The sequence below is a fragment of the Arachis hypogaea genome, chromosome 1 (assembly GCF_003086295.3).
Source record: "Arachis hypogaea cultivar Tifrunner chromosome 1, arahy.Tifrunner.gnm2.J5K5, whole genome shotgun sequence".
Lineage (NCBI taxonomy): Eukaryota > Viridiplantae > Streptophyta > Magnoliopsida > Fabales > Fabaceae > Arachis > Arachis hypogaea.
Window position 1 is genome coordinate 24,436,337 of NC_092036.1, and position 72,089 is coordinate 24,508,425.

Here is a 72,089-nt window from a genome sequence, read left to right on the forward strand (position 1 = left end):
AAACATGCAATTGACACCAAACTTAAAATGAAACACTAGACTCAAAAAGAAACATAAAATATTTTTGGTTTTTTTATGATTTTGAAAATTTTTTTTTTATTTTTTTCGAAAATTAAGTGGAAAAGAAAATAAAGGTATCAAAATTCTTAATGAGAATTCCAGGAATCATGCAATGTTAGTCTAGAGCTTCAGTCTAAAGGAATTAGACATGGCTAGCCAAGCTTCAGCAGAACATTGCATTCAAGAGCTAAATTGATGAAAATCAATCAGCTTTGGTGATGATAAGAACATCACCTTGAAACACTAGAATTCATTTTTAAGAACTCTGAAGAAAAATACCTAATCTAAGCAACAAGATGAACCGTCAGTTATCCATACTCGAACAATCCCCGGCAACGGCACCAAAAACTTGATAGCGCGAAATTGTGATCAATACTTTTCACAACTCAAATAATCCCCGGTAATGAATCCAAAAACTTGGTGTTCAATACCATGGCATAAACACAACTTCGCACAACTAACCAGCAAGTGTATTGGGTCGTCCAAGTAATAAACCTTACGCGAGTAAGGGTCGATCCCACAGAGATTGTTGGTATGAAGCAAGCTATGGTCACCTTGTAAATCTTAGTCAGGCAGACTCAAATGGATATGAATGGTGATATACGAATAAAACATAAAGATAAAGATAGAGATACTTATGTAATTCATTGGTAGGAATTTCAGATAAGCGTATGAAGATGCTTGTCCCTTCCGTCTCTCTGCTTTCCTACTGTCTTCATCCAATCCTTCTTACTCCTTTCCATGGCAAGCTTAAGCAAGGGTTTCACCGTTGTCAGTGGCTACCTCCCATCCTCTCAGTGGAAATGTTCAACGCACCCTGTCACGGCACGGCTATCCATCTGTCGGTTCTCGATCAGGCCGGAATAGAATCCAGTGATTCTTTTGCGTCTGTCACTAACGCCCCGCCCTCAGGAGTTTGAAGCACGTCATAGTCATTCAGTCATTGAATCCTACTCAGAATACCACAGACAAGGTTAGACCTTCCGGATTCTCTTGAATGCCGCCATCAGTTCTAGCCTATACCACGAAGACTCTGATCTCACGGAATGGCTGGCTCGGTTGTCAGGCGAGCACTCGGTTGTCAGGCGATCAACCATGCATCGTGTATCAGGAATCCAAGAGATATTCACCCAATCTAAGGTAGAACGGAGGTGGTTGTCAGGCACACGTTCATAGGTGAGAATGATGATGAGTGTCACGGATCATCACATTCATCAAGTTGAAGAACAAGTGATATCTTAGAACAAGAACAAGTGGAATTGAATAGAAGAACAATAGTAATTGCATTAATACTCGAGGTACAGCAGAGCTCCACACCTTAATCTATGGTGTGTAGAAACTCCACCGTTGAAAATACATAAGTGATAGTGTGATCATTGGCTTCGGCCCCAGAGAGGGAACCAGAAGAACCAAGATGAAAATACAATAGTATAATGTCCTACTTGTAGAAAACTAGTAGCCTAGGGTTTACAGAGATGAGTAAATGACATAAAAATCCACTTCCGGGCCCACTTGGTGTGTGCTTGGGCTGAGCATTGAAGCATTTTCGTGTAGAGACTCTTCTTGGAGTTAAACGCCAGCTTTTATGCCAGTTTGGGCGTTTAACTCCCATTCTTGTGCCAGTTCTGGCGTTTAACGCTGGGAATTCTGACGGTGACTTTGAACGCCAGTTTGGGCCATCAAATCTTAGGCAAAGTATGAACTATCATATATTGCTGGAAAGCCCAGGATGTCTACTTTCCAACGCCGTTGAGAGCGCGCCAATTGGGCTTCTGTAGCTCTAGAAAATCCACTTTGAGTGCAGGGAGGTCAGAATCCAACAACATCTGCAGTCCTTTTTAGTCTCTGAATCAGATTTTTGCTCAGGTCCCTCAATTTCAGCCAGAAAATACCTGAAATCACAGAAAAACACACAAACTCATAGTAAAGTCCAGAAAAGTGAATTTTAACTAAAAACTAATAAAAATATACTAAAAACTAACTAGATCATACTAAAAACATACTAAAAACAATGCCAAAAAGCGTACAAATTATCCGCTCATCATGTGTCTTGATTATTTATTTTTAAGAAATGGTCATTTATTAATGAATATCGTTATTATTTGACATATTGAATTAATATTTAGCTTATTCATTTTCTAATTATAAATATTAATCCCAGATTATAAAAATTATAAGACTTAATTAAAATAGTTTGACTCAATTTTTATGGCTTTGATGTGTTCCTCTGCTGAGTACTAATTAGTAGTCACTCTATTGATGATTTGTAATTTATACCAAAAAAAATTTCTGGTGAGTTACATCATTTTAAAGAATTTTTTTATTATACATATTATTAAAGAATTTATTATTATAGAAGTTACTTCATATTTTTAATCTCTTTTTATGTTCCCTTTAATCAGTCAATACCATATACAGGAACGGATCCAGAAATTTTAATATGCAGGGGCCAAATTTTAGATAACTTTTTTCATTCCATAAAAATAGTTAACATATAGTTATTAGAGTTGGTTTTTGAAAAGATTTATCAAAATATATATAATTTTTTTCACAATTTTATTTTTAATATGATAATTACATAAAAGAAATATAACAATATCAACTGTACATTATAAAATTATAAAAAACCAATAATTTATAGCGGGTTTCTTTTAAAAAATAATCACATATCTTATTATTAAAAAATTAATTCTTTCAAAAATTTTAAAAAATTTGAAAATAAATTAAAAATTAATAACTATTTGAAAGCTACAGTACTTTTATAGATACAAGATATAAGATATCTTTATATTTTTTTCTTTTAAGAACATAAATTTAGAAGAAAAATGAGTATTTTTTACAAGACTAATAATATCTAAAGTACATAATGTGATTACGAAAATATAATTACGTAAGTCATTTTGAATATAATAATATAAATATTAAATATAGTTGCACACGTATTTTACCATACATGTTATGTTTTTAGAATAGTATTTCTTATATCATGCAGAATGAATACAGTAAGATACTTAACATTATTTTAGTGATGAAAAAGTTTTATCACATTAATTATTAAACCATATATTTGGTGTATAATAGATATGGACAAAACTTGGATTCTTAAGTCACGAGATAGCATAGAATATAGACGAGGACTTAATAAGTTCCTAGACTTTGCATTTGCGATTGCATCGTCGGATAACATGATAAAGTGTCCATGCCCTCAATGTGGGTTTCAATTTATGCAAACAAGAGAGGATGCGTACGACCACCTGTTGATAAAGCCCTTTCCTGCTGGCTATACTTTGTGGTTGTGTCATGGTGAGAAACCAGCTGAGGAGAGCTCTACTTGCACACCGATAGTTGAGAAACCTACACCCAAGGTGAATCCATATCTTCAAATGGTGCACGAGGCATTTAACTTCACAATGCCTCCTAGAAGTGAGGAGACCATAACAACGGATCCTGTAGAAGACGATGATATAGAGTTGCCGTACTTGTACGATGGTCCAAGTCGCGAGGCACAGGATTTTGCCGATCTTCTTGCGGATGGAGCAGAGGAATTATATCCCAGCTGCTCGAAATACTCAAAATTGTCTTTCCTAGTGAAGCTTTATCACATTAAGTGTATGTGTGGTGTGAGTGACAAGGCTATGTCGATGATTTTGGACTTATTGTGGGATGCATTTGAGCAACCCAAATTCCTGTCTACTTTGTATGAAGCCAAGAAAACTATCCGAAAGTTGGGGATTAAGTACAAAAAGGTAGATGCATGCCCGAATGATTGCATGTTGTATCGGGGTGAAGATGAGGACACGACCAAATGCAAGCAGTGTGGGACTTCACGATGGAAGCAGAAGACGCAAAAGGGTTCCGTTACGAAACTCAAAATACCTGTCAGCAAAAACAGAAAGCCTCTCCCAGCAAAGACTCTCCGTTACTTTCCTCTTATACCACAACTGCAACGGTTATTCATGTGTAGCAAAACTTCATCAGACATGTTATGTCATAAAGAGGCAGCTAATAACGATGGGTACTTGAGGCATCCAAGGGACGCTGAAGCATGGAAAGACTTTGATGCAAAGTATCTTTTTTCTCTAACGATGCTCGCAGTGTGCGCTTAGCTTTAGCAAGTGACGGTTTTAATCCTTTCAGAAATACGAGTACCTCGTATTCCATTTGGCCTGTGATTCTTATTCCGTACAATCTTCCTCCCTGGCTATGCATGAAACAGGCATATTTTATACTATCTATGATTATTCCCGATCTTAAAATACCGAGTAACGACATCGATGTTTATTTGGAGCCCCTGGTGGATGAGTTGAAGCAACTCTGGGATGGCGTTGAAACTTATGATGCTAATAAGGGGACCACTTTCAAGATGCGTGCGGCGCTAATATGGACTATTAGCGATTTTTCAGGGTTGGGAAATTATCTGAGTGGAACACGTACAATGGGTTAGCTTATCCCACGTGTAACGTGGACGCTAAGGCTCAGCGACTAACATTCAGTCAAAAATGGTGTTACACGGGCCATCGCTGCTTCTTGAATCAGGGCCATAAATATAGAGTAGACCGGATTAGATTTGACGGACAAGTTGAAAGTAGAGATCCACCAAAGAAGTATTCTGGAACAGATGTCTTAAGGCAGCAGTGTAACATGCAAGTATCGCTTGAGAAGAACTCAACTCTAACAGCCAAAAGAAGATGCATTGGTGATGATGCAGATCAAGATGACTCGTATTGGAAAAAGATGAGTGTGTTCTTTGAACTCCTGTACTGGAAGGATCACATGTTGCGTCATAACCTTGACGTGATGCATATAGAAAAGAACATTTGTGACAATGTGGTCTTCACTATCTTAAACGATAGCGTCAAATCAAAAGATAATCTTAAATCTCGCAAAGATTTACAAAGCATGAGCATAAGGCCTTAATTGTGGTCGGACAAAGGTGGTAAATATCCTTCAATAATCTTCACAATGTCGAATCCACAGAAGAATGTATTCCTGAAGACTCTACAGAACGTGGTCTTTCCAGATGGTTACTCGAGGAATATTGCTCGTTATGTTGACATCCGGCAGCGCAAGTTGTATGGGTTGAAGAGTCACAACTACCACATTCTAATGGAACAATTACTTCCAATTTTGGTGAAGAATGCATTGCCAAGTCCGGTATCGAATGTGATTGCAAATATGTCCTCATTTTTCCGAGAACTCTGTGGAAAAGCTGTAAATCCTATGCAGCTTGGTGCCCTTCAGAATCATGTTGTGCAAACTCTGTGTCAGATGGAAATGATTTTTCCTCCATCATTCTTCACTGTCATGGTTCACCTTACAGTGCACCTCGTTGATGAACTAAAATTTGGTGGCCCGGTACATTATCAGTGGATGTATCCAATAGAAAGGTTAGCTTGCTACTAAACGCATTTAAGACATTTTTTTTCAATTTCGTTACGTATATACTAAGTGTTATGTCGTATTTATGTAAAAGGTACTTAGGACGATTGAAGTAATACATGCGTAACAGGGCACAAGCAGAAGGCTTAATTACGGAGGGCTATTTATCCGAGGAGATTTTGACATTTTGCTCTAGATATTTGGATAATATTGAGACTAGAATCAACCGACCAGCACGAGTTGACGATCAACCTGTTGATATTACAAACAATACAGGATGTAATATGTTCCCAGAAATTGGAAAAGGTTCAGGGGCTGTATCACATTTTGTACTGACCCCAATGGAAAGAGATTAGGCATTGTCATGTGCTAGTCAATTGCAAGGCCATCGCTCCATTTATTGAATAAGTATGCACATGTAATCATTAAGCACGATTATAACCAATTTCAAACACTCAGTCGTTGGACTAATCTTGTTATGTCTTAAAGTACATTTAGGGCAGAAACCAAGCGAAAATTATAAGATCAAACAAGGTCGCAATCTAAGATAGATCGTGTTGTGCATGCAGAATTTTCTCGCCGGTTCAAGCGTGAGGTTCGTAGAAATTTAACCTGACCAACTTATTTGTGCCCTAAAATTATAAATTATAAATTCAAATTTTTTATACGAACAAACTCTAATTTATGGTGTTAGGTTCCAATGGACATTACTGTACATTCGAAAGAAATGAAGTTGCTGGCATGTGGTCCCATGCTTCAGGCAAGACATTTTGGGGCATACAACGTCAATGGGTACAAGCTTAGAACTATCACAAAGGAAGACGGGCTGAAAACACAAAATAGTGGAGTTTATGTCTCATCCAATACAAGAAGTTATGCCAGCATGCATGACAACAGAGTGGCTGTTGGTAGTGTTCCATATTATGGAAAAATTGTGGACATAATTGAACTGAACTACAACTGTCATTTCATAGTGGTTTTGTTCAAATTTATTTGGACTGATACAACTATGAGCAGAGGAATCAAACAAGACTATCTGGGCCTTACCAGCGTTAATTTCGCTCATCCAATTCACACCGGTGATCGAGAAGAGGATGAACCATACATATTGGTATCATAAGCTCATCTCGTATACTATGTACGTTATGAAGTAGATCAAGAATGGAGAGTAGTGGTTCATGTAAAACCATGAGATTTGTATGACATGGGAGCAGAGAATGAAGATGTTGAAGCTGCTTTTTCTCCTCAGCCCGGGTTGAACATGTCAGCAGCAAGTGACATCAGTGATTTACAGTTGACAAGGGATGATGATATAGAAGACCCAGTAGCAGATGTTTCTGATAGCATCGATTATGTGGCATAGTGAAAATATGGCAAAACATGTACATCATTTTTAAAGTATATGTGTGTGTTTGATAAGCTTAACAGTATTTATGATGTACGCAGTTTGCTAGTTACATTACTATCTGTGTTTTTGTATTTGAATTAAGTTTTCATTTTAAGTTGATTTTCATGAATACCACCAGTTCCTAATTTTTTACAACGATTTTTGCTTTTAAAAGTTAGTTTTCAAGGCTTTGTTGTTCTCATCATCATTGTTATTGTTCTTAACCTCCAATAAAGAAAATTATGATATCGAGTAAATTATCTTGAATTATGATGAGCGGATAATTTGTACGCTTTTTGGCATTGTTTTTAGTATGTTTTTAGTATGATCTAGTTAGTTTTTAGTATAGTTTTATTAGTTTTTAGTTAAAATTCACTTTTCTGGACTTTACTATGAGTTTTTGTGTTTTTCTGTGATTTCAGGTATTTTCTGGCTGAAATTGAGGGACCTGAGCAAAAATCTGATTCAGAGACTAAAAAGGACTGCAGATGCTGTTGGATTCTGACCTCCCTGCACTCAAAGTGGATTTTCTGGAGCTACAAAAGCCCAATTGGCGCGCTCTCAACGGCGTTGGAATGTAGACATCCTGGGCTTTCCAGCAATATATGATAGTCCATACTTTGCCCAAGATTTGATGGCCCAAACCGGCGTTCAAAGTCACCCTCAGAATTCCCAGCGTTAAACGCCGGAACTGGCACAAGAATGGGAGTTAAACGCCCAAACTGGCACCAAAGCTGGCGTTTAACTCCAAGAGGAGTCTCTACACGAAAATGCTTCATTGCTCAGCCCAAGCACACACCAAGTGGGCCCGGAAGTGGATTTTTATGTCATTTACTCATCTCTGTACACCCTAGGCTACTAGTTCTCTATATATAGGACCTTTTACTATTGTATTTAGGAGCCTTTTGATCATGTTTTTATGATTGAACCCTCTTTGGGAGGCTGGCCATTCGGCCATGCCTAGACCTTGTTCTTATGTATTTTCAACGGTGGAGTTTCTACACACCATAGATTAAGGTGTGGAGCTCTGCTGTACCTCGAGTATTAATGCAATTACTATTGTTCTTCTATTCAATTCCGCTTGTTCTTGTTCCAAGATATCACTTGTTCTTCAACTTGATGAATGTGATGATCCGTGACACTCATCATCATTCTCACCTATGAACGTGTGCCTGACAACCACCTCCGTTCTACCTTAGATTGGGTGGATATCTCTTGGATTCTTTAACCGGAATCTTCGTGGTATAGGCTAGAACTGATGGCGGCATTCAAGAGAATCCGGAAGGTCTAACCTTGTCTGTGGTATTCTGAGTAGGATTCAATGATTGAATGACTGTGACGTGCGTCAAACTCCTGAGGGCGGGGCGTTAGTGACAGACGCAAAAGAATCACTGGATTCTATTCCGGCCTGATCGAGAACCGACAGATGGATAGTCGTGCCGTGACAGGGTGCGTTGAACATTTCCACTGAGAGGATGGGAGGTAGCCACTGACAACGGTGAAACCCTTGCATAAGCTTGCCATGGAAAGGAGTAAGAAGGATTGGATGAAGACAGTAGGAAAGCAGAGAGACGGAAGGGACAAGCATCTTCATACGCTTATCTGAAATTCCTACCAATGAATTACATAAGTATCTCTATCTTTATCTTTATGTTTTATTTGCATATCACCATACCCATTTGAGTTTGCCTGACTAAGATTTACAAGGTGACCATAGCTTGCTTCATACCAACAATCTCTGTGGGATCGACCCTTACTCGCGTAAGGTTTATTACTTGGACGACCCAGTACACTTGCTGGTTAGTTGTGCGAAGTTGTGTTTATGCCATGGTATTGAACACCAAGTTTTTGGATTCATTACCGGGGATTATTTGATTTGTGAAAAGTATTGATCACAATTTCGTGCACCAAGTTTTTGGCGCCGTTGCCGGGGATTGTTCGAGTATGGACAACTGACGGTTCATCTTGTTGCTTAGATTAGGTATTTTTTTTCAGAGTTCTCAAGAATGAATTCTAGAGTTTCATGATGATCTGTTGAAGTCTGGCTGGCTGTGAAGCCATGTCTAATTTCATTGGACCGAGGTTTCAACTTATCATCACAAGAGCTTGTTGATTTCTATCAATCTTGCTATTGGAGCAGTGATCTGCTAAGGCTTGGCTGGCCTTTGGCCATGTCTAGTGTTTTGGACCGAAGCTTTCTTTGAAAGCTTGGCTGGCTGTGAAGCCATGTCTAATTCCTGGACCGGAGTCTTAGACTAAACATTGCATGATTCCTGGAATTCTAATTAAGAATTTTGATATCTTTATTTTCTTTTTCCACTTAATTTTCGAAAAAAGCACAAAAAAAATGACAAAATCATAAAATCCAAAAATTTCTTGTTTGAGTCTAGTGTCTCATATTAAGTTTGGTGTCAATTGCATGTTTCTGTTCTTCTTGCATTCATGCATGTGTCTTCATTCATCTTCAAGTTGTTCTTGATGATTTCATTGCTTTGATCTTTGAATTCTCTTGACTTGAGTGTTTATGTGTCTCATATAGTGTCAGTAGTATACAAACTGCTAAGTTTGGTGTCTTGCATGCATTGTTATTTGATTCTAGTTGCATTTTGATTATTCCTTATTATTAAAAATCCAAAAATATTTTTAATTTGTGTCTTTTCAAGTCAATAATACAGAGAATTGAAGATTCAGAACATACAGCAGAGGAATTGCACAGAAAAAGCTGGGCGTTCAAAACGCCCAGTGAAGAAGGACAGACTGGCGTTTAAACGCCAGCCAGGGTACCTGGTTGGGCGTTTAACGCCCAAAAGGGTAGCATTTTGGGCGTTAAACGCCAGAATGTGCACCATTCTGGGCGTTTAACGCCAGGATGGCACAAGAGGGAAGATTTTGTTTTTAATGCAGATTTTTTTCAGTTTTCAAACTTTTTCAAAATCAAATCTTTTTCAAATCATATCTTTTCAATCATATGTTTTCAAAATCAATTTCTTTCTATTTTTAAAAATACTTGCTATCAATCAATGATTTGATTCAACATTTCAAGTATGTTGCCTTTTCTGTTGAGAAAGGTTTAATGTTTGAATCATATCTTTTCTTGTTAGCCAAGTCATTAATTTTCAAAATCAAATCTTTTTAAAGTGTTTTTCAAATCATATCTTCTCAATCACATCTTTTTAAAACTAATCATATCTTCTTAACCACATCTTTTTCAAAATAGTTTTCAATCAAATCTTTTTTATTTCTAATTTCAAAATCTTTTTCAAAAATCACTTGATTTCTTTTCCACTTTCATTTTCGAAAATCAATTAGTGTTTTTCAAAAATGTTTTCAAAATCTTTTACTTAATTTTCGAAAATTACTTCCCTTCTTCTCACATCCTTCTATTTATGGACTAACACTATTCCTTAATGCAAAATTCGAACTCCATCTTCTTTGATAAGTTCGAATTTTCTACTTCTGTCTTCTACTTTTCTTTTCCTCTGACACCTAAAGGAATCTCTATACTGTGACATAGAGGATTCCACATTTTCTTGTTCCCTTCTCTTTCTTATGAGCAGGAGCAAAGACAAAAGCATTCTTGTTGAGGCTGATCCTGAACCTGAAAGGACCTTGAAGAGAAAGCTAAGAGAAGTCAAAGCACAACTCTCTGTAGAGGACCTAACAGAAATCTTCAAAGAAGAAGAACCTATGGCAGCCGAAAACAACAACAATGCTAACAATGCAAGGAAGGTGCTGGGTGACTTTACTGCACCTACTCCCGACTTCTATGGGAGAAGCATCTCTATCCCTGCCATTGGAGCAAACAACTTTGAGCTTAAGCCTCAATTAGTTTCTCTAATACAACAGAATTGCAAGTTCCATGGACCTCCATTGGAAGATCCTCATCAGTTTTTAGCTGAGTTCTTGCAAATCTGTGACACTGTCAAGACTAATGGGGTTGACCCTGAGGTCTACAGACTTATGCTATTCCCTTTTGCTGTAAGAGACAGAGCTAGGACATGGTTGGATTCACAACCTAAAGAAAGCCTGAACTCTTGGGAAAAGCTAGTCAATGCCTTCTTGGCAAAGTTCTTTCCACCTCAAAAATTGAGTAAGCTTAGAGTGGAAGTCCAAACCTTCAGACAGAAGGAAGGAGAATCCCTCTATGAAGCTTGGGAAAGATACAAACAATTAATCAGAAAGTGCCCCTCTGATATGCTTTCTGAATGGAGCATCATAGGTATTTTCTATGATGGTCTGTCTGAACTATCCAAGATGTCTTTGGATAGCTCTGCTGGAGGATATCTTCATCTGAAGAAGACACCTACAGAAGCTCAAGAGCTTATTGAAATGGTTGCAAATAACCAATTCATGTACACTTCTGAAAGGAATCCTGTGAACAATGGGATTAGTCAGAAGAAAGGAGTTCTTGAGATTGACACTCTGAATGCCATACTGGCTCAGAATAAAATATTGACTCAACAAGTCAATATGATTTCTCAAAGTCTGTCTGGAATGCAAAATGCACCAAGCAGTACTAAAGAAGCTTCATCTGAGGAAGAAGCTTATGATCCTGAGAACCCTTCAATGGAAGAGGTGAATTACATGGGAGAACCCTATGGAAACACCTATAATCCTTCATGGAGAAATCATTCAAATCTCTCATGGAAGGATCAACAGAGACCTCAACAAGGTTTCAACAATAATAATGGTGGAAGAAACAGGTTTAGCAATAACAAGCCTTTTCCATCATCTTCTCAGCAACAGACAGAGAGTTCTAAGCAGAATACCTCTGACTTAGCAACCATGGTCTCTGATCTAATCAAAACCACTCAAAGTTTCATGACTGAAACAAGGTCCTCCATTAGAAATTTGGAAGCACAAGTGGGTCAGCTGAGCAAGAAAATTACTGAACTCCCTCCTAGTACTCTCCCAAGCAATACAGAAAAAAATCCAAAAGGAGAATGCAAGGCCATCAACATGGCCGAATTTTGGGAGGAAGGAGAGGTAGTGAATGCCATTGAGGAAGACCTCAATGGACGTCCACTGGCCTCCAATGAGTTCCCCAATGAGGAACCATGGGAATCTGAGGCTCAAAAAGAGACCATAGAGATTCCATTGGACTTACTTCTGCCATTCATGAGCTCTGATGAGTATTCTTCCTCTGAAGAGGATGAGTATGTCACTGAAGAGCAAGTTGCTAAATACCTTGGAGCAATCATGAAGCTAAATGACAAGTTATTTGGAAATAAGACTTGGGAGGATGAATCCCCTTTGCTCACCAAAGAACTGGATGACTTGTCTAGGCAGAAACTGCCTCAAAAGAGACAGGATCCTGGGAAGTTTTCAATACCTTGTACCATAGGCACCATGACCTTCAAGAAGGCCTTGTGTGACTTAGGGTCAAGTGTAAACCTCATGCCTCTCTCTGTAATGGAGAAGCTAGGGATCTTTGAGGTGCAAGCTGCAAAAATCTCACTAGAGATGGCAGACAATTCAAGAAAACAAGCCTATGGACTTGTAGAGGATGTTCTGGTAAAAGTTGAAGACCATTACATCTCTGCTGATTTCATAGTCCTAGAGACTGGGAAGTGCATGGATGAATCCATCATCCTTGGTAGACCCTTCCTAGCCACAGCAAGGGTTATGATTGATGTTGATAGAGGAGAATTAATCATTCAAGTGAATGAAGAATCCCTTGTGTTTAAGGCTCAAGGATATCCCTCTGTCATCATGGAGAGGAAGCATGAAGAGCTTCTCCCAAAATAGAGCCAAACAGAGCCCCCACAGTCAAACTCTAAGCTTGGTGTTGGGAGGCCACAACCAACTTCTAAGTTTGGTGTTGAACCCCCACATTCAAACTCTAAGTTTGGTGTTGGGAGGTTCCAACATTGCTCTGAGTATTTCTGAGGCTCCATGAGAGCCCTCTGTCAAGCTACTGACGTTAAAGAAGCTCTTGTTGGGAGGCAACCCAATGTTATATTTTATCTATGCTCTTTTGTTATTTTATGTTTTTTGTAGGTTGATGATCATGAGAAGTCACAAAATCAATGAAAAAAGCAAAAACAGAATGAAAAACAGAAAGAAAAATAGCACACCCTGGAGGAGAGCGTGCTGGCGTTTAAACGCCAGTGAGGCTAGCTGTTGGGTGTTTAACGCCCAGTCTGGCACCATTCTGGGCGTTTAACGCCAGAAAGGGGCACCAGACTGGCGTTAAACGCCAGAAAAGGGTAAGAAGCTGGCGTTAAACGCCAGAAATGGGCACCAGCCCGGCGTTTAACGCCAGAAATGGCTAAAAACGGATTTTTGCATGCCATTTGGTGCAGGGATGACTTTTCCTTGACACCTCAGAATCTGTGGACCCCACAGGATCCCCACCTACCCCACCACTCTCTCTCTTCTTCACCCATTCACCAATCACCTCAACACCTCTTTCCCAAAAACCCTTCACCTATCAAATCCCATCTTTCTCTTCACCACTCACATCCATCCTTCATAAAACCCCACCTACCTCACCATTCAAATTCAAACCACTTTTCCACCCAAACCCAACCTCAATTGACCAAACCCTACCCTTCCCCCTCTCCTATATAAACCCATCTTCACTCCTTCATTTTCACACAACCTAAACACTACTTCTTCCCCTTTGGCCGAACACAAAGCCATTCCCTTCTTCCTCATTTCTTCTTCTTCTACTCTCTTCTTTCTTCTTTTGCTCGAGGACGAGCAAACATTTTAAGTTTGGTGTGGTAAAAGCATTGCTTTTTGTTTTTCCATAACCATTTATGGCATCCAAGGCCGGAGAAACTTCTAGAAAGAGGAAAGGGAAGGCAAAAGCTTCCACCTCCGAGTCATGGGAGATGGAAAGATTCATCTCAAGGGTGCATCAAGACCACTTCTATGAAGTTGTGGCCTTGAAGAAGGTGATCCCCGAGGTCCCTTTTTCACTCAAAAAGAGTGAATATCCGGAGATCCGACATGAGATCCGAAGAAGAGGTTGGGAAGTTCTTACCAACCCCATTCAACAAGTCGGAATCTTAATGGTTCAAGAGTTCTATGCCAATGCATGGATCACCAAGAACCATGATCAAAGTATGAACCCGGATCCTAAGAATTGGCTTACTATGGTTCGGGGGAAATACTTGGATTTTAGTCCGGAAAATGTAAGGTTGGCATTCAACTTGCCCATGATGCAAGGAGATGAACATCCTTACACTAGAAGGGTCAACTTTGATCAAAAATTGGACCAAGTCCTCACAGTCATATGTGAAGAGGGCGCCCAATGGAAGAGAGATTCAAGAGGGAAGCCGGTTCAATTGAGAAGGCATGACCTCAAACCCGTGGCCAGAGGATGGTTGGAGTTTATCCAATGCTCAATCATTCCTACTAGCAACCGGTCCGAAGTTACTATAGACCGGGCTATCATGATTCATAGCATCATGATTGGAGAAAAAATAGAAGTTCATGAGGTTATATCTCAAGAACTTTATAAGGTGGCGGACAAGTCTTCTACCTTGGCAAGGTTAGCCTTCTCTCATCTCATTTGTCACCTCTGTTATTCGGTTGGAGTTGACATAGAGGGAGACATCCCTATTGATGAGGACAAGCCCATCACTAAGAAGAGGATGGAGCACACAAGAGACCCCACTCATCATGAGATCCCTGAGATACCTCAAGGGATGCACTTTCCTCCACAAAACTATTGGGAGCAACTAAACACCTCCCTAGGAGAATTGAGTTCCAACATGGGACAACTAAGGGTGGAGCATCAAGAACACTCCATCATCCTCCATGAAATTAGAGAAGATCAAAGAATCATGAGAGATGAGCAACAAAGACAAGGAAGAGACATTGAGGAGCTCAAGCACTCCATAGGATCTTCAAGAGGAAGAACAAGCCGCCATCACTAAGGTGGACCCGTTCTTTAATTTCCTTGTTCTTTATTTTCCTGTTTTTCGAATTTTAGTGCTTATGTTTATCTATGTTTGTGTCTTGTGATCATTAGTGTCTTAGTGTCTATGCCTTAAAGCTATGAATGTCCTATGAATCCATCACCTCTCTTAAATAAAAAATGTTCTTAATTGAAAAAGAGTAGAATTGCATGAATTTTGAATTTTATAACAGTTTAATTATTTTGATGTGGTGGCAATACTTTTGTTTTCTGAATGTATGCTTAAACAGTGCATATGTCTTTTGAATTTGTGGTTCATAAATGTTGGCTCTTGAAAGAATGATGAAAAAGGAGACATGTTACTGAGGATCTGAAAAATCATTAAAATGATTCTTGAAGCAAGAAGAAGCAGTGAATACAAAAAAAATTCGAAAAAAAAGGGAAAAAAAAGAAAACGAAAAAAAAAAGAAAAGAGAAAAAGAGAAATAAAGTTGTGATCCAAGGCAATAAGAGTGTGCTTAAGAACCCTGGACACCTCTAATTGGGGACTTTAGCAAAGCTGAGTCACAATCTGAAAAGGTTCATCCAATTATGTGTCTGTGGCATGTATGTATCCGGTGGTAATACTGGAAGACAGAGTGCTTTGGGCCACGGCCAAGACTCAATAAGTAGCTATGCTCAAGAATCATCATACTTTACTAGGAGAATCAATGACACTATCTGGATTCTGAGTTCCTAAAGAAGCCAATCATTCTGAATTTCAAAGGATAGAGTGAGATGCCAAAACTATTCAAAGGCAAAAAGCTAAAAGCCCCGCTCATCTAATTAATACTAATCTTCATAGATGTTTTTGGAATTCATTGCATATTCTCTTCTTTTTATCTTATTTGATTTTCAATTGCTTGAGGACAAGCAACAATTTAAGTTTGGTGTTGTGATGAGCGGATAATTTGTACGCTTTTTGGCATTGTTTTTAGTATGTTTTTAGTATGATCTAGTTAGTTTTTAGTATATTTTTATTAGTTTTTAGTTAAAATTCACTTTTCTGGACTTTACTATGAGTTTGTGTGTTTTTCTGTGATTTCAGGTATTTTCTGGCTGAAATTGAGGGACCTGAGCAAAAATCTGATTCAGAGACTAAAAAGGACTGCAGATGCTGTTGGATTCTGACCTCCCTGCACTCAAAGTGGATTTTCTAGAGCTACAAAAGCCCAATTGGCGCGCTCTCAACGGCGTTGGAATGTAGACATCCTGGGCTTTCCAGCAATATATGATAGTCCATACTTTGCCCAAGATTTGATGGCCCAAACCGGCGTTCAAAGTCACCCTCAGAATTCCCAGCGTTAAACGCCGGAACTGGCACAAGAATGGGAGTTAAACGCCCAAACTGGCACCAAAGCTGGCGTTTAACTCCAAGAGGAGTCTCTACATGAAAATGCTTCATTGCTCAGCCCAAGCACACACCAAGTGGGCCCGGAAGTGGATTTTTATGTCATTTACTCATCTCTGTACACCCTAGGCTACTAGTTCTCTATATATAGGACCTTTTACTATTGTATTTAGGAGCCTTTTGATCATGTTTTTATGATTGAACCCTCTTTGGGAGGCTGGCCATTCGACCATGCCTAGACCTTGTTCTTATGTATTTTCAACGGTGGAGTTTCTACACACCATAGATTAAGGTGTGGAGCTCTGCTGTACCTCGAGTATTAATGCAATTACTATTGTTCTTCTATTCAATTCCGCTTGTTCTTGTTCCAAGATATCACTTGTTCTTCAACTTGATGAATGTGATGATCCGTGACACTCATCATCATTCTCATCTATGAACGTATGCCTGACAACCACCTCCGTTCTACCTTAGATTGGGTGGATATCTCTTGGATTCTTTAACCGGAATCTTCGTGGTATAGGCTAGAACTGATGGCGGCATTCAAGAGAATCCGAAAGGTCTAACCTTGTCTGTGGTATTCTGAGTAGGATTCAATGATTGAATGACTGTGACGTGCTTCAAACTCCTGAGGGCGGGGCGTTAGTGACAGACGCAAAAGAATCACTGGATTCTATTCCGGCCTGATCGAGAACCGACAGATGGATAGCCGTGCCGTGACAGGGTGCGTTGAACATTTCCACTGAGAGGATGGGAGGTAGCCACTGACAACGGTGAAACCCTTGCATAAGCTTGCCATGGAAAGGAGTAAGAAGGATTGGATGAAGACAGTAGGAAAGCAGAGAGACGGAAGGGACAAGCATCTTCATACGCTTATCTGAAATTCCTACCAATGAATTACATAAGTATCTCTATCTTTATCTTTATGTTTTATTTGCATATCACCATACCCATTTGAGTTTGCCTGACTAAGATTTACAAGGTGACCATAGCTTGCTTCATACCAACAATCTCTGTGGGATCGACCCTTACTCGCGTAAGGTTTATTACTTGGACAACCCAGTACACTTGCTGGTTAGTTGTGCGAAGTTGTGTTTATGCCATGGTATTGAACACCAAGTTTTTGGATTCATTACCGAGGATTATTTGATTTGTGAAAAGTATTGATCACAATTTCGTGCACCAAATTACGATATTATTATCATTGACAAATTTATTTAATATAAAATGGTGTTGTAACAGGAGTAATGAAAATGGAGGATTTCTCATCATACTGTGCAGGCACAATATTCGCTAACGAAATGGCTATGGCCTCTCCATTCTCTTCATTGGAACATGCAATTACGGTTGTCAGAGACATATGGTACCGTAAGTTGAATGTTAGGTCTTGGTTGGAGGCTATATCAGGACGATCTTGTTCTAATGAATACTTGGAAATGGTGAACGAAGCTACTATGCAGGTCTGTTCATTAGTCGTACCCTTAAACACTTGTGTTAAACATTATTTGATTAATAAGTATTTTACTTTGATATATGCGTACAACATTTAACCAATGATAGTTGTTACGTTCATGCTAAAATTTGTAGGAACTTAATAAATGGGGATTAAGGTACAAGGAGAAATTTGGCTATGTTTTTGTGACATTTGTAGTTTGTAGGACATCTGAAGACATACTTGCTGAATTAAAGGTTAAATAAATTTCTAGCATAGAAAGTGAATTACAGAGACACAATATGCTTTACAAAAAAGACCATCAACTATACATTTTATTATGGTGCAGATGCGCTTTAATAACTCGCATGGTGTTGAGTTGGAGATTGTTTCAACAGAGGAATTGAAGTATATAGAACGTGCTATTAGAGAGCTTCTTTCCATGAAATATGTCCAAACTACCGATGAAGGAGATGGTAATAGTTAATTTTGTATTTGTTAATTTTGAAAGTCCTCTTTCCATAATTCCACAATTTTTTTCCTTAATAACTAGGTAATGACCTGGAAGTTATCAGTATCTTTTTAGTAGATTTATGTGTTGTTGGTTGCATGTTCATATATTAAATGTTAGCTGAATATTCAAGCGAAATAGTTGCTGACACTCTAGATGGAGCAGACACTGATTCAGAAGATGATTTAGATGCTATCTTCTCTGGTGGATATGACATCTCCAAGGATGTTGAGCTCAATAAGGTTCCAGAAGACAATAAAACTTTAAACACCCAACATAGAGAAGATGTCGTATATGCTGCAAAAAGGGGTTTTGATCTGAACAAGTTGCCATAGTTTGGAGATGACTTATCAGATCTATAATCACGTCACTACAGCGAATTTCTAACAGAGTATTTCTGGCCAGGTCAATACGATGTTGATGAGAAATTTTTTGACTCAAAACTTATTTGTCTACTTTAGTAATTCTGATTTTTATGCTCCACTGAACTTTGTTTTGAGTTTATGAATTCGAACGTTCACTTGATTTTTATGTTATCATATATGGTTGAATACAAACTCAAAATGGCTGATAGTACAAGAGAAAACCTGATTCGTTAATTTATTTTTAGTTATTCATTTATAAATATTTTTTAATTAATGAATTATTTTTTATGTAACACAAAAATGAAAATTTATTTAATGCATTAAGTTACAGTATTTGAAACATGTTTTTTCAGTTAAAAAATAGCGAGGACTAGAATAGTTTTTAGAAGGCAATAATGTTTATACAAAAAAAAAAATCAAGTTAAAAATAATTTTACAGCGGTTAGAAAAAAACCGCTGCGAAATGAGTATCAATGTATTCAACAACTGTACATTTTGCGGTGGTTACAGAAAAATCACTGCAAAATGAAATTATTTGGTAGCACATAATGGGTACATTTCGCAGCGGTTACCAAAAAACCACTACAAAATGAGATCATTTGGTAGCGTCTCCTAAAACTGCCACAAGAACCGCTGCAGATTCTATTTAACAGCGGTTGAGAAAAACCGCTGCTAAATATCTGCCGCTATCTGCTGATTTTCTTGTAGTGAATAAAGAGAATAAGTAATGATAATAATAGTAATAATATATATATATATATATATATATATATATATATATATATATATATATATATAAAGACAACTACGATATGGAGACACAGTAGTTTCCAATGACACACTTTTTTAAGTTTAAATCACATTCTTTCATATAAATTGGAAAATCTAATTTTCTCTATCTCAAAAACTCATAACACATAAATTAATTTTTAATCTTAAACTCTAAAACTTAAATTTTAAATAACATAATTATCAGAACCAAATTAGTAATTGATTCGATCATATAACCAATTCACCGAATTATTGGTTTAACTGATAAATTATTGATTCAATCGGTTAATTCAGTCATAATTAAATAAAAATATAAAATTATAAAAATTAATTAAAATCAAAAGTTAAAATTTAAAATGTATATCTTTACAAGTATATTAATAGCGCTACGTCGATAAAAATAATTATTTTATATATATATAATCGTATGAATGATTAGGACATGTTTAAAATTAATTTCTATTTAAGATATTGTATAATTTTAATCTCCAATCAATTTATTAACATAAATTATCTTTATTTTTAAATTTAATATATATATATATTTGTTTAGTTTTATTTTTTCATAAATTTACTATTCTTTTAAAATTTTAATGATTTATTAATTACTTTGTATTTTACTAAGCTCTTCAAATTTTTTAATATTGATGTGTCTATGTCTACGTTTGGAGTAATTGATGTTTTCACTGCTTTGTTAATATCACATTAGGCATATGTAATTATCTCAATTCTCAACTCTTCAATTAAACCTTTCTTTACAGACAACCTTATGCGTTTGGATTTTTTTTTTTTTTGTTGGTGATGGTCATTTTTTGTGTCGCTCACATATTTTATTTTTTTATGTGATATTAATGATGTGTATGTCTAATGTGATATTAAAATATGTCTAATCTGTTTAGATTTTTTTATGTTGATAATTAAAAAAATCTATTTTTGGTGTTTAATATTATTTAGTTCACATTAATAAAAAAATTATATTTTTATATTTTTTGTTGAATATTTAATTTGTGACATTAATAATAATAATTAAAGCTTGATATATTTAATTTTGAATATTGCATTGTTATTGTTCATGCTAATAATAATATTTTTTATTTTTAAATTTTAACTTTTCATGTTAATAATGAATAAAATTATATTCAGGTTTTAAAATATTATTATCTGGTATGATTTTTTTGTATTAAATATGCTATCTAAGTAAAATTAAATTATATTCAGGAATTAAAAAGAAAAATTAATTTTTGTTAGTATTTTGTAATTTAATGATTTTGATCTCTTATTTTTTATAAAAAATTTGAAGAGCTCAGTAACTATAAAGTAATTAATGAATCATTAAAAGTTTAAAAGAATAATAAATTTATGAGAAAACAAAACTAAAAAAATATATATTGAATTTAAAAGTAAGGATAATTTATGTTAATAAATTGATTGGAGATTAAAATTACACAGATATCTTGAATAGAAATTAGTTTTAAATATGTCCTAATCATTTATACGATTAAATATATAAAATAATTATTTTTATTGACATAACGTTATTAATATATTTGTGAAGACATATATTTTAAATTTTAACTTTTAATTTTAATTTATTTTTATAATTTTATATTTTTATTTAATTATAATTGATTAATTGGGTAAATTAGTGACCCATTGATTAAACCAATAATCCAGTAATCCAGTCATATAATTAGATTAATAACCAATTTGATTATGATAATTATGTTATTTAGGATTTAAATTCTAGGATTTGAGATTAAGAACTAACTCTTGTGTTATGAGTTTTTAAGATAGAGAAAATTAGATTTTTTCAATTTATATAAAAGAAGGGGATTGAAACGTGAACTACTGTATCTCCATATCATAGTTCTCTTTTTATATATATATATAAGATTATAATTATTATTACTAATATTATCATTATTTATTCTCTTGGATTTTATATTGTTATTATTTATTATTACTATAATAATATTTTATGTTCCAATTTAAATTTTATGTTCAAAAGAACATTTTTTGGGTCGAGACACTAAAAAAAAAATTCTCTCTCTTAACAATTAATTAATTTTTTAATCATGTATTAATTTATCCTGCAAACATCACTAATTATTTTTTTAACTGACTGGATGATTGACACCCATCTGTTTTGTGTCAGTTGTTATTCCCGATTATGGCTATAGATGAATCATGCGTCTATGGTTCTTTCATACCACTTCATTCTTTCATGCCATTTCAACATGTACCGAAGAAAATTACTTTTAGCACCATAGCATCACCCATATTTGACATTCAAACATTTGTTTCTCTCTCCTTGCATTATTGGACATAACTTTTTCACATTTTAAGTAGGTGTATACTATTTTATTATTACTACTTTGCTAATTACTTAATGATGAAATCATTAATTTTATACTTAAATAAATAAAGTGAATTTATTACTTTTTATGTGTGATACAGATGAAAAATATAAATTTTTATTAATTATAAAACATTCAACTATGGTTTATAATTATAAATATTATTATTAAAAAATTAATTGTTATTTATAAATATTATTATTCAACTTTATTTTTTGTTATTATTAAGATTGTGTTTGATATGGAATACGAAATTAAAATTAAAAAATTAAAATTTAATATTATATTTAATGTCTAAAAATTAAAATTAAAATTTTAATCCAATTTAATACTTTTAAAAAATAGAAAAACAAAAAATTAAAATTTTTAAAGACAAAGACTAAAACTTTAAACATTTTTTAAAGATAATGCTAGAGAAACAATGAGATATGTGTATAATGGCTACAATGGATCATTTAAAAATCCTAATTTAGTTTAACAATGTAAATTAACCCATTAATAACCCTAATTTTTTTAAGATGTTTAGTTAACCATACCACAAAATTTTAGGAAATTATATTTTTTCCCCTCAAATCCTAATACAGTAAATTGAGGCCCTTTTACCCCCTATTCCAAAACCCTTTCAATTGTTGAAGAAAGACCCTCAGCGCCGTTTGTCTAGGAAGACCCCTCAACTCCGGAAACGACAACACGGTAGGCGAACAGGTTGTTGAACCGCACCCAAGACCGTCGCGTACACGACGCCGTGATCGCGGGAGAAAGTCTGTGCTCCGCCTCTGATCAGAGCCGAAGGGATCGAGGACGCTGAACATCCCGCCGTCCCGAACCCGGATTCCGTCCGCGGTGCGCCTCCGGTCAGAGCTGAAGGCAGAGGAGGGCGCACCCCCGAAAGAAGCATTTGTGCCGTTGCACTCGTGTGGGCACCCCCGTCGCCGGTCAACTGAGCATCCGATCCGAGGAAACCAGCGGCGTGCTCTTCACAGGGGAAACATGTAACATCATCAGCTGAATATGCTAACCATCGAGTGTAAGTATCTTTAGTTGTTCATCTTTCAAACGGTTATAGCTGTTGCATGTAGTGTTAGAGATAGATATTGTTGAATATATGAGTGATTAACCATGATGGGAAAGCTATGGGTGCGATGGTAGCATCCCGGAGACTGTGTGGTAGGCAGTTCATTTACGTTATTGTAATTCATGATGATTTAACTTTAGCGCGGGAAAGAACTGAAAAGCTGGTTCGTTTTGATTTCATATCATTTTAAATTTATTTTTTCCCTTTTTTGACTGTATCTGTGTGGACCATGTGCATCTAATTTGACGTTTTGTTGCTTGACCATGGTTGACTCTGCGTTGATATTATCTCGGATGGTTAGTTTAGTATGATATTGGATGGTTAGTCTTGAAATTTTGCTATTGAGTTGAATTTTGATTGATAAAAAAAATCTTTCTCTTGACATTGTAACTAAATAATTACCAGCTCTTTATGATATTGCTTTGTAATAATAATAAAATAAATTTGTAAATAAACCATGGTTGTAATTTTTAGGGCCTATTGTTTCTTGGTAAGAGCAAAAGGACAAGCTTCATTGATTTTATGACTTTCAGCAAGACCTTTTGGCTTTTACTATTTCAATTCCTTTTGCTATTACCTCAAATTCTGGTTAATTTTCTTTTGTTAGTTGCTAAGGTCGCAGCAGAAACCAAAATCTGAGTGACTGTTTTAGAATCCTTAGAAGCCTAATGAAGAAGTACCCCTGGCATGCGGCTTTCGCAGCAAAATTTTAAAAAGTGAAACAAAATAAAGGTTTCATTGAGTTTTATGTATAAGTGAAGGTGCCACTTTTAATGTGTATGAGCTGCCAGTTCTCTTCTTGATTGCTGAAACTATTGTTGCTTCTTTTTTATTGGCTGCAAAATACTCATCATACAGAAGTTATGTATTCCAAGATGGATGCCATAGTGTGATACAAGATGTTACAGTTATGAGAACTATATATGAATTGATACATTTTTGAATTTGTACTGTGATCATATAATACTGAATGAAAGAAGCATTAAGAGAAAAAAAACAACAAATGTAAATAAAAAAGAATAGTATCTATCTAATCTAAGTTGGTCAAGGATAGGAACAAAATGTATCCTTTTTAATGCATAGGAATAGCCTCTCATATGCTAATGCCATCTTTCTAGCTGTGAACATAGAATTTGCATATTCACGGCATACCTTTCCCCTTCTTGCAAGCCTCTCTTTCCCTTCATTCACATGCACTCTTCTGCTTGGAATCTGGTAAACATCCCTTATTCTCAAGCCTGGATCCCGTGATTTTTAAACATGAGAGACTAAATTGAATTTAGTATGCTTTAACAAGGTAATACCTGCTATATGGACAAAAGAATGTGTTGGTGGCTTTGCGATGCTTCTTTGTATCATGCTGTTTTGTGGAAAACAAGCTTGACTTTTTTTCGTGTAATCTATTTATATACTGCTTCCGGGTACAGGAGCCGGATAAATACACTATATTAATTTTTTTTTTGGTGCCTCAGGAACCGGAAAACAACCACACTGTCTCAACTTCAAGCTCTCAACAATTCAAGCGTGCTAACCTACTATTAGGTGAATCACCTTTGTTTAGTTTTCCTTATATACTAATTTTCACAACATGCATGTTGGTTTATACAACCTGATATCACGGTGTCCGTTCTCTATGTGTTTGTATTCGTTGCGTTGTTTGACAGCTTTTTTAGATTCCACCTGAAACTTGTATCTATCATCTTTGTTCCATCATATTGATCAACAGTTAATTGATGTCGCTGAATCATGTGCTAGCAAGAGGACTGAAACCATAAATGTGTCCTTAGTGCATCTTATAATTTCTAAACGGTCTTGTTTATTATGTCATACAACAGTTTATAATGTACACGCTTATTTTGTCTTTTGGTTTTTGTATGATTTTTGCTGGTTTTTTTAAAAAAATTCCAATTCTATATGCTCATGTGGGAGTCGCCTGAAGTGAATATCTTTTTTTTGAATCATTTATTGACATGCCCTCTGGTGAAGGAATAAAACAATATCTGGACCTATCTAGTCGATGAATTGTATGAAAGTAGTTTTCATTGATGAGTGTTATGCTTGTAGTTGACGGGTGTGCGGCTGGTCTTTGTTTGTTAATGATATTTCAAAGCTGTTTGGGTACCCCTTGTGATAGGGAATTCGATAGTTGGTTTGATTGATAGACATGACCCATAGTTATTTTGATTGTTAGTTAAGTGTGTGGATGGTCAGTTATAGTGTGAAATAACTGATTTATGTGTTCATGAATTAGTTTATCATCCTAGTTATAGATGGTTACTAATGGGAAGTTTTGAGCTTTGATATTTGTTTATCTTCCATAGCATAGAAGATACACTGAAAGGTTTCAGGGGGACTATTGCGTGAGCAGATTACCACGCTGCTGGAAGGAATCAATCTGTATACCGGCTGACCTGAAACTCAGATGGGTAAAAATGTAGCAAACAAATTACATCACTAAATCAACATATTTTTTTTTAAAACGTTATTCTGATCTTTTTTTGGTTTTGCTCAACAGAAACTAGTAGAGACTCGGTGCTCACCTTGCTACATCAATAACTTATTTACCCACCTGGAACGACATCATGAGCGAGCTAAGTTGGACGAGATTGAGGCCATAGGATTCGGTTTCCTCCGTCGCGTACCACAATGGCACGTAAAACAGAGCATCATGCTCTAACTAGCCAGGGCGTATGACGTTGACACAAACACGCTCATGGTGGACGCAGGGAACATTCGCATTAGTGCCAAACTTATTGGCAGTGTATTCGGCATACCTTCTCATGGTTAGTGTTAGTTATGTAGGATGTAAAAATTTCTCTGCCTGGTTTACTTTCTCTGTTGTTGACACTTACTGATTGTGGCAAACTGTTCCGTTCCTCGCAGGCGACCCAATCCCAGATTTGCAGAAGAAAAATCCATCGCATCTGGCAATTAAGGCGGAGTTTCAGAAGAAAACAACAAGCCAACTCCGTGAGTTTGTCTTTGCTTGTCCAATGGAGACTGAGCAATAGAGGATGAGGTTTAGAAGATACTTTATCATGGTTGTTTTGAAGATGTTTCTGAACCCCACAAGCCAGCAAACAATTTCTCTGTGGCACCTCCCGCCAATATTAGATGTGTCGAACCCTAGACGGTTTCATTGGCCTTATCACATATTGAAGTGGCTGCGGGATGCGATACGGAAATTCCAAGATGAGAACAGGGAAACTTGCGGCGGGTGCATGTTCGTGCTGCTGGTAATGCAATAAATTAATTTAATTTGTAGCCAATGTACCACCGTATGTGTAATTCCTAAAATTTAAGTTATTTCTCTATAGGTTTTGTACTTTTAGCGCTTGAAACATGGTCCATTGCATGCATGTCGAGTTTCCGAACCCTGGATTGTTGAGTGGACTGCGAATGAGCTTGATAAGAAGACCGACTACGTCATCTCACAGGTTCAATCTCTATTAATGCATTTTATAAAATCTAGTTGAACAAAGAAATGCAATGGGCGGTCCACGGTGAGTGATTGGAATCTTGTTTTTGACCAAATGTTGAACACACAGGGTTGCATAGTAACAAATGTAAGGACCAAGAGAAAGCAGAGAAAACAATGTTCGAGTAAAGCTGTTAACGAGGGGAAAAGGTGTAAAAGGACCCGCAACGACACTGACGAATCACCGTCTACCAAAGGGAAGACTTCACCTCATCCAACCTATAGGAACGCAGAAAAGGTGATTTGCTCTCCTTATGCAAGATCGTTAGCTCAATTAATTGGATCCTTATTTATGTGTTGTGATGGTTGATCGTTATCATAGATTTTGCGATAACAAAATTGTAATTGAGGCTTCATTATGTGGTTGTATGGCTTGTTTTGATATATGAAGTTCATAAAAGAACGGTTACGAGGGCTAGAATCAATGACCGTGCATGATATTTACATGTTTCTATGTTGAAAGCTTGTTTGATATTTACATGTTTCTATGTTGAAAGTTTGTTACTTAAACAGGATGATTTAGGATGCTCAGATTAGGTTCTAACCTGAATTGGATAGATAAATTATGATTAATTTATTTGGATGACTTTTTATATATGAAAGAATTGCTTGATGGTGCTGCCTAGTTGATTAATTACCTTGCTGAAGGATGTTCACTATAGTTGGGTTTTGGATGTAAAATATAGTGTGGCCATAGATGGTTAGTTTTTATGAACGATTGTGAGGTTGTTATGTTTCCCAAATTACTGGAAGTTCACATTAGATTTTTTCCATGTATTTGTTGTCCCATGTTGAACACAGGGTTGCCTAGTCAACAATTCAATGAAAAGACACAAGAAGCAGCCTTCGAGTAAGGCAGTTAACAAGAAAGGAGGGTGCAGAAGGCCATGCAAGGACACTGACCAATTTCCGTCTACTGAAGGCAAGACTACATCTCAGCCAAGATACAAGGAGACGGATAAGGTGGTCTGCTTTCTGTATCATAGCTTATGTGATGATTTGAATTGAATGTTCACTTTGTTATATTTTTGGGTTTACACCTTAGTATGATTTGGTTGTTCACTTTAATAGGGTTTTCTTTGTTTGTTAATTTAAATGATGATATGCATGAATTTACATCACAGCAATCCAAGACTGGTACGAGGAGAAAGGTGATTGTCAGTAGGAGCCGATCTAGACGAAGAATCAGAAAAGAAATTCCAAAAGAAAGTGTCTCAGAAAACACTGCTGCACCATTGGTAGTCTCGGAATCTGATGATGATGACCATGTCCCGCTTGCTAGAAGGATACGGTTATTCCGACAGCACCCTCCGCCACATGAATCAAGACAAGAAGATCCAGTGTTCAACGGCACTCATGAAAGTCATCAAGCTGGAAAAACTAACCTCAAAAATGGATCTCCACACACACCGCCAGCAGCACCTATACAGCTCAGTTAATAATTTGAAATTTGAAACTATTTAAAATGAATAATCTTACATTATTGGATGTAATTTTTCACCGTTAAACACACTTATAATGACTATATATCACAATTTCTGCTGATTCCCTAGCACTCCTCGTTTAGATAATTATATTTGTTTTAATTTTTATACTTATTTTAAATTAATCAAAACATTAAAACATAATTTAATCATACACACTTTGTATCAAATAAAATATAAAAATTTAATTTAATCTTTGTATTATTTTTTAGTATCTTTATGTTTTAATTTTTGTCTTTCGGTTTCAACCTTCTAAATTCAAACTAATAGTGCAAACTCCTGGCATGGACTTGTCCACTAGTTTAAATAAAAAAAAAAAAATCCATTTTTAGGAGCAGAGTGAGTTGAGAGGCTAGTGGTTGACTGGTTCTGATTGTATAAAGTTTTTTCCCTCCATTTTCCGAAGTACGGTTTTCTTCTCTCTCTTTTTCGTTAAGCAAGGGTTTAGGGGAGGGTTTGATGCATCGGACGGCAATAGAGCTTAACCGACACCATCAACGAATGAGATTTACGGGGTGCCACGTTTTTGTCTTGATCCAAGAATTGATGGCGATATCTATTGATTTCTTCTCCCAAGTTAAACTATTATTTAAATAAAAAAGAAAGAAAGAATATTTTAGTCTTATAAAATAATTTTAATTTGATAACATATGATTTTTGTAAGACTATTTAGTATTTAGAAAATAGATATTTTCATCTCTTGAGTAAATTTATTTTTTCAATTCATTTTTACATGAATGCCAAAGAGAATTATATTTTTATTAAATTAAGATTACTTTTAAAAAATTAATTATCATTTCTTTATTTTTTAAGTCATTTTGTCACCAATTAAATTTTTTAAAATCAAATGATAGTCTACTCCTTCCACCGTTCCACGTTGCGCCTCAACGATTCTCGCTCACACCAGGTTGTTTTTGCTTTTACCATTTTTCCTATTTCTTCTAACTAGGGTAAGCTCGAAAAAGATAATAATAATAATAATAATAATAATAATTAGGTTTATACAATATTGGAATACGAATTGTTTGATCACTTGAGTTTTTTTCGTAAAATATCTTTTATTACATATAATGTAAAATATTATTATTTCAAAAATTTGAATTAAAAATTTCTTAGTTAAAATATTGTTACATTTATAAATAGAATTTTTTATACATTTTAACGTAAAAAATAAAAATAAATTTATAAAGATAATTATATTATTTCATTAATAAAATAATTAATTTTTAAATACACTGTTTAAAATATTATTTAAATTTATAAATCTAGTTAAAAAAAATGTACAAAATCAATAATGCTAGAAAATCAATATAGTTCTAGCAAAAAATCAGCCAAATACTTATGGATAAATCTAAAATTTCTATGTAGATGGTGTTTATGTGCATTAAGATGTTTTTTTTTTTGTAAATTGGATGGTTCTTAATCTATTTTCTGATTTATCATATTTTAGATATTTGGAGAGGGAAAGAGAGTAAAGAGACAGAAGCTAATTAAATCAGTTTCCATAATTCACTGTAATGATACTGAAGATATCTCTTCCTAATTTAAATGTGGTGAAACATTTAATAACTCATATTTTAAATTAAAAATAAATAAAATTAATTACTATATTTATAATTAATTAATTTATTTCATTCTTGGCTGATTTGGAGTTGATTCATATACTTTTCCTTATAAATATATTATTATCTATTAATATCCATAACTAATAATAATAATAATAATAATAATAATAATAATAATAATAATAATAATAATAATAATAATAATAGCTAGATTGACAAAACAGTTAAAGAAAAGAACACATCAAATTAATAGTGTTTGAGATCTGTTCACAAAACACAATCACATGCCATAAATAAACCGAGTGGTGCCAGAAAAATTTTCAGTAAAATTATTCTTACTTCTGCAGTTCTGCTTGTTTCCATATATATTCTTAATCGAAAAAGGATATTCAGATCCACAACTATTTCTCACTAAACCCAGTTTCTGTAACTTCTATCCATTCACAGTTTTTTTTTTTTTTTTGTTATTATTTTTGTCATATCCTTCCCATATTTCTCAGTATTGCAGATTAATCAAGATCACGTGTTGTACGTTGTGAGCATTGTCCATTTTGAGAGAGAAAATTTGTTACCTTTCATCACCACTGCAGAAAAAGACATTTCTTCGTTGTGAATTTTGAGTATCTTGCACAACCTGTGGGTACAATTTGATACGGGTATGTGATGTTATTGATGCAATTGCTTTCTTTTCTTTTTTGTTTCTGGAAACTTCTCTTCAATTTTTGGGGTAGTTGAATTGCTTGTTTAATTGAGTTGTTTAGGATTTAAGCCTGGATCTGTGTTTGATGTGTGTGAATTTTCCTTGAACATGCTCTGTTTCAGTATTTGATTATTTATGTTCTGGTCAATCCTTGATCTGGGTTTGTATAAGGGAACACCCGTATTTCGTGTTGTTTGTTTGATTCAGAATTACTATAATATGAATTTGTATTATTCTTGTTTACTGAATACTATCTAGATACTTGTTCTGTTGCTTAGTAATAAGTAGGGTGTAAATATGATCTTGATTTTATTATAACTTTAATAATGTGTAGAGTATTCTAGGCACTATGTGTCTAGTGATTTAATTTCTTTGGTTTTAAAAAATGAGGAGTGTTGGGGGCCAGCAACCTTTGTGATCTGTAGCTATCAAGTAACCATCAATAATGTTTTTAATGGTATGAGATTTTATCCAATAGTGTGGAATTACTCATTTTTCTCTTACTGGTTACATCCTGGCCAAAATTTAATAAAGTTGCTTGCCCCTAGACTTTTCCTTTAAGAATTATAACTATAGTATTTAAATTTATGATTTAGTGGAATTTAATCTGTTGTTTAATTGGAAATATATAAGCAGTTTGAGTAGGGTGCTAATGAGAAATATGAATTGTGATCAACACTGTTTTTCTTCTACAACTGCTTTATATAGGAAAATAGCAATAGACATTAGTATCTTGATCAAACCATTTTGGATATGCATTTTTCAGTTTTCAGTTTTTTTTTCTTTTGTCTTTTTATTCATTTGTTTGTTATCAGTTATCTTGAGCAGGCCACTAGTGTTGTATTGCAGAGTCTCTGATAGAAGTTAATCTTCATATGGACAGGTATATTTTAAAGAAGTGAAAATTTTGGAGACTGAGAAATTCGGCATGTTCAGATTATCTCCTCGGAGGAATCAAAGATCGAAAGGCTTCAAGGTGAAGCATGCTCTACAACTAATCCTCTTGCTTGGCATTTGTATCTGGTTGGTTTACCAAATCAAACATTCCCATGAGAATAAAGGATCCAAAGGTGAAAACCAAAAAATCAGTAGTGATTTGAAATTAGGGAGGAAGGATCCCCGTCCTCGTGTGGAGGAAACTTCAGTGATCGATGCGAGGCACAAGGAGGAGGATGACGAGGAGGAAGAAAACAAGCATGAGGAGCAAACCAAACTGGATGGTGTTAACGGTGTGGAAGATGAAGCCCTGATGCAAAAGAATGAGATAAGTAGCAGTGAAGACAATTCAGAGAATGGACAGGATTCAGTGGACAAAGAGAATGAAGAGAGTTCTGAAAACGACGGGACTCACATGGAAAGTGTGCAGCATAATATGGAGGAGGACAATACGGAGAGGGAGCATGGAGAGGATGATAAAAATGACACGGAGGAGAACAAAGAAAGCGGAGAAACTATAGAGAAGGGTGTACAAGAGAATGAAGAGACAGAAGATAACGGGAACGAAGCAATCAACCAGAGTGAAACAGAAGTGAATGAACTTGAGCAGAATAATGAGCAAGATGGTAAAGAAAAGGAGGAGAGAAATGAAATTGAAGCCGAGAAAGAAGAGCATGATAATAAGATTCAGGAAGAGACTTCATCTGAAAATCTGGTTCAAGATGGAGGCATGAAAGAAGAGGAGGAGCGTAGAGAACAACAATATGCTGGAGATAATGCCTCGAGTGCTGTAGACCATAAGTCAGAAGATGTCTTTGATGAAACTTCTAACAAGGCAGAAAAATTTGACAAAAGGGAAAACAATGAATTTGAGTCGGGGTCTGAGAAAAGTGGCTCTGAAAATACCGAAGTGACTGATTCCACTGTGACAACAGACAGCCAAGAAAATGATGGCGAGAATGAGGCAAATACAGAGAATGATTCCCAGAAGAGTTCTATTTCGGAATCAGGCGAGCAACAAGAAGTTCGGCATAACTTCAAGAATGAGTCTACAGATGAGACTGACACATCTTTCACCACTGAGAAACATAACGAAACATCAGAAAACTCAGACTCCAAGGTAGAGGACTCCAGCATGCAAAAATCATTGCCGGATTCCGACAATGCTAACTCAGATACTGCAGCAGATGAGACCGGTTCCAGTTCAAAATCTTCCTCAGAAACTCTTGATAATGATGCAAAAAATGGAGAATTTCAGGACAGTGCTAACAATAGTTCTATTGTGAATGAAAATTCCAACACCAATTCTGTCCAAGAAGAAGCACAAGAGAATGTTCAATCATCCAAAACACCAGAATCTGATAACAAAGATTCAAACCAAGAAGGGGAACTCACTACCACTGATACTACATCAGAGCAGAAAAAGGACAAATCCTCAAACGAAGAAAACAAGACAGATGCAGTGGAGAATGAGAGCGAGAGCAAAAACACTAGCGAAGACAATTCTGATTCTACTTCTGATCAAAACAAGGATGATTCTTCGAAATCAGAGAACAACACTGATGCAAACCAGGATGGCTCAAATGCTGATATAAATGAGAAAGATGCATCGTCCAATGCAGAACTGAACGAGAACAAGAATGAGAACGAAAACGAGAATGAGAACAGTGATCGGAGCAAGACGACAAGCGAAAATGATGATGAAGGTTCTCAAAATGAATCAGTGGAATCACAAAATGAGAAAGAGGAAATTGCACACACTGATGTGGATAGCAATTCCAACTTGCATGAGGATCAAGGAAGTTCTGATCGGGTCGATTTGGGAACTTTGCCGGACACCAATGGGGAAAGCAATCACAGAGATGTTGCTACTGCAGAGTGATAATGCACTGCAATAAAATTAGTTTTATCTTTTTCTTTCTTCTTTTAGTTACAATTAGTTTGTCATCTTTGCTTCTTCTGATCCTCTGCTTTCGTTTTTGGTTGAGCCATGCGCTGTTCTTTAGGTGGTTTATGATATGAAAGTTTTTGGTTCCGTAGGATTAGAACATGAATATTTAGCGTTATAGTTTAAGCTGTATAAATTATATCCTGTTCAACTGAACTGTATTAAATGCAAGCAATAATAGTTCCAACTTACTTTGAAACTATTGTGCTCTTTATGCATATTGCATCCTCCAAAAATAGAAGAAAAACGAGAAGGAACTTGGATAGTTAATAAAATGGTGGTTACTTTCATGAAAATGTTTTCATGTGAATGTCTTCATGTGAAAATCATACTCATAACTTGGATGCTGCATTGGAAAGAGTATGACATATAGGTCCTTTTGGAGTTGATGAAGTAAATCTCTGAAATATTTTGTGATGGATTTATAAGAGTGAAAAAAATAAAAAATAACGTAAATTCATTAAAAAACGAAAAAATTGCAATGAACTTATTAGGGGGGGGGGGGAGAGAGAGAGAAGTATACCAAATACATGATTGACAAATAAATTATATAATAGTTTAACAAGATGTTCACATATGCCAGTGTCCTTTTTGGTAATTAATTAAAAAAATAGCTCAATCAAATAGCTCAAGTTCAAAAATAATTAATTAAAAAAATATAAACATTTAAAAGATGTTAGTTTTACCTAGTCAATTTTAGAGAAAAGTCGAAAGACGGGAAAAAGATTACGATTGGAAGTGTTCATCTTCAAAGTTTAGTTACATCTTGAAAGTACAAAGTATCATTATTGTATCACAAGTATGAGAGTGTAATTTTGCTACTCTCAAATTATAAGTCAACTTTCATTTGTTTTTTTTTATTGTTTTTCGTATTTTTCAATCTGACAAGTCCATGATTAATTTATCACGAATTTGAGTTATATTTAAGAATTTGTCACTAATTAATAAATTATTACATATAATTATATTATGTATATTAAAAATCAAATCAATTTCTAGTATAAAATATATGTTAAAATACAAAATACATATTAAAAATAAATTAAACAACACATATATTAAACTTACATGATAGCTAATTTAGTGACTACTTTTTTATATACATATAACATTTTTGTTATTCTTAATACAACACACATTTATAACAAAATTGAATAAACACCCAATCCGATTACTGTCCATTCCAAAATAGGATAAAATAATTCCTGTCGAAAAAATAGATCCATCCCAGTTCCTGCCCATGTCTTCCGTGAGTCATGGCAACCCCTCCGTCATCTCCCCTCACCAAATTTAACGAAAGAGACCAAGTGACACTTAACGTTGTTGATGTGGACGCCAAGTCACTGTTAAGTGATATGTTGGCGAATAAAGAATGGTTAGGGATCAATTTGTCTCTCTACGGGCAATGGTTAGGGGTTGATTTGTCCCTCTTTATCCACAAAAAATGATATCATTTTACGTACTGCAGTGAACCAAAACCTATGTTATTTGGAGGTGATTATTCATCTCAACTGAAACCTCCTACTTCTCTTCCAAATCAAATACAAACAACATAACACTATAAGAAAGTTGCTGAAAATCGTCAGATTTACCAGCAGAATTACCAAAAAAATCCGCCGATAAATTTATTACCGTGGAATTTAGCAGTGGACAAATTCAAACAATAAAATCCTCAACTCTGGATTTTTTAGTCCACTGCTAATTATTGACTCTATATTTACATTTATAAATACCCTACCCCTCAGTTATAATTCAAACCTAATCTACTAAAAACATGTTAAAACCTTTACTAACTTAAACATCAGAGTCCCTTGCAGGTACCATCCCCCAACTTCACAAAGATGTCAGATGACGACATCCAAGTCGCAAAGAGATATCGGACAAATCATACAAAGGCATTTGGACCTCACGTCCAAGCCCAATGCAATCCGCTTTCAGGTAACCCTCAGAACATTGACGTCGTTGCTGGAGACCTAGAAATCAAGACCGTACAATGACAAACGACATCTCAGAAGATGGATACATAGCTTCCGATTCAGAAGCCCGAGAGGAAGAACAACACAACTACAAATGAATGTTAGTCATACTGCTAGAAGATGATAGGGGAAGAGGTGCGGCCAAAGATGTGCACACTTTAAATCCGGAGGAACATATATAGGATAAGCTCAGAAGTGCACTGACTCGAAGGATCTACACCAAGGGATCCCATGGAGATCATGAACTTGTCCACGAACATCAAGGTTGGCTAGAACAACTCGAGCAGGAACTAGAGCGACAACGAGAATATGAAAGAGCCCTGAGAAGAGAAGTTCGACGATGAAGGGAGCTAGAAGAAAGGCTCTTGAAACTAGAGTCTGACTTTAAGGGTATGAGAATCTGAGTTGACCGAGAAGAAACGCCTCTGATAGGCGAAGATCCATCCATAGAAGAAATCATACAGGATAAAGTTCCTAAAAACTCTAAGAGCCCGAACATGGATCTTTATGAGGAACCACCAATCCTAGGCATCATTTGAGCAATTTCAAAAGGCGAATGTACTTGGCAGATACATCGGATGAAACTCGTTGCAAAGTCTTCCCGACCACGTTAACAAAAGCAGCCATGAAATTGTTTGATAGTTTACCACCTTGATCGGTCACATGCTTCGACGATTTGGCCAGAAGCTTCCTTACTCGATTTTCCATCTAAAAGGATAAGGTCAAGCATACGCCAAGTCCCTTAGGAGTGAAACAAGAAGTCGAGAAATCTCTATGAGTTTATATTGAAATATTCAAAAAATCATGCTTAAAGATTCAAAATCTACCTACCAAAGCAGTCATCATGGGACTAGTCAATGGCCTTAGAGAAGGACCCTTCTCCTAATCCATATTAAAGAGGCACCCGACCTTGTACGAGGTACAAGAGCGAGCCAAAAAATACATTAACATGGACGAAACTACTTGGTTGAGAGACCCTTTGCCGAGACAACACATTCAATATCCAGATCGAGGTAGAGAAAAGAAATCAAAGAATAAAGAAGAATACAACTCGGACAAAACTCGAAGATATCACACTCCGCTTTCTTGTTGACATTTACAGAGAGATCTGCCACACTGAAAATATTCCACCCCCAGGCCGATCAAAAATAAAAAAAGTGAAAGTTGGTCCGAATACTGCGAATACCACAAAATCTACAACCATTCCACAAATGATTACTATGACTTGAAAAATGAGATCGAGAAATTGGCTAGGGAAGGTCGGTTGGATAGGTATTTAGCAGACAGGTCGGATGATTAGAGTAAAAGAAAAAGATATGAAGAAGACAGGGCATGCTAGGATCAGCCACCACGAACTCCTGAGAGGCACATCCATATGATTTTCGGAGGATTCACAAAAAGAGGAGTAACAAAATCCTCCCGCAAGAGACACTTTAAAGAAGTCTATTAGGTCGGTGAGGATGCTGAGACCCCAGACCTCCCCAGCATTACCTTCACAAAAGAGGATACCCAATGAGTAGTACCCAGACATGATGACCCTATCGTGATCACAATGATATTCACCAATAAAAACTTCCCCAGAACTTTAGTAGAACAGGGGAACTCGGTAGACATCCTGTTCAAACCAACTTTTAATAAGTTGGGCCTGGAAGAAAAGTATTTAAAGGTGTACCCAGATACCCTCTTCGGTATGGGAGACACACCGATCTGACCTCTAGGATTTATTTCCCTCTACACCACTTTAGGAAAGGCCCAAGATAAAAAACCTTGAGCATAGACTACATAGTGATCGATGTGGCATCAACCTACAACGCCTTAATAGGTTGGACAATACTAAATCGACTTGCTGTAGTAGTCTCCACTCCTCACCTTTGTATGAATTTTCCTACTCTAGAAGGGATAGCCACTATAAGGGGGGGGGGACCAAAACTAGCAAGAAGATATGATGAGCGAATATTTTATACGCTTTTTGGGGGTAATTTCATGTAGATTTTAGTATGTTTTAGTTAGTTTTTAGTATAATTTTATTAGTTTTTAGGCAAAAATCATATTTCTGGACTTTACTATGAGTTTGTGTGTTTTTCTGTGATTTCAGGTATTTTCTGGCTGAAATTGAGGGAGCTGAGCAAAATTCTGATTTAGGCTGAAAAAGGACTGTTGATGCTGTTGGATTCTGACCTCCCTGCACTTGGAATAGATTTTTTGGAGCTACAGGAGTCCAATCGGTGCTCTCTCAATTGGGTTGGAAAGTAGACATCCAGGGCTTTCCAGAAATATATAATAGTCCATACTTTGCACAAAGATAGATGACGTAAACTGGCGTTCAACGCCAGTTCCATGTTGCAGTCTGGCCTTCAACGCCAGAAACAGGTTACAACCTGGCGTTCAACTCCAGAAACAGCCCAGACATGTGAGAAGCTTAAGTCTTAGCCCCAACACACACCAAGTGGGCCCCATAAGTGGATTTCTGCACTATCCATCTTAGTTTACTCATTTTCTGTAAACCTAGGTTACTAGTTTGTATTTAAACAACTTTTAGAGATTTATTTTGTATCTCATGACATTTTAGATCTGAATTATATACTCTTTGATGGAATGAGTCTCTAAACTCCATTTTGGGGATGAGGAGCTCTGCAGGTCTCGATGAATTAATGCAATTATTTCTGTTTTCCATTCAAACATGCTTGTTCCTATCTAAGATGTTCATTCGTGCTTCACTATGAATAAGGTGATGATCCGTGTCACTCATCACCTTCCTCAATCCATAAACGTGTGCCTGACAACCACCTCCGTTCTACATCAGATTGAATGAGTATCTCTTAGATTTCTTAATCAGAATCTTCGTGGTATAAGCTAGAATTTATTGCAACCTTCATGAGAATCCAGAAAGTCTAAACCTTGTCTGTGGTATTCCGAGTAGAATTAAATGATTGAATGGCTGTGACGAGCTTCAAACTCGCGATTGTTGGGCGTAGTGACAGACGCAAAAGGATCAATGGATCTTATTTCGACATGATCAAGAACCAACAGATGATTAGCCGTGCTGTGACAGAGCATTTGGACCATTTTCACTGAGAGGATGGGAAGTAGCCATTGACAACAGTGACACCCTACATACAGCTTGCCATGGAAGGAGCCTTGCATTTATGAAAGTGAGGAAGCATTATGTTACAGAAATTCAGAAGACAAAGCATCTCCAAAACTCCAACATATTCTCCATTATTGCATAATAAGTAATTCGAATTTTTCAACATCATTTACTATTTTTATTCCAACTTTGTATTATTTAATCCATGTCCTATTGTTCATTTGCAAGTCAACTGATAATCATAATTGGTATCCTGACTAAGAATAACAAGATAGCCATAGATTGCTTCAAGCCAACAATCTCCGTGGGATCGACCCTTACTCACGTAAGGTATTACTTGGACGATCCAGTGCACTTGCTGGTTAGTTGTACCAGAATTAAAATTTGAGATAAGTGATTACAATTCCGTGCACCAAGATGCTACAATGAAAGCTTGAACCTAAGGAGGTATACGAAAGGGAAAGTGATCAACAACATCGAACTTGGAGGTTTCCAAGTTCAGGAGGAACTAAGACCCCAACCGGAAGGAAAGATTGAGGAAGTTCAAATCTGGAATGAGGTTGGGAAGACAACAAACATAGGAGTAAATTTAGAACACCAGTTAAAAGAAGAACTCGTTAAGCTCCTACGGAATAATTTCAACTTCTTTACCTAAAAAGCTTCCGATATGCCTGGAATTCATCCTGACCTCATGAGCTACAAGTTTGTCGTCTACCCTGGCTCATGACTTGTTCAACAGAAATGATGAAAGCTTAGCCCCGAAAGGGTAAAAGTCGTTGAAGAGCAAGTCCAAACACTTTTGGAAGGCGGATTCATAAGGGAGGTAAAATACCCGTTATGGCTCATTAACATGGTGCTCGTGAAGAAATAGAATAGAAAGTGGAGGATGTGTATTAACTGTACCAACATCAACAAAGCTTGTTCCAAGGACCATACCCACTTCCCAATATTGATGCTTTGGTAGATTCGGTCTCAAGCTACAAATATTTATCCTTTATGGATGCATATTCGGGATACAACCAAATTCTGATGTACAAGTTAGATTAAGAGAAGACCACTTTCATTACTCCCAAGGTGAACTACTACTATGTGGTAATGCTTTTTGGGTTGAAAAATGATGGGGCCACTTATCAAAGGTTAATGAACAAGGTATTCTCATCCCATCTCAAAAAATTGATGGAGGTCTACGTAGATGATATTCTTGTAAAAACCAAGGAAGAAATCAGTCTGCTGTCCAAACTCACAGAAGTGTTCAACACAATAAGGTAGTATGGGCTGAGATTAAATCCCAGAAAGTACATCTTTGCAGTAAAAGTTGAGAAGTTTCTGGGATTCAGGCTCACCCAGAGAGGCATTCGTGTGGAATTTAAAGTCCACAAACTAACCGACAAGTACACCGGGTCGTACCAAGTAATACCTCAGGTGAGTGAGGGTCGATCCCACGAGGATTGATGGACTAAGAAACAATGGTTGGTTAAACTACTTAGTTAGGCAAACAAAAAAATAGTGTTTGAGAGTTTAATTGCATTAAATAGTAATTAAGAATATCAGAAAGCAAGCAATAAATAAGTTGTGAAATATATGTAGGGAAACATTTAAGGTTTCAGAGTTATTTATTTTCTGGATTGACTTTTCTTACTAACTATTTTAATCATGCAAGATTTAATTCATGGCAAACTATATGTGACTAGACCCTAATTCCTTAGACCTTCCTAGTATCCTCTAAAATTCATTAACTGTCAATTCCTTGGTCAATTAATTCCAATTAGAGGGTGATGATCAAATTCCAGTTTATATGCCACAAAAATCCTAATTACCCAAATATAAGAGGATTATATGACACGTATCCCATTAAATCTAGATAATTAGAATTTAGGAGAAATTGTTTTCAAGCTATTGTTCAAGTAAAGAGCTTTTCCAAGTTATACAAGAACTCAATTAGAAAGAGGGTCATACTTCCGTTCCACCCAAATTCATAAGATAAAGAACGAAAACAATTCTTGAAATATAAATTAAAACATGAATTAAAATAGAAAAATAATAGTATCAATCCATACAATAGACAGAGCTCCTAACCTTAACAGTGGAGGTTTAGTTGCTCATGGTTCAGAGAAGAAAATCAGGATTCAGGTAAACTGTAGAGTACGGAATGTAAATTGGAATAGAATCCTAATATCTTTTATATCTAATCCTAATTAATTTAAAATCTAATATCTAAAATTAAGATAATGTCTTTTCCTATTTTCAAATTAAAAATTTGAATCAGAATCAATTAAATAATCTGCGCCTTGTAACGTGGGGACCACTTGGCTTCACTAGATCCGCGCCTAACTTGACAGAGAGCTGCGCCTTACTTGAGTGCCAAAATGGGGCCCAGAAATTGCCCCCAGCGTTTTCTGTGTTCTTTGCACGTGGCGTATGTCACGCGTACGCGTCAGTCACGGGTACGCGTCGATGGTCTATTCTGCGTGTCACGCGTACGTGTGAGGTACGTGCACGTGTCGCTGCACAAATCTCCAAATCACGCGCAGGCATCGGGTACGCGCACACGTCGCGATGGAAAGCTCCAAATCACGCGCAGGTGTCGGGTACGCGCGCGCGTCGCTCTTCGCTGTCCTCTCCTTTAATTCTTGTGCTGCAGAAACTCCACCAAATCCAGCCAAATGCTACCTAAAATAAACAAAATTGCACGAGACTCAAAGTAGCATCCATAGTGGCTAAAAGATAGTTAATCATTGATTAAACTCAACAATTTAGATGCAAATTCACTAGAAAAAGATAAGAAAGATGCTTATGCATCAGGCATCAAAGCCAACTTGGAAAAATGTAAGGCCATCATGGAAATAAAAAGTCTGACTTACTTAAAAAATGTCTAACAGCTAAATGGCAGTCTGGCAACCTTGTCTAGATTTTTGGCCGGGTCGGCTTTGAAATTCCTACCATTATTTACAATACTCAAGAAGGGACACCAGTTTCAATGAACTCAAGACTTCAAAAAATTATTGAGCCAGTCACTAATACTAACTCAACTCGAAGAAGGAGAAGAACTCGTGATATACTTAGCCGTTGCAGATAAGACCATAGCCTCAGCCTTGGTCCGAGAAGATAAGGAGGGATAGCGACCTGTTTGTTTCACAAGCAAGGCATTACAAGGGGTGAAACTGAACTACCAAAAGACTCTGATCTTACTTTCAAGCTCACACTATCAAAGTCTGAACTAACCAATCTATGAAGCATATACTCCAAAACACGAACATTGCAAGTCAGATGCTACAATGGGTTGTGAAATTATCCGAGTTCGACCTTAAATATGAAACTTGGACAGCAATCAAATCTCAATATTTGGCTAACTTCTCGGCCGAATACACGGGTTAACAACAAGGAAGCTCAGCAGCTTGGCATTTATGTGTGGATGGATCATCAAATAAAGGTGGTAGTGGGGCAGAAATCATTCTTGAGAATAAAGAAGGAACTCGAATAAAGCTCTCATTAAAATTTAAGTGTCCAGACTGCAACAACCAAGCCGAATACAAAGCTATGCTTGTTGGCTTAAAGCTAGCCAATAAAGTCAGAGCATCAAAAGTCACAGTGTTTAGTGACTCCCAAGTGATAACCTCTTAGATAAATGGGGATTACCAAGCTAAAGATCTTAACGTGAAGAGGTACTTGGAGAAAACACTAGAAAAACTTCGACAATTTTAGGGAACAGAGGTCAGACACAACTCGAGAACTAAATTGTCAAGCTGATGCCTTCTCCAAACTAGCAAGCATTAAGCCAGGGGAAACAATAAAAGCCTGATCCAGGAAACTCTCCACATACCATCAGTGGCCAAGGAAGTTGACAAGTCGAACGCATTGACTATCTCCAATCTAAACTTAGGTTGGATGACTTCTATTATTGAATATCTCACATTTGATGTCATCCCTAAAGAAAAAAGGGAAGCAAGGAGACTTATAAGGGAAGCACAGAAATATACTTTGGTTCACAACATTTTCTATAGAAGAGGAGTATCTACACCCTTACTGAAGTGCGTCCCGACCTCCAAAACTGAAGATGTCCTAGAAAAAGTACATAGTGGCATCTGTGAAAATCACTTAGGAGCACAGTCACTAGTTAAAAAAGTGATATGGGCTGGCTTCTTTTGGCTGACCTTGCAGAGGAAAGCGGCTGACTTCTCAAGTGCCCGTCCTGCCAAATGCATATAAATTTCCATGTGGCACCACCAAAAAAGCTCATCAGTATCACCTGACCATGGCCTTTTGCAAAATGAGGTTTGGACTTGCTCGGATCATTTTCTCAAGCATCCGAGCAGGTAAAATTCCTTACAGTTGGGATTGATTATTTCACTAAGTGGATTAAGGCAGAACCTCTGGCAATAGTCATAGCTCAAAGACGTCGGAGATTCTTCTACAAGAATATTGTCACCCGATTTGGGGTTCTATATTCCATAGCTACGGACAATAGTACTCAGTTTACCGACTCAACGTGGCAAGCCTCAAAATTAGGTACCAATTCACATCAGTAAAGCAACCTCAAGTCAATGGACAAGTAGAAGTTGCGAAAAAAGTCGTATTGGCAGGGCTCAAAAGAGGACTACAATAGGTAAAAGGAGCTTGGGCTGAAGAGCGCGCGCAAGTTCTATGGGCAAATCGAACAAATTTCCATTCCACAATGGGAGAATCTCCGTTTTGACTTGCTTATGGCATAGAAGCTATGATTTCTATAGAAGTAAATGAAGAAAACCAAAGGGTAAGGTTCAACAATAAAGTGAAAAATATCCAAACTCAAACAGAAGAGCTCGACCCCCTCCTAAAAATCCGAGAACAAGCTCGGATAAGGGAGGAAGCATTGAAATAAAGGATTCTACAAGGTGCAACAAGAAATTTATTAGAAGAAATTTTTCCACGAACAATCTCATATTAATTAGAAATGACATTGGAGTATAGAAGTCGGGCAAAAGAAAAATTGACTGCGAATTGGAAAGGACCTTACAAGATCATCGAAGTCTTGGGAAAAAGGTTGCTATAAATGTTCGACCTACAAGGGAACGAACTCCCTAGGTCATGGCATGCATGTAATATGAAGATATACTATAGCTATAAAGCGCACCTTGCTCCTTGGTGTAATCTTTTTTCCGACTTCATAGTTTTTTTTCCAAGAAAGGATTTCCTAAAGGGGGTTTTAACGAGGCATCATAGCAAGGGATAGAAGTTAAAAATGAAAACATGAACCCATTAGGCAATCCTAATCTTCAACTTCATAGAAGTTCAAGGTTAGGGTCTTAACTAATTCCAACAGGGTCAATTCGCTAAAGTCTCAGCTCTATCAGTTACCTCTAGCCTTAATTTTTCCAAATGTATCAGCATATTTATCCTCTGTCTTAAGATTTTTCAATTCTGTAGGATCAATCACAAATACAAATTAAATACAAAAGCAATCACAAATAAGCACAATTAGAACAAGTAGTACAACTAGCAGTTAGGCAGGATTATCAGATAGGCAAACTAAAATACACTTATGCACACCCAAACAATTACAAACAAATATAGTATGATGTATACATGTCCTACTGGCCATGAGCTCACTTGTCGGTTATATTGCCAATTTCGATACATCCAGTAGCTAACCCGGACATTGTGTCTCGGTTGTGCAGCCCCAGGAGGAATATAAACAAAGGAGAATTCCTTTTCACCTTCTCCTGGAGGAATTACGAAGGAGTGTGCCTTTTCACATTCGAAGGAGTGTGTATTTCCACCTTGCAACTAGAGAGAAATGTGGAGGAACAATATGAAAGAGATTATCTTTTTACCTTTTCCACATCCACACCACAACAAGAGAGAAAATCCTTCATCCTCAACTTGTTTAGTCGCTCTGAGATATAATGCTCGCCACATTTCACAATTAAAAATTGAATCGAAGAAAATCTTCAACCTTCTATCAAATTTCCTGATATAACAAAAGAGGGAACCCTCAACCCCGCTTGTCCGCTACAAGAGAGAAAATTCTCAACCTCAACTTGTCTAGCCGTAAGCAGAAAAAGTCACCCTCCTCATCATGGACGGGACGAACCTCCACACCCACAATAATTTCATCCGGCTAACCAATGGTTTATCCGAGAATTAGTCAATTCAATTCATTATATGCTTCTCCAGTATATTCAATGCTTGAAAATTAGTTATTCAACTCCATATGGAGATTTAAGCGGGTTACAAATATGCTGGAAAGGCTAAATAGTTCTAAAATAACATCTTAGCAAAAACAGAGAAGTCGTGCGTACGCATGCCTCGTGCGTACGTGCGAAACCTGATTCATGAAATTGGAAATTTGCAAACGATGCGTACGCGGGCCTCGTACATACACGGGAGTTCGAATTCATGTGTACACACGCATGGTGCATATGCGTGGGACCTGGTTCTGCCCCACATTCTGCAAAATCTGCAATTTTCAGTTTTTGACACCAATTTTCAAACTTCTATATCTTTTGTTACAAAATTCAATTTTTCTCCATTCTTCGACGGTTTTAAAGTAACCATTCCCAATTTTAATTCAAGATAAAGTTCACTTGATTTCAAACTCCGAACGCCAAGTTATGCCCCGTCAAAATTGGTTAAAATCACCAAATTACCAATTTTTCTGCACAATTCAAATTCATCATTTCTCAAATGCTCCTCTTTTAACACCCATGACTCTCACCCTTATGCATCACTTACACTTAATCATTAATTCCAATTTTCAAAATCACATCATTTTCATTCAAAACTCAAAACCAACCATTCTCACCAATATCTCTACTTCACCTCATTCTTAATCTCATGTTCATATAACTCCAAGACAAACCTTAATCAATCTTCACAATCCAATTTGATACTTAATTTGTAATAATTCAATTTCAATAACATATCACAATACAATCTAACACTCAATTATTCACCAAACATTAATTTTCATTCCCAAAATCATATCATTTGACATTCTAACTCAAACTCAATAATTTTATCATCCAAATCCAATTTCATATATCGTTCAAAACAATTCCAAACTCAAAACTCATACCACAACACAATTAATTTTGCTAAACTTACCAAGACTTATCCAATCACATCCTCCGACCTAAAAATTTATTCAATATGGGTGTAGCTCACCCAATCACAATCCCCGATCTAATTTTCATTCAATCATCAATAGTAAATCAAACCATAAATTCACTCAATTATTCAACTAAACCATCATCAATCAACAACATCAATTATTCAACATTATCATAGGGTCATCTAACCTAGATTTTCGCATAGTGTCATATAATGTGTACCCAAAACCAAAATCCATACATCGTTGAAGGCAGTTTCCAACCTTGTGAACCTTTCTTCGGTCACCCAAGCCTCCACCAAGTTCTTCCCAATCAAACCAAGCACACAATCTGCACCAACTCAATCCAAGCAAGCCATCACTCTCATTCAATCTAATTACATCAATTTTCAAGCAAACACTAGGATTTTTTGCACAAAATTAGAGAAAATAAGGGGAAAAATCCCTTACCTCTTTCTACATGTTCTTGGGTCAAAACTCCATTAGAAGTTGTGCTTGAGTTTCTCCTAAAGCATCAAAATTACAAACTTCAACACCTCATCGTACAAAAATGCGAATATAGTGGAAAAAATAAAAATGGGTCAAAGTTCTCGTGAGTACTTACCACAAAAATTAGATAGAATTGAAGATGATGATGAGATGAATGCATGGGAGCAAACGAGTCGTCGATCGGAGCTCCGATTTGAGAGAAAAGTATATTTGTAAGTGTATGTGAATACTATTAGGGTTCTCTCCCTTCTCTTCTCTCAAGGCTCGTGCTCTCTCTTCTCTTTGTGCAAAAATGAATGAAAATTGGGAAAGAGTGGGAGAGTGTCATGTTTTGGCTAAGTGAATGAAGGACATTTTTATCCTTTTGTCCATTAGTCCCACTTAAGGCCAAAATTTTAAAGAAAAGTGTTCCAATTTTTATTTTAAATATTTTTTTGGTTATTTCTACATTTTTATTTGTCTCATACGTAGTACCGTACAAACTTAAGCTTGTACAATTAATTATAATGCCGGTATGTATTTTTTCACAAAATTATATTTTCGCACTCCAATTAATTTTCTAAGTTATATTTTTACCAGTAAATTTTTAAATTATAAATTTTTTTAACCCTTACCTAGAGGTTTAAACTATCTCAACTCAATTTTAATTAATCAATTGACTAGTTAATATTTTTCTGGGTCTTACATTTGTAAGTTGAAAAAACTAAAAGAAAATTTTAGAGGACAACAGAAGATCGAGCTCCCGACTAACCAGTTGATAAACTTTCATGAAAACTCAGGATTAGGGTGAAGTTGAGAAAGGGCAACTCTACAAATACAAAGGATTTTTAGTTCAAAGTCAGAAAAGGGAAGACTCACTCCTAACTTGATAAAAAGGCATTTGTACATGAAAACAAAATGGCGCTCCGACTTATCAAGTCAGGAAAAGCAAATCCTATCCTCAAGGTCAGGAGCCACTATCTCGTACTTCTCCTTGTCCTCCCTCCCTTTACAAAGCCTATGCTGCCTATGAAAAGTCTCTATATACTCATTATCAATTACGAGGATAACATAGAGAATAGTAATATCTACCTAATCTAAGTCTGACGAAACTTTGGTAGACATTCTAAGAATTATAGAACGAGACATAAATGGTTATGCCTACAAAACAAAAGAAAGTAGTCACTACAAAAAACTCACGAGCTACAAACCAGGAACAACAATATGGCATACAAAAACATCGAACCATTCTAAAAAATAAGACCTTTACCATGTTTTACTGAGAATACGAAATGGCACCGTTACTCAGAATGAACATGGCACCATTCAGGAGCAAGATAAAATCTAAAAATTTCAACAAACAAAGTAACAAATTCACAAAATCAGATTCCACCAGATTCTACAGATTCTTTTCAGATTCTACAAAATTCTTGCAAATAATAACAAAGGTTTACGGTAAACAAGAAAATAAGCAAGAGTTAGTTTAGATAGGAATTTTTTCAAACAAGAAGCCACATTCGCAGGAAACCAGCAAATTTCAAACAACAACAATCAACTAGTAATGAATAAGTAAAGAAGAACAAGAGAAAAACCAACCTTGAAGAAGAACAGGAAGAAGGAATGCACGCAACAGCAAAACAAACGGACGATCTCCAAAATCTTCTCAAGAAAAACGAAGAAGAAGGTAGAGAAACCTTGATGAAAAGAGTGAACGGCGAGGCCGAAGAAAGTCAAAGTGGAAAATGCAGAAGAAGAAACAAAAAAGAGGTAAGAGAGTAATTATGTTTATATATAGTCATTAGGGGAAAAATAGTAAAAATACCCCTCATTTGCTAACATGCATGGTTACCAAGGTAACTAAAAAAATGCGCAAACAGTTATGAAAAGACATAACGTTCAAATTTAAAAATACGCCGAGTACCCGACCTGGTACCAAGAAACGTGATGTACCCGACGTGATAAGATGAAGATCATCATGAATCTAGACCGACTTGGAGATGCTTGAACCCGAATCCATGAAGCTCAGTCTCAAGTAGAGGCACTGTTCATACCTTGACCTAATACACAGCCAGACCTAAAGTGAATAAATCCCAATCTACAAACATTAGTCAAGTAAACACCAATCCAACCTGATAAAGTTCAGCCATAATGACATCAGACTAGGAATTACTTATCTGAATAAGTAACCAATTCCTACAATCTCTCCTACTCATCTAGAAAGGAGATTTGAACAACTTTTCTAACAAAAAAGAACAACTGCCCACCATCAATGGTGAAACGACTTTAAAAGGCGATTATTGACTTTACATCTACACTTATAAATACCTGACACCCTCAGGTATAATTCGAACCCAATCTACTAAAAACTTGCTAAAACCTTTCCTAACTTAAGCATTAGAGTTCCTTGCAAGTACCATCCTCCGTCTTCACCAAGACGTCAGATGGCGACATCCTAGCAGCAAGTAACATTGGGCAAATCATCCAAAGGCGTTTGGACCTCAAGTTCAAGCTCAAACCAACTCAATTTCAGGTAACCCTCGGAATAGTAACTTTGGCCCCATGAATTTGTTTTTCACGCATTCTTTACTGTCGGATTTATCTCCCAGTAAATCTGAAGGTAATATATTATTTGTTAATAATTAAATGACGAATTCAACCAATGATAAATCTTGAAGGACTTGGTCATGTGGTGGATAATGAAGTGAAAGAATTAGAGGAATGGTGAATTGGATTAGAGAATAAGTGGAAGAAGTGTAGATTCAAAATCAATGAAACTAGATGCCTTTCTTTTGGATGTAGTGTTTTTGCATTTCTTTGTGGGCTGTAATTACAAACTTGTTCAGAGTAATTGTGTAGGAAACTTATGAATGATTTGGATTATTTGAAAGTTGTTTATCTTATGGGATGACATTGAGTATTGGAACACTTTTGAAGATAAACAAAAATGGATTATTACGATCAATGTTTACAATTGGGTTAAGTACGATTTTGGTCCCTGAGATATAAACCGAAAATTATTTTTGTCCCCAATCGTTTTTTGCATACAAAATCGTTCCTAAGGTTTAACATAGTTTTAAAATTGTCATTTGGACCAAAATATCCTTCTCCTTCTTCACCAAAATACTCAGTTCTTCTTCTCCATCACAGCAGCATCTCTTCTTCATTTTCTTCTTCTTCAACTAGAATTTCAACAAAATTTCAACTAGAATTTTAACAGAAACAACAAAATTTCAACTAACAGATATAAAAAAATTAAAACAGAATTTCATTTAGCAAATATCAGAAGCAGAAGAATGGAATAGAATCAAAAGCAAAACAAAAACAGAGGAACAATGGAATCAATCAGAATGGAATCAGAGTCAACAACAACGACGTGATTAACAAAATCAACAAATCTAACAATACAAATAACAAAAGAAACGGAAGCAGAATAATCAACTTAATTAACAAAATCAGAAACAGAAGTAGAATAATCAACTTAATCAGAAGTAGAATTGGAACCCAGAGGCGAACAACGAAGAGCAGTGATGACATGCGACGAGCAGCGACGAGAGGCGAGAAGCAGCGGCAAGGAGCAGCGGTGACCGGCGAGCTAGTGAGGAGGATGAGCAGAACGACAACGCGGCAGACGTCCTCCTCACTGATCTGCTAGCATCGACGTCCGTCCCCTCTTGTTGGCGTCGTCGGCATCCTCCCTTCCCCCTTCTTCTTCTTCCCTCCCCCATTGTGTGATTCTTTTCTCCCCGCCTTTCCTTCCCCCTTCTTCTTCCCTCCTCCTCTCGTGTGATTCCCTTCTCTCTCTAATTCGTCTCTCTTTTTTTTCTTTTTTTTAATAATTTTTTTAATTAGGGATAATTTAGTAATAAAATTTAAAATTTAACTAAGAATGACAATTTTAAAATCAAGTTAAACTTTAGGGACGATTTTGTATGCAAAAAAAGTTGGGAACGAAAAATAATTTCGGCCTATACCTTAGGAACCAAAATCGTATTTGACTTTTTAAAATCTCTTCCATGAAATAAAACAATCATTTGTGTAAAACAACAAAGCAGCAAATTAATATATTTGTAGCATGCATTTTTCTAACTTCAAAGAAAGTATAGATGTTCATATATTATATTGATAAGGTTAATAAAGAAGCATTCCATCTTTGACAAGTTAACACCTAATGATAGTAGTCCTAAGACAAAAAAAAAAAAAAAAAAAAATTAGAACATTTGTCCCTAAACGAAAAGTATTATTTCGTTGAGATTATAAACAAGCAAAATAAATAGCCAAAATAATAAAACATGTCCTTAAGTCCTATGGCTAATATCCACATTGGCAAAGTCTAAGTTATCCAATATTAATTCTTCCCTGGTACTCTAAGTCTTGGAGGCTTTAACCTATAGTTGGCACAAACTAGAAAAACTTTGATGATAGTTCCTAAGCTTGCAATAACCATTGTCTCTGCTGATATTACACCATCTCTAGTTGTTGAATTTTTAATTTGGAAGAGAAGTGATAATCCCAACTGAGATGAAACATTCCCAAATAACATAAGTTTAAATAACATCATTTTTTGTGGATAAAGAAAGATAAATTAACCCGACTATTGCGCATAGGGAGACAAATCAATCCTTGACTAGTGCGCATAGGGAGACAAATCAACCCCATTGCCCATTTGCTAGCATATGAAAACTCAACGTCCACATCAACAATATTAAATGCCAGACATGTCTCTTCCGTTAGGTTTGAAGAAGGGAGATGACAGAAAGGCCACCATGACTTGCAGTAGTCAGTGCAAGGACCGGGACAAGTCGTTTTTTTTTTTTTGACAAAAATGGCCTTGTGCTATTTTAGAATGTACAGGGACCAGTTTGGTGTTTACTCAACAAAACTTTAACAAAGTAGACTGGTACCATCAACCTTAGAACGATATTATCTTCTACTCAGAAATATTCTGTAAAACAAATGTTTTTTTGTATACTAAGTTCCTCGTCACAAAACCATTCCAAATAGTTTATCAATTAATATTTAAATGGAGTTTACAATCATCAAGACTAATTTATATCATTATTAATACAAATAAATGAACAAAAATAATTAAAATTACCCTAAAACGTATCAAAGATTGTGAGGACGAGACGATGAATGAGTCCCCAGGCAAAGACGACATAAAAATTTAACACAATTTTCTTTTCAGCTTAACAAGAGTTGGTATAAAAATAAGGATCGAATTGTTTGCCGAATTTATTTTGCTTACAATCTTAGGAACAAACACGGGATAAAAGCATGAGAAAAACCACCTTGCCAAGTGCATCTTCTAGATCACATTTCAACAAACAATAAGAAATTGCGACTATCAGTGTTTCTTAAACTATGACAAAAGGGCTCCATCACAGCCACAAAAGCCACCAATATTCCTAGTGGTGCTTCCTTTCAAATAGACCATCGGGACCTATTTTTCATCACAAAAGAACCTTGTCATACAATGAGGAACCTCAAAAGGCCAAAGCAACAAACTAGAAAACAGGAGCGTCATTATTGAATTACTAGCAGGACCCCTGGTAATATAAAATAGTGACAACACAGCAAGAAATTAATAGCAAAAGCCAAAAAAACATTCATACAAGGTTCATGACAAAAGTGCGTAACCAAATGAGATATATATATCCACACAGACACATACACATAAAGCAATGAACGAGACACTTCTCTTGCACATATTTATGTGTGCCTGAGAAATTTTGGCCAGGTTAAAAAAGAATGAATGATTCACTTCTCATACATTCATTTAGGTTTCAGTGACTGTGTCAATACCTGTAGTATTATGTGCCAGAAATCATGTTTATTATTTAAAAGATGAATGCCAAATTCTGATGAGGTAACTGGCTCAAAAGCAGAACGGAAATGACAAGTGTCATGTGAACAAATGTAGGTAATAACTCGAACTAATAAATTATTTGAGGCCAAAAAATGGGCAGTTAATACAACAACATGCTATTAATTTTGAAAATAGAAGCCAACAGGTTGCAAATATAAGTTTTCTGACAAACAACAAAGTGCACATGATAACAGGTGCATATAATTAACCATGAGTACCCTACTACCCTGCTCCACCCAACTATTATATATTCTAGACCTTGTGTACCAACCCCAACATGCTAATATACCAAAAATGGCTGTTAAACGTTAAAATTACTAATGCAACCAGCAACATAAGTACAAACAAAACAAAAGCATAAGACTAAATTTTTCCAGCAACGGAGGTAATTGGTGGTGTGGTGGTGGTGTTTTTTATTTTGGCAGGGGGGGATAGTTGAATCGTTTTTGGGAACCTTCTATCAGCTGTAGAAGACGATATAAATATCAGAGAATGAGATAGAAGACACATACCCCATGGGAATTCTTTATTGCGGATATGCATATATGGGTATGCCTGCATCAAAAAATAAGTTAAGAAAATTAGAGTTTAATTGTTTCAAAGTTTGTTTCAAAATGGAAATAATTTCAATAGCCACTTTTCATAACATGGGCACAAACCATAACCAAGCGATATGAACGGCTACAAATAGCTAATGGTTGTGGGGAGCATGACAGATATAAATTATCCAATTTTCAGGGAGAATATCTAGCTAGAATTCCATTTACATGTTATCAGTAAATATCATCAATTAGACAAAAATGTTGCATACATAAAAATATCAGGATTCATTAGAGTGCTTTCTAGTAGACCCTTCATTTTATTATTCATTTGCAGTGTGTGTTTCCAGAGAAGCCTCTCCTTGTTTTTGGTAATTTATTGTGAAGCTTCGATGGAAATCCAAAGGTCCCCAAATTCAAGTCCTTCATCTGGACAGGGGCACTGAGAATAATATAAGCCACTATCACTTCTTACAAGTACCTAATAAGGCTGTCTATCTTTACATATAAATGATGTGCTATTTTAATTCAGAGATAACTTCACATACGGAGAGAAGGCCTTGCGGCACAATAACTTGGGACAGTATCTCTTGATGAAGTTAACTTATCTTGGTGAGAGGCTGAGAGCAGGGATTGAAAAGTTACATGAATGTTCTATTTATCCTCACATTTGTTATCCTGTGCTACAGAAATACTTAAGAAAACTCTCTTGAACCTTAGTGACAAAATTGTACTGGTGTTACCCCATTACAGCAGAGATTGAGCATTTTTTTTCCAGTTTTAAAATGAGAATATCAATGCACTAAAGGTTCAATTAACTCCCTGAAATTACATTCCATTGGCCAATTTAGTAATTGGATGGTCAATCGTTAGTCAACCATTTCTATTTGCTATGTCATGTCATGTGACACATCAACATACCACATGGCAGTATGGTACATCAGCAAACAATAATTGTTGTCTAACAGTTGAATGACCAAGGACTAAACTGACTTACAGAGTGCCAGTTAAGGAACTAAATTGACACTTGAAATTTCAGACACTAAAACAGAGAATGCTTGAAATTTCAATGACCAAATTGAACACTGCTTTATTTGCAATAATATCTATTTCCTTTTAATATATTCCTCCTAGTTTTTTATTTGTAAACAGTTTAAACAAGCTGAGCAGACAAACATGCATTAAAATAGGGAAGAAAAGAGAGAGAAAAAAAAAAGATGTAAATGAAACAATTATATATTGTGTAATTTGTGTAGAGAGGAAAGCTCACAGGGGGTTCGTCATGGTGTGGGTGTCCCTTTGACAGATTATAAATGGCCAAAACAGTGCATGTAGCAATGCCTAGATATGTAATCTTCTCCCACTTGGCCGTCTCATCTGATGGGGAAAAAGGATAAAAGCACATAACAATAAAAGAGAAATCAAGAAACGGAAGTTAAGTGAATGAGCCACATAAAACCTAATAATTTCATCATGAAACAAAAAGATACGCGAAATAAATAACAGAAAATTCACCACTTCAAAAGATAAGTACAGAAAACTAAGTTCTTATCATGGTAGTGGAGTTCTAAATGGTTTCAGTTTGCTTCCTTAATCTCAGCCGTGTTGATACATAGCAATACAATACAAATCCTTTTAGCTATAATGTACGGATACTGGCAATGACACGACAACCGACTCAACATGCAGATACACAAATTTTAAATTCTTATAAGACACGAGATATGGCATATATATAAAATTTTTAAATAAATTATAATGATATTTTGATATTTTATTCATATTAAAATATAAATTAATCTTCTAACTATTTTTAATGTTTTTTAATTATATAAAATATTTAAAATACTTTTTGTTTTAATAAATAATAATATATATTATTTCTAAACTTATTTCAAAAATCCAGATTAAGAATATCGAATAAGGCTACGCAAGAATTTTTTTATTTTTATTAAGCCAAAGTTGGATCAGTCGTGTCGACGAGTTTCTTGTCTTCCAGGTTAAATTCACGTATGCAAATGTAAATGCAACTAAGCAACCTCTTACGGGTTTAACACAGATTTAAAATAAAACCCAAAAGAAATGTACAATAATCATTTCTCAGAACCCAAAATAAAAAATAGCGTGCATAAACCTTAAATCAGGCCAAAAAACCGAAACTATGCGCAAATCGATTTCAAAACGAGCAATAACCAACGCAGACACGCAAAAGCTTTAAGATCAGAGCGAAATATAGATCAATCTCATAAACTAAAAACCCTTTGCCCAAATTGAAGTTATGAAACTCAAAATGCAACCGAAATTTAACACAGCTTCCACGAGATAAACCTGATAAGGAGAGCTATTTGCGTATTAATTTAATTAAACCCTAAAAAAAGGAAATGAACAAATAGCTAGAGAGAGAGGGAGAACAAACATGCATCATCGTGATGAGCAGAGGAAGCGAAGTTTCGGTTAGGTGCAGCGGGGTTACGAGCACCACCGCGTAGGGCGGTTCGAAGAAGACCAGATCGGACTAGCGCCGTCGCCATTCGTTTACTGCTTGACTCTTTCTCTTGTCTTTCGGTCTGTGTGTTTTCACGGTATCCTCCCGAGTACCACTCCGAAACTTCTTATATTGGGGTTTTTTTTCTTTCACCAAAATAAAATAAGGACTCGTTTAAAAAAATAAACTATTTACAGTTAAGATTAACAGATTTTAGTATTTATTATTTTAGTCGAAAATTAAAATTGTTCTTGAAATTTGTTTATATTTAAAATTGTTTCTAATATTAAATCTTATTTTAAATTATTATTTTTTTAATTCTCACATAAAAGTATTTTTTTTTCAACTACTCCGTATCTTGATACAAATTTTTTTATTTAAATTAAATAAATATAAAATTTATAAAAATACGTAAAATATAGAATAATTATTTAAATACATAATTTATCACATTTCGAATACTAAGAGGATAACTTAATTATAGACCCTAGATTATGACGCAATGAAAAGCTAACATACTTTAAGGCAATGTTTGATTTCAAAAACATAGACACAGAGACATAGACACACTAGAACATGTCTTATATTTGTTTGTTGAGACACAAATCTTTACTGGACACATTAGTACACGAGTATATATAAAATATGTGTATTTATTGTAAATAAATAACTGATGAAGATATAATAAATATAAATAGAAGACTCTAATTTTGATTTTCATCAATATAATTATCTCACTATAATAATAGAAGAAACTTATATATTCACTACTATTATATATTAGTAGCATATAAAAGAGGGAGAAAAAAAGTTTAATATAAAGAGAGGGAGAAGATTTTTATTGCTGTGTGTTATTTTGCATCAGATCATGCCTATTTATAGGCGTACAAGAGAAGTGTCTATTAATTTCATTCCGTGTTGAGAAAGTGAATTTTCATTTGTGAAAAGAGTGAACCGCCCACATCATCATGCTTATCTTAACACTCTCCCTTGGATGACCATTTAGGAATATGTCTCATTAAAATCTTACTAAAGAAAATCCAATGGAAAAAACTTTAGTGAAGGAAAAAAGAGTACAATATCCTTTGTGACGGGGATTGCCTCATTAAAAACCTTGCCAAGAAAAATCCAATAGGAAAAAAAACTTGATCAAGGAAAAAATAATACAGTCTCCCCCTCTTGTCGACATTATTTAATGTCTCGAAATCGGTGCATCCCAATCTCATATACCAATCTTTCAAAGGAGGATTTTGGGAGTGACTTTGTGAATAAATCTGCCAGATTGTCACTTGAGCGGATCTGTTGAACATCAATTGTCCCTTGAATTTGAAGATCATGAGTGAAGAAGAATTTGGTAGAAATATGCTTTGTTCTATCACCTTTGATGTATCCGCCTTTAAGTTGAGCAATGCATGCTGTATTATTGATAAACCACCATTTTATGGTTTATCTTGTACTAAATTGAGTGGTTTTTATCAGTTCTTTGCACACTTATTCATGTAATTCGCATATTTTACATTTGCCTTCCTAATTTTGTGCTATGATTGAAAACTTGCTTCTTAAGCCTTTAAATTGTCAATTTTTAATTCTCCTTTATACCATTCGATGCCGTGATCTGTGTGTTAAGTGTTTTCAGACTTTATAAGGCAGGAATGGCTTAGAGGACGGAAAGAAAGCTTACAAAAATGGAAAGAACACAAGAAATTAAGGAGCTGACTAGCGAGGATCGACGTGCACGCATGGCTCACGCGTGCGCATGACTTGGCCCATTCCACAGCGACGCGTACGCGTAACTGACGCGTACGCGTGACAAGCGAAGTCGTACATCGACGCGTACGCGTAACACACGCAGAAGACCATCGACGCGTACGCGTGACTGACGCGTACGCGTGACGTGCGTCACGTGCTGCAACTGCAGAAGACGCTGGGGGCGATTTTAGGCTGAGTTTGGACCCAGTTTTTTGCCCAGAAACACAGATTAGAGTCAGGAGACAACAGAAATTCAACACACATTGACATTCACTTAGTTTTAGTTTTTAGTTTTTGAATTTTGGAGAAAAAACACTACTTCCTCTAGGGTTCTTCATATTCTGAGATTTTTAGTTTTATGCTTTGGATTGGATCTTGAGAGAGTGACTATCTCCGTTTGGAGTCTCTATCATTATAGTTTTCTTTCTTATTTCCTTACTCTTTTATTGTCCATTTAGTTTGTTCAGAGTTATATATGGATGTCTTTGATTTTGGAAATTATTAATGCAATGGTTATTTTTACATTTAATTTCATTATTTGTTTGAATATCATCTTCCCTTAATTTATTATTTCAAAAATAACTTTTACTAAATTAATTTTAATTACCAGGTCTTCTTTCTATTTTCTTTATATGTTTGCGAAAATGGCACCCATGTCAATCGAGTAGGCTCCCAACTTGACTTTGGAGTTGATTAATAGGAGACCCTTGAGTTGGAATACTCAAGTGTTAATTTGTAATTGGAAGTTGTTGACTGACTCTCTAGTCACTAACTCTAATCCTTTCCTAGGAGAGGATTAGGACTTGTGAATCCGAGTTAGTTCAGTTACTTAACTTTTCTTTATTAGGTAAAGGATAACTAAGTAGAAACAACAACCTTTTACCATTACACTTGGGAAAATTCAACAAGGATAGAACTTCCGATTAATCTTCTCCTAGTCAAGGCTTTTTATTTCAATTGCATAAAACCTCTTGTTAATTTTTTTTGCTTTAATTCATAGTCATTTATTTATCTATTCCCCAACTCTAAAAATTCTCAGAAAATTTCTAACCAATAAATTACACTCTTTTGTCAACTCGTTGGGAGACGACCTAGGAATTCTACTCCCAGTATTTTATTCTTAAATTATGACAACTCTTTCTAAATTGATAAGCGGAATTTTTGTCGATTAAGAACTGTACTTGCAACATTATTTCTATTATAAATTCTTAATCGGCATTTTTCCGCCAGTCAATTATCTTCAAACAGGATAGTTGGAGCTATCTTATGATCAATCAGTCCACATGATGACAGGATATATTAGATCAAACTTCTGAGCCAAAAACAATCGCAACCTGCTTCATGTATCTCTAGTATTTCAGTATGATTAGAGGAGGTTGTTGCTATCGTCTATTTCGTGGACCTCCATGATATAGCTGTACCTCCATATGTGAATAGGTATCCTGTTTGATATCTCCCTTTGTGTGGATCAGACAAGTATCCAACATCTACATAGCCAACTAGTTGTGACTTGGATCCATAGGGATAGAACAATCCCATATCAACCGTTCCATGAAGATATCGAAAAATTTGTTTGATTCCACTCCAATGTCGTCTGGTTGGAGAGGAACTATATCTTGCTAGTAAATTCACAGCAAATGATATATCGTGTTGTGTATTATTAGCAAGATACATTAGCGCTCCAATGGCACTAAGATATGGTACTTCAGGACCAAGGATATCTTCATTTTCTTCGTTAGGATGGAATTGATCATTTTCCACATCCAAAGATCTTACGATCATTGGGGTACTCAAGGGATGTGATTTATCCATATAAAATATTTTCAAGATCTTTTCTGTGTATGTTGTTTGATGAATAAAGATCCCGTTTTGTATATGTTCGATCTGCAGGCCGAGATAAAATTTATTCCTTCCAAGATCTTTCATCTCAAACTCTTCTTTTAGAGTTTTTATAATTGTTAGAATCTCTTCAGGAGTTCCAATGATATTTAAATCATCAACGTACACAGCAATTATAATGAATCCAGATGCAGATTTCTTTATGAAAACACACGGGCAGATATCATCATTCTTGAATTCATTTTTGGCCAGATACTTAGTAAAACGACTATACCACATTCGTTCAGATTGCTTTAGACCATATAAAGATCTTTGCAATTTAACTGAGTATAGCCCCTGCAAATATTCATTGGATGATTTAGACATCTTTAGTCCTTCGGAACTTTCATATAGATATCCCGATCTAATGAGCCGTATAAGTAGGTTGTTACCACATCCATTAAATGCATATGCAGTTTATGATATGCAGATAAACCGACCAAATAACACAATGTTTTCACATCCACTACAGGGGAATACGTTTCTTTATAATATATGCTGGGCCTTTGTAAAAAATCTTGTGCCACAAGTCGGGCTTTGTAGCGCACAACTTCATTTTTTCATTCCGTTTTCTCACAAATACTCACCTGTATCCAACAGGTTTTACATCTTCTGGTGTACGGACTACAGGTCCAAAGACTTTACGTTTTCCAAGTGAGTTTAATTCAGCCTTCATGGCTTCTTCCCATTTTGGCCAATCATTTCTTTGTCGACATTCTTCGACTGATCTTGACTCAAGATCCTTACTTTCATGCATGATATTTAATGCCACATTATATGCAAATATTTCATTGACAATTTTCTTATTTCAGTCCCATTTCTCCATTGTAAAGACAAAATTTATCGAGATCTCGTCATTTTCACAATTTTCAAGTACTTGAACGTCTTCTGGCATTAAAAGTATATCAGAATTTTGGACAGCTGCATGTGTCTTTACTATATCTTTTTTGACAAGAATAGTATTTACCTATTTTTACTTTCAAGGATTTTTGTCTTTGGAACCAACAGGCCTGCCACGCTTCTGGTGTGTATTTGCTTTGGTGGCAATTTGTCCAACTGGGACATCAATTCAAATTGGGGCATTTTCCGCTACTATATATGACTTGGTTATCCTCTTTGTATTGGAAAATACATCAGGCAATTCATTTGCTATTCTTTGCAAATGTATAATCTTTTGAACTTCTAGTTCACATTGCCCTGATCGAGGATCTAAATACATCAAGGATGATGCATTCCAATTAAGTTCCTTTTTAGGAAGCTTATTCTCTCCCCCTAATGTTGAAAATTTTGATTCATCAAAATGACAATCCGCAAACCGAGATTTAAATATATCTCCAATTTGTATCTCAAGATACCTCACTATAGAGGGAGAATCATATCCAATATATATCCCCATTTTTCTTTGGAGTCCCATTTTGGTGCAATTAGGTGGTGCAATGAGAACATATATCACACACCCAAATATTCTTAAATGGGAAACATTTGGCTGCTGGCCAAAAGTTAATTGCATAGAAGAGAACTGATGGTAACTCGTTGGCCTCAATCGAATAAGTGCTGCGGCATGTAAAATAGCATGCCCCAAGCTGAGGTTGGGAGATTTGTTCTCATAAGTAAGGGTCTAGCAATTAATTGGAGGCATTTAATAAGTGATTCTGCTAACCCATTTTATGTGTGAACATGAGCTACTGGATGTTCAACACTTATTCCATTGGCCATACAATAAGCATCAAAAGCTTGGGAAGTAAATTCACCAGCATTATCAAGTCGAATTGCTTTGATTGGATTTTATGGAAATTGTGCTTTTAATCGAATAATTTGAGCCAATAATCTCGCAAACACCAGGTTGCGAGAAGACAATAAAGACACATATGACCATCTCGAAGATGCGTCTATTAGGACCATAAAATATCTAAAAGATCCACATAGTAGATGAATAGGTCCACATATATCACCTTGAATTCTTTCTAGAAATTCAGGGGACTCAAATCCAATATTTACTGGTGATGGCCTTAAAATTAACTTCCCTTTAGAACATGCAGCACAACAAAATTCACGAGATTTAAGAATCTTCTGGTTCTTTAGTGAATGTCCATGGGAGTTTTCAATAATTCTCCGCATCATGGTTGTTCCCGAATGACCCTATCGGTCGTGTCAAATTATGAATTCATTTGGGCTAGTAAACTTCTGGTTTATAATGGCATATGATTCAATTGCACTAATCTTGGTGTAATATAACCCAGATGAAAGTGAAGGCAACTTTTCTAATATAATATTTTTATTTGAATCCTGAGTTGCGATACATAAATACTCATGATTTTCGTCATTCATAGTCTCAATACGATATCCATTTCGACGAATATCTTTAAAGCTCAACAAGTTTCTTAGAGACTCGGTAGACAATAATGCATTATTTATTATGAAATTTGTTCCTCCGAAAAACAAAATTATAGCTCTTTCGGAGCCTTCAATCACATTGCCTGAGCCAATAATTGTATTAACATATTCTTCTTTTAGCACAAGATGGGTAAAATATACATCACTTTTAAGAATGGTATGCGAACTTGCACTATCCGCAAGGTATACGTCTTCATTATATATTCTTGCCATTTTCTTCAAAGACAAATAATATAAAATGAGTAGTATGCACAGTTAAATTGAATACTTGATTGAAATTATTTTTCTAAGAAACACTGTACTTAAAAATAATGTCTTATACTAACATTTTATTATTATCACTATTATTATTATTTTTTAAAACTTGACACATTTAATGATTTCAAAATTCATAAACATTAATATTTCATTATTTATATACATCATATTTGAAACTTAAATACATAGAAAATAAAACTTAATAATAAGTTCTTTACATTATTTATTTACATGAATACTTAATAATCCTACATATTAAACTATTTCATCATTGATCAAATGACCAATATTTTCTTCAAGATCCTCAAAGAAATCTGACACATCATAATAAGTGGTGGAATTTTCAGCATCATTTGAAACAAAATTCGTTTCCTTTCTTTTGTCGTCTTTTTTCAAAGATGATTGAGAAAGATCGACTAGGTACCTTGGTGTACGACAGGTACGCGACTAATGGCCTTATCCACTACAATGGAAACACTTATCCTCTGTTGATTTATTTTACCCAATATTTCTTTCTTTATCCCACTTCTGGTGAGATCCTCTCTTTTGAACATAATTCATTTTCCTTCCATAATTTTTCTTATTTCCAAAACCTTGCCATTTACCTCTTCTGGGGTGATGATTTGTCGCATTTACTTCAGAAAATGGGGTGTTGCCAGCTGGACGCACTTCATGATTCTTTAAGAGCAACTCATTGTTGCGTTCAGCAACAAGAAGGTAAGAAATTAACTCAGAATATTTTTTAAATCTCTTTTCTCGATACTGCTGCTGCAGGAGCACATTCGAGGAATGGAAGGTTGAGAAAGTTTTCTCCAACATATCATTATCAGTTATCTTTTTTCCACATAATTCATTCGTGAGGTGATTCGAAACATTGCTAAATTATATTCATTTATGGATTTAAAATCCTGTAGATGCAAGTGCGTCCATTCATATTGGGCTTGAGGAAGTATCACCGTCTTTTGATGATTATACCTTTCTTCAAGGTCTTTCCAAAGATCTGTAGGATCTTTTAATGTGAGATATTTATTTTTCAATTCCTAGTCAAGATGACGACGAAAAAAAATCATGGCTTTGGCTTTATCCTTCTGGGATGCCTTATTTTCAGCCTTAATGATATCTCCAAGATCCATTGAATGAAGATGGATTTCAGCATCCAATAACTCGACATAATAAAAATTTGTTACCTGAGTCTTCTTAAAAATTTGATCAGAGTCTCATGCTGATAACGTGTTGTAAAATAAATAACTGATGAAGATATAATAAATATAAAGTAATTAAGTATAAATAGAAGACTCTAATTTTGATATTCACCAATATAATTATCTCACTATAATAATAGAAGAAACTTATATATTTACTACTATTATATATTAATAGCGTATGAAAGAGGGAAGAGAAAAGTTTAATATAAAGAGAGGGAGAAGATTTTTATTGCTGTGTGTTATTTTGCATCAGATCATGCCTATTTATAGGCGTACAAGAGAAGTGTCTGTTAATTTCATTCAGTGTTGAGAAAGTGAATTCTCATTTGTGGAAAGAGTGAACCGCCCATTAATTGGGCATCCACATCATCATGCTTATCTTAACAATATTCAGTGTACTTCAAAAATAATGAGACACAGAGACACAATCAATTAGACAAAAAATTTTACTCATTTACCCCTTATTAATTTCTTAATCCTAATTCTTTTTTCTCTTTCTCCTTCCTCCCTCCTTTCGCTATCGTATCTTATCATTCATATTCGCCGTCAATGTTGCATCTCCTCGTCCAGATCCACCGCCATTGCCGCCGCCTTCCTTTGCCTAGATCCACGTGCCACTGCCACTACGTCTCCCACTTTGTCCAAATCCGAGCGCTACCGTTGTGTCTCCTCTTCTGTCTAGATCCGTGTGCCACCACTTATCTCCTCCTTTGTTCAAATCCGCTGTCGCCGCTACGTCTCCTTCTTCGTCCAGATATGCATCTGTCGCCTCTCCTCCCTATTCGTGATGCCCACGGCCGCCTCTCCCTCTTCCTCTTCAAGTTTGCCATTGCCGCCTCTTCCTATACCTTGGTTCTTCTCTTTTCACAATTTGCTCTTCAGTTACCTTATCCTCCCTTTTTGTTTTTCTATTGAAAAATAAAAATTCTTGTTGATTCTTGTAAAATTTTTGTTGATTGATTTGTGGCGAATTGTGTGTGATGATGAATTTATAGTGGTGGAGATGGTGGATGATAGTGGTAGCAATGGTGGCTGATTTTTTTTGTTTTATAAGGATAATATGGACATTTTCTAATTTTATTGTGTCTTGTTCAATGTTTACCAAACACAATACATAGACACTAATAATTTGTGTCCATGTCTTTAATGTCTATGTCTTTGTATCTCTGTCTCAGAGATATATAAACCAAACGCTGCGTAAGTGCATCTGGGATACGTGTCACGTGGAGAAACAGTTATTGAGCATCTGAGATACGTTTAAATACTGATTAGGGTATCAGTACTCGAGATATACTTAAACACGAAAAATGGGTCACATATAGTCAGAGACAAATTAAGGCCACAGTATCCGAGATACGTGTATTATGGTCTAGGTGTCTCTACACCCTAGATATATTGGAGAAAAACTCTATATATGTTCTCCCATCCTCAACTATACACTCGTAATTGTTCTTTTCTCTCTTTATCCTTTAATTTTGTTCGCATGGATAATAATCAATTCTTTTTTGTTGTAATTTATCCCAATGTGATAGTAAGAAAGTAAGAAATAGTGATGAATGAATGATTTTTTAGTTTAATTCAACTTTGATTTTGCACACTAGCCGTGTTGATATCTTTCATGTGCTAAAGACAGTCATACTGAGCAATATGGGGGGAATAAATTCCAAGGAGGTTGGACGAGTTGCATATAGATTTTTGTATGCGCTTCCGAGCGGTGGATTTACCAACAGGTTATTCTAGCTTGAAGGGAATCAACATGTGAGGATAATGTTCGACGTACATGCAAGGCTAATGCCATAACATGTGATGGAGTGGTATGCTGCGGTTTGTAACGTGGTTGTTATGGTGGGCTGTCCTCTTCAAATCCTCAAGTAGTTCCGCTAGATGCAAGACATACCCACTTTGCCAGCCTCGTGATAGTGATTCAGATGATGTTACCAAATCCGAGTCATCGAACGAGATTTCTTCTTCTTATGAGTATGTGCAGGAGACTCCCACCAGCGGTGGTGCTCGATTTCTCCTGCCTCCCCTTTTGATCATTCCTCAATTGTCAAAAGTTTCAAGTCATTATCACATTTTGAATTTCGACGCAATGCAGTTGGATAATCATTTCAATATCGGCCAAGGAGAGGATTACAAGATCGATGGTGGGTTGGAATTTCGGGTTGGCCATAGGTTCAAGAACCATGATGTTGTTCTGATGGATGTGAAGAACTACAGTATTCGAAGGAACACGGAGAATAGAGTTTTAGAGTCGGATAGACTTAAATACCATATCGTTGCAAGCAATTCACCAATAGTTGTCCATAGAGTCTTCATGTGGCACTATGTCTGAATTTAAACTACTGGTATATTTTATTTTTTAGTTTTGATGAAATTAAAGGCTAATTATTTTAATTATGTCTTGTACTGAATGTTGACATGTACGAGTAATTTTGTAGGAAAGTGCGTAGGTTTAGTGGACTACACACCTGTTTGGAACTAACCATGTCTCAAGACCATGCTTAGTTAGATAATAGTTTAATTTGCAAGGTCATTCCACTTATAATAAATACTGATCCACCAGTCTCTCTCCCAATGTTGCAAAGTGCGGTACATTAAAGTTATCATTTCAAGCCATTGTATCGAAACATGTGGATGGCGAAGTAGAAATCGATTGTCAGATTTATGGTGATTAGGAAGAGTTGTACAACAAGATACCCAATATTTTACAAGCTTTGCAAGAATGCCTCCTAGGTACAATTCACGATTACGTTGTAGTTCCATATTATGATGCCACCATGGTTGACGGAGATTGGAGCCAGCTTGATAAGGTCTTTTGGACATTCCCTCCTTGTGTTCAGGCGTTTAAGCACTGGAAGCCTTTTGTATTAGTGGATGGGACACACTTGTACGAAAAGTACAGGGACATGCTGTTATGGCTCAAGATGGTAATAACAACATTCTGCCCATAACTTTTGCATTAGTCGAGTCTGAGACAACTGAGTCATGGTCATTTTTCCTATCGAATTTGAGGTAGCATGTTACTCTGTAGCCGGGACTTCTTCTAATATCTGATAGATCATAGGCCACTCGTGCTGCCTTAAATGCACCTCATAGTGGTTGGCATCATACCTTAGCACATCATGCTTATTGCATGCGTCACATGGCTTCAAACTTCAATTCACAGTTCAAATCAACCAAAGGTAAGAGGTACCTTATAAATGCAGCATATAGTCCAAGCAAAGAAAGTTACGATTGTTACTTGGATGCTTTGGTGGGTTATCCTGGGATATGTTGGATTGGGCTCTTCAGTTTAGGAAGGGCTTATGGCTTCAGCATTGTGATGAAGGTCATCGGTATGATCACATAACGACGAATCTTTCAGAATGTATAAATACAGTTCTAAAGAGAACGAGGAACCTTCCTGTAGTAGCCATTGTTAAGGTAACTTATGAGAGGTTGCAACAGCTATTTGTGTGCAAAGGTCATGAAGTGCATGCTCAATTACAAGGTGGATAAATATTCTCACAAGGACTGTTAGCAGCTATAGAGAAGAACAGAGAGAGCATGCCAATGATGAGAGTTGCCCACTGTGATCGTAGGGCATCTATATTCAGTGTGGAAGAGGTGGAGTCGATGAAGGGATGGTGCCAGACTTCATATTGCATTCGTCTTAATGCCTGTACATGCGACTGTGGATTATTCCAGTCTTTACATTACCCATGTCGTCATGCACTTATGGCATGTGCAACTGCGAGTGTAACACCCTAACTACCAGTGCTCACGCTTCCAGCTGCGCGACTCTGATATATCGGACATTACGACAACTCTTATACTATTTAATACTAAAATAGGAGCCTATTTAAAACTTAAAACCGCATAACCTTTCAAAAACGCTTTTTCGTTGAAAACATAAACATACACGTACATACAAACCAGGTACAATACCTTAGGATATATATACATATACATAACATTAGCTTACAAACATACATATCATAATTTCCTATCCTTCTTACAAACTTAACAAGGATGAGGCGAGGGAAAAATAATAGCTAAGATAATACAAAAATACCGAATAAATAGAAAGTGAACATAACACTTCTAAAACTTCGTTGTCCATATCCTGAAAAGGAATAACCTGTAGGGGAGTGAGAACGTCGTCCTCACTTGTCACTATAGGGTTACAGAAATTGCTATAAAAAGATACGTAAAATAAAACTATTTTTAGAGTACAGTGATCATTGCTCGTCTTATGAGTCTTTCCAAAAACCATGGGTTCACATTCGAAATCCAGAAAATCCTTTTCGGAGACTTGGTAAATTCCTCAAATATTGTAAAACAAAACCTTTTTCCTTTTTTGTAAAATCTGAAAAGTTTTTCCTAGACAGTATAAATGACCAACATGTCCTAAACATAGGTTCAATTAAGTCTATATTGTAAAAGTTTGATTTTTCATACTTTTCTAGACCGCAACTATGAAAGCAGTTACCTACGCGGTATAAATGATCATCCCGTTCCTAACATAGGTTCATTAAGTCTATGCTGAACGGGTCAGATACTTTATACAAAACTAGAACTCAATATACCAATCACGGCCTCAAGCCCATCCAATCAAACACGGCCCCCCGACCCAAACAACTCAATCATTAACCAATTCATCACAAACCAGCCAATCAAACACAATCACAATTAATGTAGTTCAAACACAATCAATAACAATTACAACAATTATAGCAGTTAGCAGTTAACATAAGTATTCACATAGGCAAACCAATTACAATATGCACACCCAAACAATGTCACATAAATGCATATGATGCATGCCTGTCCTACTGGCCATGAGCTCACGCGTCGGTTACATTGCCAAACCCGTCTCGGATAAGCGGGATCCAACCACCATCTATACCCGTAGGACCCACAAACAAGCAGGATTAAACCACTGTCCTTGCGCGGAACATGCAAGCGGGATCAAACCACTGTCCTTGCCTCCACCGTAAGCGAGATCAAACCACCGTTCTTACGCGGGTGCTGCACCCTCGACAAGCAGGATTAGACCACCGTCCTTGCCAGGTGCCAGTGACTTATCAACAATCTCATCTCACCATAAGTGGGACGAACCCGACCCTTATGCCTACCAAACTATAACTCATCAATCTTGAGGAAATTCATAATCAATCAGGCTCAATAGCTTCTTTCAAATTCATTCTTGGCCCATTTTCTTTTAAATAACAAACGTATTCAGTTCACATCTTGCCAAGAATCACTTTTCAAAACGGACCCACTTTCCACATCTTTCCAACACTTCCAAACAATCACAAAACCATGCCAAATTCAAAATCTCTTTGAAAGACTCAAAATCATTCATTTCTAAATCAAGATTTGGTCGTAAAATTCCTCAGCAGAGTCTCAAGACTTCAGGGGAGAATAACCTAACTCATTTCTTAATTTTATTGAAAACATCTGAAACCTTAACTTCTTGATATGAATAATTAAAAGTAGAATTTAAACCAAAACCAAGTCATGTATCCAAATATTCTGAACTAATTTCAAAACCACTAACTTGACCAAAACCAAATCATTTAAACTAAACACCAATTTTTAGTTTCATTCTTAAATCTGTTTCCGAAGGCTCGGAAAGCGTTTCAGTTTCACTAAATCAAAGTTTCAGAAAATACTTCAACCTTTTCTTAAAATGTTGTAAAGTGAAATTAGTTAATCGAACTCCATTAAAACTCCTTCAAATTTGCTTATTTGATCAAATTCCAAACTTAATTATTTTCATCTTTAAATCAACTTTAGAACATGGTTCTCTTCTAAAATAGTTTACATTCAAAATATAATAATTTTCTTAATAAAGGGGTTCAAAACTAATTCATTTATCGGTAATATAGTTCAAGGCATAACCCATTCCCTTTTTAAAATACCGTGTCAAATAAAGTGTCGAATTTTATAGAAATTTTGGCAGCATCTCCCCTAAAACTTGGATTTTGCCACCCTGTCTGGGTCCCAACTAAACCAATCCTCAACTCTTTCCAACGGGTTTAAGATCAAATCAGTTTCCAATAAAACAAAAACTCAAACTTTCAGACTATCAAAAATCATTTCAAATCAACCAATCCAGAAATCTCCAATTTATCAAAGCAGACATTATTTCAATCAAATAGGCAACTATATTCATTCAAGACAAAATCAGACAATTCATAAAATTCACATAATCACAAAAAATACGTTTTGTATAGCATATCTATTTATAACAAATTCCAATTTAAAATAAATTAGTTTGTATAAAAAGCCCCTACCTCGACATGGGAAACCACAGCCCAAACGCCTCACAGAGTCCTTTCCACCTCAACCCGAACTAACGGCAACCAACAACTCGGCTCCACTTGCTTTCTCAATAACCACAACAACTCTAATCATAACAGATAATAATCAGGACTCGACCCCACGTGACCAAAACTCATATTCATTAACCAAACACAACAAAATACTAGCGCGAGGCTTTTCAAAACATACTTACTTAGCGAAATAACCAAATGAGGCAGTTGCAATTCCGAACCGACCCAACAACAGCCCCGTAGCGGCCAGATGCTCCGGTGGCTCAACAGCAGCCTTAGTTTAGACGCACAAATATCAGAACTCAACCCTGTATAACCAACATCTCAGAATCTCTAACGGAGTATAACAGAGCACTAACTTTAAGGAATTTCGGAAACATAACGCTTACCAAGAAAGACGGGTTCTGGCGGCCACAATATCGATCTTGGCAGCCAAAGGCACGGCGGCTTTGACAACAACAGCAACAGAGTTCCAACGGTTGCAGAAACCCTTCCTCCTACTTACCCATTCCGGTCTCCTTCACCCCAACAGCAACAATGGCAGTGGCGGAGCCTTTACAGTGGCGGCGACAGCTCAGCAACGGCAGTGACAGCAGCACGGTCCTTTCCCTGCGTGCGCACGCGCGTTCCCTATTTCTTGCATTGGGCTCCTGCATCACATCCCTCACGTTCGCAGTTCTGGGTCTGACACAGCTCAATGACAATCGACGGCGACTCCCAGATCTCCAGCGACGGCGGTGAGGTGCGGCGGCTAACCAGCGCCTCCTTCCTCTCCCCTGCGCGCTCCTTTCGCGCCCGAGCTCACTCTCTTTTCATGATACTCCTCAGGCCGGAACGGGGTGATGGGTGGCAGAACCGCGACTGGGCAAGAACGAACGGCACGGTTTCGGTGGTGACGCTCCTTGCGGCTCCGCCGACAACGGTGGCGGCGTCTCCCTCCTCTCTGAACCTCTCGTCTCTCAGATCTCCCTTTTAGCTTCTCTTCTTTCTCATTGCAGCGTTGCTGCTGCTTCTGAGTGTGTTGTGTTTGCTGCTGTTTTGGGGGGGAAGGGGATTTTGGCTGAGGTAGAGGGGGTTTGGGTTAGGAAATGGAGGAATTAGGGTTAGGGGTAATTTGGTAATTTTAACAAAATTAGGGTAATAGGATTAGTTTTGTAATTTCAAATAAAAGAAGGGATAGTATAGTAATTAGAAATAAATTTTAATCCAACAATAATAATGTATAAAAATACTATTTGTTCATCAATTTCACAATTATTTTCAATAAAATGTTCAAATACAATAATTAGAAATAATATAATTAAATCTTTTATTTTTCCAAAATAGCAGTATTAATATTTTAAAATATTAATTATTTAGTTCAAATCATATAAAATCCTTATTATTTCATAACTACCAACTTTATAATTTGAATATAGAAAATAATTCAATAATTGTAAAATTGGATAATAATCTTAATTTATTTCAAATTCAATTAATAGAAACTTGCTTTAATTTTCTTTAATAAAGTAATTTCTGAAGTTAAAGCTACAGAAATACTGAATTTGAAATTAGCTCATGATAGCCCTTTTTCAAAAGTCCTGGGTCTTACATTCTACCTACCTTATAAAAATTTTCGTCCTCAAAATTGATACAAAACAAAAGAAATTTCATAACAGTTCACTCTTGAACACATTTAAGAAAGAAGCAAAATATCTCAACATATAAACATATATACGGTTTCTAAATACTTGGATTATCATATGCATAAGGATACAAAGATAGGAGTGTGATTGCAAAGCAAACGTTACAAGATATGCTCCATGCAAAAGATGACATGGTTCAAACATGTGATAGCAAGGCAAGGCATTGAAGGCTATAAAATAGGATGGGCTTAAATCGACGTGCTTATCATCTGTGCACTAATCTCGTACCAACCTCAAAGCTTCAAATTTCCAACTCCATCAATCACTTTACAACTCCATAACCGATCACAAGTCTAACACCCGCAGACTCTCTCAGAAGGAACAAAATACCCACAACTTGTAACGTTGTACACCTGCCGCTTCAACTTTCATATACACATATCACGTCTTAAAGAACTAACGCATCGCATTACTACGTCTACAGATCGCACGTGACATCAAAACAATTCTTGAGTCTACTCAGAAGGATACAAGATTTAGAAAGGAGAGGCAATTGTCAAGGACAATACTCATAGATTTGAAATAGTGTATGCAATTCCAGGTAATCAAGGATGCTCAAGCAATAAAATTTGATAGAAATAAATCAATTGACAACTTCAAAGATAACCCTTGGATCATAGAAATTCAATAGAATCAATAAGAAGAAAATCAGCGCATCAGTTTGAAACAAACTCAAGCTGAGTCAAAGAAGTATGAGGTTTCTAGAAAAGAATATCTCAAACCCAAGACAAAGCTCACAGAACTCAAGAGCACGATTAAAGTACTTCCAAATACAGTGCTCATGAAGAGTGAAAGACCTTTCAAAAACTATTTCACATTTTCAGGGAGACGGGTGCGCAACAAACACTTTGAAAAAAGGATATCAAGAGTATAAATGTGGCATCCTTTAATACAGTTCCATGTTGAAATAGATTATGTAGAGTTTTAAAAACGACATGTACACAGGTTTGGCTAAGAGTTAAAATATTTCTTCAAATATGTTAGAAAGATAGTTAGGTGCACAACCTAACCAAAAGCAACATAAAACTCGAAAGAGAAATCAAATGCTTGTTCAAAAATTTCCGAAGTCCATATTCAAACAAGCCTGTATAAAAGTTCTAGCAAAGACGAAAGGGAAAGTTAAACTCTATTTAGAAAAGAAAATCCGAGGTAAAAGTTTGCTTATAAATTAGTAAAGGAAACAAGTGGTGCGTTACAAACGGACAGGTTTCCACTAAATAAGGAAGCTCTTTGAAACTTCATTTAAAATAGTGCATGCCAACTTTAAATTAACTTTGTCAGAATTGAACAATAGTTTCAATTACAATCAGGCAACAAAAAAGTAAATTTAGTTTAGAACTTCTTCAAAGAGAATTCAAACTGCTTTATAAAATTCAAAACAAGACTCCAAAAGTATACTTGTAATCACTACCTCAGAAGGATATTCACGAAAATTAGGATGTACTTAAAAAGGAGTCAAGCCATACAAGAAAGGATCTTAAATCAAGGTATTTCAAACAAGATCCACTAGGCATGAGACATCAAACAAGCTTTCAATTGGTCCAAAAGAATGCAAAACTCATCAGGAAAGACAACTCAATCAACAGTGAATTTTCAAGAAAGAACCTTTAACTAAAGAAGGACAATTAAGAGGACAAACAACACACTTGATAGAAACAAATTCAAGTTGATTCGGATGAGTATGAGATTTACAAGAGAAGGAAAAACTAAAACTAATAGTGATGTTCATAAAAGTAAAAGAATAGTCAAAAACAAAATCAAGTATCACAATCATAGAAACAAGAGCTTAAAGAATTAGCTCATACTTGAGAGGAAAGGTATGAACCCAATATTTTCGAAAGAATAACGAATGCATAAATAATGTATCATGCTAAATTAAAGTCAATTTGTCAAACGAAAGCTAACTGGAATAAAAGCGAAAATCTTTTCCTTTAAGAATAAAAAAAATTACCTAAGTACATAGTCAAATAAAGTTACGTATAGGAACCGTAGGAAAATTATTTGAAAAGTTAAATTGTACTTAAAGTAAGTGTAGCTCCGTAAACCAGTAAAAGAACATGCGAGGTATTAGAAATAAATAGTTTTTAAATTGCATAAGGAATTTTCAAAGTTTTATATAGATAGGTGTATATCAAATCAAAAGGGATTTTATAAAAGTTTGAAAATTGGTTATAAATACAGTCAATTAAGAGAAAAATTGAATCAATGATTTCTCTAAGAATGAACTCAGAATCCGGAGTTAAAAGACATAGTGCGTTAAGACAAGTTCAAAGCTATATCAAAGAATATGTGAATCAAGAAGAACTCAAATAGAGAAAGATAGATGCAACAAGGATATCAAACAAGCATATGCATTTAAGGTCAAACAAGAATGCATATG

The 72,089-nt window shown here is 35.9% G+C and overlaps 4 protein-coding genes and 1 non-coding gene across 5 annotated transcripts; 3 read left to right on the forward strand and 2 right to left on the reverse strand.

Moving 5' to 3' along the window:
* Window positions 1–3,143: 3,143 nt before the first annotated feature.
* LOC112707366 (uncharacterized) lies at window positions 3,144–4,977 on the forward strand. Its single transcript, XM_025759109.1, has 2 exons — window positions 3,144–4,126; window positions 4,464–4,977. The coding sequence occupies exons 1-2, from the start codon at window positions 3,144–3,146 to the stop codon at window positions 4,975–4,977; spliced, it is 1,497 nt and encodes a 498-aa protein (XP_025614894.1).
* Window positions 4,978–10,918: 5,941 nt separating this feature from the next.
* LOC112717241 (small nucleolar RNA R71) lies at window positions 10,919–11,026 on the reverse strand. Its single transcript, XR_003160608.1, has one exon. It is a non-coding gene; the product is annotated as a small nucleolar RNA R71 (small nucleolar RNA).
* A 6,307-nt stretch (window positions 11,027–17,333) lies between these two features.
* LOC112707446 (uric acid degradation bifunctional protein TTL-like) lies at window positions 17,334–18,364 on the forward strand. The gene is made up of 4 exons (XM_025759219.1): window positions 17,334–17,546; window positions 17,674–17,775; window positions 17,868–17,994; window positions 18,150–18,364. Exons 1-4 carry the CDS (start codon window positions 17,334–17,336, stop codon window positions 18,362–18,364), a joined length of 657 nt encoding a protein of 218 aa, XP_025615004.1.
* Window positions 18,365–29,350: 10,986 nt separating this feature from the next.
* On the forward strand, window positions 29,351–32,907 carry LOC112800878 (uncharacterized). The gene is made up of 2 exons (XM_025843325.3): window positions 29,351–29,780; window positions 30,708–32,907. Exon 2 carries the CDS (start codon window positions 30,753–30,755, stop codon window positions 32,640–32,642), a length of 1,890 nt encoding a protein of 629 aa, XP_025699110.1. The 5' UTR covers window positions 29,351–29,780; window positions 30,708–30,752; the 3' UTR covers window positions 32,643–32,907.
* Window positions 32,908–50,484: 17,577 nt separating this feature from the next.
* Window positions 50,485–54,412, reverse strand: LOC112800883 (cytochrome c oxidase subunit 6a, mitochondrial). Its single transcript, XM_025843334.2, has 4 exons — window positions 54,149–54,412; window positions 53,003–53,109; window positions 51,706–51,748; window positions 50,485–50,767 (listed from the first exon to the last, which is right to left on the reverse strand). The coding sequence occupies exons 1-4, from the start codon at window positions 54,261–54,263 to the stop codon at window positions 50,733–50,735; spliced, it is 300 nt and encodes a 99-aa protein (XP_025699119.1). The 5' UTR covers window positions 54,264–54,412; the 3' UTR covers window positions 50,485–50,732.
* Window positions 54,413–72,089: the final 17,677 nt, after the last annotated feature.

Excerpts from the sequence above, each read along its gene's own strand:
- LOC112800883 (XM_025843334.2), bottom strand. The coding sequence starts at position 54,263 with ATGGCGACGGCGCTAGTCCGATCTGGTCTTCTTCGAACCGCCCTACGC. Across the intron at positions 53,110-54,148 it reads TGCTCATCACGATGATGCAT|ATGAGACGGCCAAGTGGGAG; the intron begins GTTTGTTCTCCC and ends TTTCCCCATCAG. Across the intron at positions 50,768-51,705 it reads CAATAAAGAATTCCCATGGG|GTCCCGATGGTCTATTTGAA; the intron begins GTATGTGTCTTC and ends GATGAAAAATAG.
- LOC112707446 (XM_025759219.1), top strand. The coding sequence starts at position 17,334 with ATGAAAATGGAGGATTTCTCATCATACTGTGCAGGCACAATATTCGCT. Across the intron at positions 17,547-17,673 it reads TGAACGAAGCTACTATGCAG|GAACTTAATAAATGGGGATT; the intron begins GTCTGTTCATTA and ends TAAAATTTGTAG. Across the intron at positions 17,995-18,149 it reads AACTACCGATGAAGGAGATG|CTGAATATTCAAGCGAAATA; the intron begins GTAATAGTTAAT and ends ATTAAATGTTAG.
- LOC112800878 (XM_025843325.3), top strand. The coding sequence starts at position 30,753 with ATGTTCAGATTATCTCCTCGGAGGAATCAAAGATCGAAAGGCTTCAAG.
- LOC112707366 (XM_025759109.1), top strand. The coding sequence starts at position 3,144 with ATGGACAAAACTTGGATTCTTAAGTCACGAGATAGCATAGAATATAGA. Across the intron at positions 4,127-4,463 it reads TGGAAAGACTTTGATGCAAA|GGTTGGGAAATTATCTGAGT; the intron begins GTATCTTTTTTC and ends GCGATTTTTCAG.